Raw genomic sequence first — 72089 nt, 5'->3', positions numbered from 1 at the left:
CTACCCTAAACCTTAAATAATCCTAAACCCTAAACCTTAAACCCTAAACCCTAAATCTAACAATAAACCTAAACCTAACCCTAAATCTAACCCTAACCCTAACCCTAACCCTAAACCTAAACCGGACCCTAACCCTAACCCTAATAATAACACTAATCATAACCCAAACACTAACCCTAACCCTAACCCTAAACCTAACCCTAAACCTCACACTATCCCTAATCCTAACACTAAACCCTAAACTTTAAATCTAACCCTAACCCTAACTCTACCCTTAACCCTAACCCTAACCATATCCCTAAACCTAACCCTGACCCTAATCCTAACACTAACCCTATTTCTAATTCTAACCCTAACACTAATCCTAAACTAAAACCTAACCCCCTAATAATAACCCTAACACAAAACCTAACCCTAACCCTAACCCTAACCCTAAAACTAACCCCTAACCCCTAACACTAACCCTAACACTAACCCCTAACCCTAACCCTAACCCTAACCCTAACCTTAACACTAACCCTAACCCTAACCCTAACCCTAACCCTATCCCTAACCCTAACCCTTACCCTAACACTAACACTAACCTTAACCCTAACCCTAACCTTAACCCTCACCCTAACCCTCACCTTAACCCTAAACCTAACCCTAACACTAACCCTAACACCCTAAATCCTAAACCCTAAACCCCGAAAAACCCTAAACACTAATTCCAAAAGCACCCTAAACCCTAAACTATAAACACTAAACGCTAAAAAACCCTAAACTCTAAACCCTAAACACTAAACCCTAAACAAGCCTAAACCCTAAAACCATTAACACTATACCCTAAACAACCCTAAACCCTTAACCCTAAATATTATACCCTAAACCCTAAAACACTATACAACCTTAAACCCTAAACTTTAAAATATCCTAAATCATAAATCCTGAACAAGCCTAAACACTATATCATAAACAACCCTAAAAAACCCTAAACAACTCTAAACGCTAAAACCTAAACAACCCTAAACATTAAACAATCTTAAACGCTAAACCCTATACCCTAAACCTAAACCACCCTAAAACTTAAACAATCCTAAACCCTAAACCTTAAACCATAAACCCTAAATTTTAAACCATAAATCTAAGAATAACCATAACCCTAACCCTAACCCTAAACCTAAACCTAACCCTAACCCCAACCCTAACCTTAACCCCATAACCCTAACCCTAACCTTAAGCCTAACATAACCCCATTACCCTAACTCTAACCCTAACTCTAACCCTAATGCTAACCCTAACCCTAACCCTAACCCTAACCCTAACCCCTTAACCTTAATCCCTAAATCCTAAACCCTGAACAACCATAAATCCTAAACCCTGAACAACCCTAAATCATGAACCCTGAATAACCCTAAACACTAACCTCTAAACAACCCTAAACAACACTAATCACTAAACCATAAACAACCCTAAACACTAAACCCTAAACAACCCTATATCCTAAACCTTAAACACTAAACCCTAAATAACCCTAAACCCTAAACCATTAACACTATACCCTAAACAACCCTAAACACTAAACCCAAAACAACCCTAAAACCTAAACCTTAAAAACTAAACCTTAAACAACCCTAAACCCTAAACACTAAACCCTAAACAACCCTAAACTTTTAACCCTAAACACTATACCCTAAACAACCCTAAACCTTAAACAATCCTAAACTCTAAACCCTAAACTCTTAACCTAAACCACCCTAAATCTTAAACAATCCTAAACCCTAAACCTTAAACCCTAAACACTAAACCCTAAACCCTAAACCTAACAATAACCATAACCCTAACCCTAACCCCTAATCCTTACCCTAACCCTAACCCTAACCCTAATCCTAACCCTAACCCTAACCCTAAACCTAACTCTAACCCTAACCCTAACCCTAACCCTAAACCTAACCCTGACCCTAATCTTAACACTAACCCTATTTCAAATTCTAACCCTAACACTAATCCTAAACTTCAACCTAACCCCCTAATAATAAACCTAACCCTAACACTAACCCTAACCCCTAACCCTAACCCTAACCCTAACCCTAACCCTAACCTAACCCTAACCCTAACCCTAACCCTAACACTAACCCCTAACCCTTACCCTAACCATAACCCTAACCCTAACCCTAACCATTACCCTAACCCTAACCCTAAACCTAACCCTAACCCTAACACTAACCGTAACCATAACACTAAACTCTAAACCCTAAACCTAATCCACCCTAAACCTTAAACAATCCTAAACCATAAACCTTAAACCCTAAACACTAAATCTAAAAATAAACCTAAACCTGACCCTAAATCTAACCCTAAACCTAACCCTAACCCTAAACCTAACCCTGACCCTAACACTAACCCTAATCCTAACACTAACCATAACCCTAACCCTAACCCTAACCCTAACCTTAACCCTAACCCTAACCCTAACCCTAACCCTTACCCTAACCCTAACCCTAACCCTAACCCTAACCCTAACCCTAACCCTAACCCTAACCCCTTAACCTTAATCCCTAAATCCTAAACCCTGAACAACCATAAATCCTAAACCCTGAACAACCCTAAATCATAAACCCTGAATAACCCTAAACACTAACCTCTAAACAACCCTAAACAACCCTAATCACTAAACCATAAACAACCCTAAACACTAAACCCTAAACAACCCTATACCCTAAACCTTAAACACTAAACCCTAAATAACCCTAAACCCTAAACCATTAACACTATACTCTAAACAACACTAAACACTAAACCCAAAACAACCCTAAAACCTAAACCTTAAACACTAAACCTTAAACAACCCTAAACCCTAAACACTAAACCCTAAACAACCCTAAACTTTTAATCCGAAACACTATACCCTAAACAACCCTAAACCTTAAACAATCCTAAACTCTAAACCCTAAACCCTTAACCTAAACCACCCTAAATCTTAAACAATCCCAAACCCTAAACCTTAAACCCTAAACACTAAACCCTAAACACTAAACCTAAAAATAACCATAACCCTAACCCTAACCCCTAACCCTTACCTAACCCTAACCCTAACCCTAATCCTAACCCTAACACTAAGCCTAAACCTAACCCTAACCCTAACCCTAACCCTAACCCTAACCCTAAACCTAATCCTAACCCTAACCTTAACCCTAATCCTAACCCTAACCCTAACCCTAACCCTAACCGTAACCATAACACTAAACTCTAAACCCTAAACCTAATCCACCCTATAGCTTAAACAATCCTAAACCATAAACCTTAGACCCTAAATCCTAAATCTAACAATAAACCTAAACCTAACCATAAATCTAACCCTAACCCTAACCCTAACCCTAAATCCTCCCTGACCCTAACCCTAACCCTAACCCTAACCCTAACCCTAACCCAAAACCTAATCCTGACCCTAATCCTAACACTAACCCTATTTCTAATTCTAACCCTAACACTAATCCTAAACTTAAACCTAACCCATAATAATAACCCTAACCCTAACACTAACCCTAACCCCTAACCCTAACCCTAACCCTAACCCTAACCCTAACCTAACCCTAACCCTAAACTTAACCCTAACCCTAACACTAACCCCTAACCCTTACCCTAACCCTAACCCTAAGCCTAACCATTACCCTAACCCTAAACCAAACCCTAACCCTAACCCTAACACTAACCGTAACCATAACACTAAACTCTAAACCTTAACCTAATCCACCCTAAACCTTGAACAATCCTAAACCATAAACCTTAAACCCTAAACCCTAAATCTAACAATAAACCTAAACCTGACCCTAAATCTAACCCTAACCCTAACCCTAACCCTAAACCTAACCCTGACCCTAACCCTAACCCTAATCCTAACACTAACCATAACCCTAACCCTAACCCTAACGCTAACCTTAACCCTAACCCTAACCCTAACCCTAACCCTAACCCTAACCCTAACCCTAACCCTAACCTAACCCTAACACTAACCCTAACCCTAACCATAACCCTAACCCTAACCCTATCCCTAACCCTAAGTCTTACCCTAACACTAACACTAACCTTAACTCTAACCCTAACCTTAACCCTCACCCTAACCCTAAACCTAACCCTAACACTAACCCTAACACCCTAAATCCTAAACCCTAAACCCAGAAAAGCCCTAAACACTAATTCCAAAAGCACCCTAAACCCTAAACTCTAAACACTAAATGCTAAAAAACCCTAAACCCTAAACCCTAAACACTAAACACTAAAGAAGCCTAAACCCTAAAACCATTAACACTATACCCTAAACAACCCTAAACTCTTAACCCTAAACATTATAGCCTAAACCCTAAAACACTATACAACCTTAAACCCTAAACCTTAAAATATCCTAAATCATAAATCCTGAACAACCCTAAACACTAAATCATAAACAACCCTAAAAAAACCTAAACAACTCTAAACGCTAAAACATAAACAACCCTAAACATTAAACAATCTTAAACGCTAAACCCTATACCCTAAACCTAAACCACCCTAAAACTTAAACAATCCTAAACCCTAAACCTTAAACCATAAACCCTAAACTTTAAACCATAAATCTAAGAATAACCATAACCCTAACCCTAACCCTAAACCTAAACCTAACCCTAACCCTAACCCTAACCCTAACACTAACCCCTAACCCCTAACACTAACCCTAACCCTAACCCCTAACCCTAACCCTAACCCTAACCCTAACCTTACCCTAACCCTAACCCTAACCCTAACCCTAACCCTAACCCTAAACTTAAACCTAACCCTAACCTTAACCCTAACCCTAACCTTAACCCCTAACCTTACCCAAACCCTAACCCTAACCCTAACCCTAAACCTAACCCTAACCCTAACCCTAACCATAACCCTAACCCTAACCCTAACCCTAACCCTAACCCTAACCCTAAACCTAACCCTGACCCTAACCCTAACCCTAATCCTAACACTAACCATAACCCTAACCCTAACACTAACCCTAACCTTAACCCTAACCCTAACCCTAACCCTAACCCTAACCCTAACTCTAACCCTAACCCTAACCCTAACCGTAACCATAATACTAAACTCTAAACACTAAACCTAATTTACCCTAAACCTTAAACAATCCTAAAACATAAACCTTAAACCCTAAACCTTAAATCTAACAATAAACCTAAACCTAACCCTAAATCTAACCCTAACCTTAACCCTAACCCTAAACCTAAACCTGACCCTAACCCTAACCCTAATCCTAACACTAATCATAACCCAAACACTAACCCTAACCCTAACCCTAAACCTAACCCTAAAACTCACACTATCCCTAATCCTAACACTAAACCCTAAACTTTAAATCTAACCCTAACCCTAACCCTACCCTTAACCCTAACCCTATCCCTAAACCTAACACTGACCCTAATCCTAACACTAACCCTATTTCTAATTCTAACCCTAACACTAATCCTAAACTAAAACCTAACCCCCTAATAATAACCCTAACACTAAACCTAACCCTAACCATAACCCTAACCCTAACCCTAACACTAACCCCTAACCCCTAACACTAACCCTAACCCTAACCTCTAACCCTAACCCTAACCCTAACCTTAACCCTAACCCTAACTCTAAACCTATCCCTAACCCTAACCCTTACCCTAACACTAACACTAACCTTAACCCTAACCCTAACCTTAACCCTCACCCTAACCCTCACCTTAACCCTAAACCTAACCCTAACACTAACCCTAACACCCTAAATCCTAAACCTTAAGCCCCGAAAAACCCTAAACACTAATTCCAAAAGCACCCTAAACCCTAAACTATAAACACTAAACGCTAAAAAACCCTAAACCCTAAACCCTAAACACTAAACCCTAAACAAGCCTAAACCCTAAAACCATTAACACTATACCCTAAACAACCCTAAACCCTTAACCCTAAACATTATACCCTAAACCCTAAAACACTATACAACCTTAAACCCTAAACCTTAAAATATCCTAAATCATAAATCCTGAACAACCCTAAACACTAAATTATAAACAACCCTAAAGAACCCTAAACAACTCTAAACGCTAAAACCTAAACAACCCTAACCATTAAAAAATCTTAAACGCTAAATTCTATACCCTAAACCTAAACCACCCTAAAACTTAAACAATCCTAAACCCTAAACCTTAAACCATAAACCCTAAATTTTAAACCATAAATCTAAGAATAACCATAACCCTAACCCTAACCCTAAACCTAAACCTAATCCTAACCCCAACCCTAACCTTAACCCCATAACCCTAACCCTAACCTTAAGCCTAACATAACCCCATAACCCTAACTCTAACCCTAACTCTAACCCTAACTCTAACCCTAATGCTAACCCTAACCCTAACCTTAACCCTAACCCTAACCCCTTAACCTTAATCCCTAAATCCTAAACCCTGAAAACCATAAATCCTAAACCCTGAACAACCCTAAATCATAAACCCTGAATAACCCTAAACACTAACCTCTAAACAACCCTAAACAACCCTAATCACTAAACCATAAACAACCCTAAACACTAAACCCTAAACAACCCTATACCCTAAACCTTAAACACTAAACCCTAAATAACCCTAAACCCTAAACCATTAACACTATACCCTAAACAACACTAAACACTAAACCCAAAACAACCCTAAAACCTAAACCTTAAACACTAAACCTTAAACAACCCTAAACCCTAAACACTAAACCCTAAACAACCCTAAACTTTTAACCCTAAACTCTATACCCTAAACAACCCTATACCTTAAACAATCCTAAACTCTAAACCCTAAACCCTTAACCTAAACCACCCTAAACCTTAAACAATCCTAAACCCTAAACCTTAAACCCTAAACACTAAACCCTAAACCCTAAACCTAACAATAACCATAACCCTAACCCTAACCCCTAACCCTTACCCTAACCCTAACCCTAACCCTAACCTAACCCTAACCCTAACCCTAACCCTAACCCTAACCCTAACCCTAACCCTAACCCTAAACCTAAACCTAAACCTAATCCTAACCCTAACCTGAACCCTAATCCTAACCCTAACCCTAACCCTAACCCTAACTGTAACCATAACACTAAACTCTAAACCCTAAACCTAATCCACCCTAAACCTTAAACAATCCTAAACCATAAACCTTAGACCCTAAATCCTAAATCTAACAATAAACCTAAACCTAACCCTAAATCTAACGCTAACCCTAACCCTAACCCTAAACCCACCCTGACTTTAACCCTAACCCTAACCCTAACCCTAACCCTAAACCTAACCCTGACCTTAATCCTAACACTAACCCTATTTCTAATTCTAACCCTAACACTAATCCTAAACTTAAACCTAACCCCCTAATAATAACCCTAACACTAACACTAACCCTAACCCCTAACCCTAACCCTAATCCTAACCCTAACCTAACCCTAACCCTAACCCTAACCCTAACCCAAACCCTAACACTAACCCCCTAACATTTACCATAACCCTAACCCTAACCCTAACCCTAACCCTTACCATAACCCTAACCCTAACCCTAACCCCATCCCTAACCCTAACCCTAACCGTAACCATAACACTAAACTCTAAACCCTAAACCTAATCCACCCTAAACCTTAAACAATCCTAAACCATAAACCTTAAACCCTAAACCCTAAATCTAACAATAAACCTAAACCTAACCCTAAATCTAACCCTAACCCTATCCCTAACCCTAAACCTAACCCTGACCATAAACCTAACCCTAATCCTAACACTAACCATAACCCTAACCCTAACATTAACCCTAACCTTAACCCTAACCCTAACCCTAACCCTAAACCTAACCTTAACTCTAACCCTAACCCTAACCCTAACCGTAACCATAATACTAAATTCTAAACCCTAAACCTAATCTACCCTAAATCTTAAACAATCCTAAACCTTAAACCTTAAACCCTAAACCCTAAATCTAACAATAAACCTAAACCTAACTCTAAATCTAACCCTAACCCTAACCCTAACCCTAAACCTAAACCTGACCCTAACCCTAACCCTAATAATAACACTAATCATAACCCAAACACTATCCCTAACCCTAACCCTAAACCTAACCCTAAACCTCACACTATCCCTAATCTTAACACTAAACCCTAAACTTTAAATCTAACCCTAACCCTAACCCTACCCTTAACCCTAACCCTAACCATATCCCTAAACCTAACCCTGACCCTAATCCTAACACTAACCCTATTTCTAATTCTAACCCTAACACTAATCCTAAACTAAAACCTAACCCCCTAATAATAACCCTAACACTAAACCTAACCCTAACCCTAACCCTAACACTAACCCTAACACTAACCCCTAACCCCTAACACTAACCCTAACCCTAACCCCTAACCCTAACCCTAACCCTAACCCTAACCTTAACCCTAACCCTAACCATAAACCTAACCCTAACCCTAACCCCTAACCCTTACCCTAACCCTAACCCTAAACCTAACCCTAACCCTAACCCTAACCATAACCCTAACCCTAACCCTAACCCTAACCCTAACCCTAACCCTAACCCTAAACCTAACCCTAACCCTAACCTTAACCCTTATCCTAACCCTAACCCTAGCCCTAACCCTAACCCTAACCGTAACCATAACACTAAACTCTAAACCCTAAACCTAATCCAGCCTAAACCTTAAACAATCCTAAACCATAAACCGTAGACCGTAAACCCTAAATCTAACATTAAACCTAAACCTAACCCTAAATCTAACCCTAACCCTAAACCCTCAATGACCCTAACCCTAACCCTAACCCTAACCCTAACCCTAAACCTAACCCTGACCCTAATCCTAACACTAAACCTATTTCTAATTCTAACCCTAACACTAATCCTAAACTTAACCCTAACCCCCTAATAATAACCCTAACCCTAACACTAACCCTAACCCCTAACCCTAACCTTAACCCTAACCCTAACCTAACCCTAACCCTAACCCTAACCCTAACCCAAACCCTAACACTAACCCCCTAACTTTTACCCTAACCCTAACCCTAACCCTAACCCTTACCATAACCCTAACCCTAACCCTAACCCCATCCCTAACCCTAACCCTAACCGTAACCATAACACTAAACTCTAAACCCTAAACCTAATCCACCCTAAACCTTGAACAATCCTAAACCATAAACCTTAAACCCTAAACCCTAAATCTAACAATAAACCTAAACCTAACCCTAAATCTAACCCTAACCCTATCCCTAACCCTAAACCTAACCCTGACCCTAACCCTAACCCTAATCCTAACACTAACCATAACCCTAACCCTAACACTAACCCTAACCTTAACCCTAACCCTAACCCTAACCCTAACCCTAACCCTAACCCTAACCCTAACTCTAACCCTAACTCTAACCCTAACCGTAACCATAATACTAAACTCTAAACCCTAAACCTAATCCACCCTAAACCTTAAACAATCCTAAACCATAAACCTTAAACCCTAAACCCTAAATCTAACAATAAAACTAAACCTAACCCTAAATCTAACCCTAACCCTAACCCTAACCCTAAACCTAAACCTGACCCTAACCCTAACCCTAATCCTAACACTAATAATAACCCAAACACTAACCCTAACCCTAACCCTAAACCTAAGCCTAAAACTCACACTATCCCTAATCCTAACACTAAACCCTAAACTTTAAATCTAACCCTAACCCTAACCCTACCCTTAACCCTAACCCTATCCCTAAACCTATACCTGACCCTAATCCTAACACTAACACTATTTCTAATTCTAACCCTAACACTAATCCTAAACTAAAACCTAACCCCCTAATAATAACCCTAACACTAAACCTAACCCTAACCCTAACCCTAACCCTAACCCTAACCCTAACACTAACCCCTAACCCCTAACACTAACCCTAACCCTAACCCCTAACCCTAACCCTAACCCTAACCTTAACCCTAACCCTAACCCTAACTTTATCCCTAACCCTAATTCTTACCCGAACACTAACACTAACCTTAACTCTAACCCTAACCTTAACCCTCACCCTAACCCTCACCTTAACCCTAAACCTAACCCTAACACTAACCCTAACACCCTAAATCCTAAACCTTAAACCCCGAAAAACCCTAAACACTAATTCCAAAAGCACCCTAAACTCTAAACTATAAACACTAAACGCTAAAAAACCCTAAACCCTAAACCCTAAACACTAAACCCTAAACAAGCCTAAACCCTAAAACCATTAACACTATACCCTAAACAACCCTAAACCCTTAACCCTAAACATTATACCCTAAACCCTAAAACACTATACAACCTTAAACCCTAAACCTTAAAATATCCTAAATCATAAATCCTGAACAACCCTAAACACTAAATTATAAACAACCCTAAAAAACCCTAAACAACTCTAAACGCTAAAACCTAAACAACCCTAACCATTAAACAATCTTAAACGCTAAATTCTGTACCCTAAACCTAAACCACCCTAAAACTTAAACAATCCTAAACCCTAAACCTTAAACCATAAACCCTAAATTTTAAACCATAAATCTAAGAATAACCATAACCCTAACCCTAACCCTAAACCTAAACCTAACCCTAACCCCAACACTAACCTTAACCCCATAACCCTAACCCTAACCTTAAGCCTAACATAACCCCATAACCCTAACTCTAACCCTAACTCTAACCCTAACTCTAACCCTAATGCTAACCCTAACCCTAACCCTAACCCTAACCCTAACCCTAACCCCTTAACCTTAATCCCTAAATCCTAAACCCTGAACAACAATAAATCCTAAACCCTGAACAACCCTAAATCATAAACCCTGAATAACCCTAAACACTAACCTCTAAACAACCCTAAACAACCCTAATCACTAAACCATAAACAACCCTAAACACTAAACCCTAAACAACCCTATACCCTAAACCTTAAACACTAAACCCTAAATAACCCTAAACCCTAAACCATTAACACTATACCCTAAACAACATTAAACACTAAACCCAAAACAACCCTAAAACATAAACCTTTAACACTAAACCTTAAACAACCCTAAACCCTAAACACTAAACCCTAAACAACCCTAAACTTTTAACCCTAAACTCTATACCCTAAACAACCCTAAACCTTAAACAATCCTAAACTCTAAATCCTAAACCCTTAACCTAAACCACCCTAAACCTTAAACAATCCTAAACCCTAAACCTTAAACCCTAAACACTAAACCCTAAACCCTAAACCTAACAATAACCATAACCCTAACTCTAACCCCTAACCCTTACCCTAACCCTAATCCTAACCCTAATCCTAACCCTAACCCTAACCCTAACCCTAACCCTAACCCTAACCCTAAACCTAATCCTAACCCTAACCTTAACCCTAATCCTAACCCTAACCCTAACCCTAACCCTAACCGTAACCATAACACTAAACTCTAACCCCTAAACCTAATCCACCCTAAACCTTAAACAATCCTAAACCATAAACCTTAGACCCTAAATCCTAAATCTAACAATAAACCTAAACCTAAACCTAAATCTAACCCTAAACCTAACCCTAACCCTAAACCCTCCCTGACTTTAACCCTAACCCTAACCCTAACCCTAACCCTAAACCTAACCCTGACCCTAATCCTAACACTAACCCTATTTCTAATTCTAACCCTAACACTAATCCTAAACTTAAACCTAACCCCCTAATAATAACCCTAACCCTAACACTAACCCTAACCCCTAACCCTAACCCTATCCCTAACCCTAACCTAACCCTAACCCTAACCCTAACCCTAACCCAAACCCTAACACTAACCTTCTAACTTTTACTATAACCCTAACCCTAAACCTAACCCTAACCCTTACCATAACCCTAACCCTAACCCTAACCCCATCCCTAACCCTAACCCTAACCGTAACCATAACACTAAACTCTAAACCGTAAACCTAATCCACCCTAAACCTTAAACAATCCTAAACCATAAACCTTTAACCCTAAACCCTAAATCTAACAATATACCTAAACCTAACCCTAAATCTAACCCTAACCCTATTCCTAACCCTAAACCTAACCCTGACCCTAACCCTAACCCTAATCCTAACACTAACCATAACCCTAACCCTAACATTAACCCTAACCTTAACACTAACCCTAACCCTAACAATAACCCTAACCCTAACTCTAACCCTAACCCTAACCCTAACCGTAACCATATTACTAAACTCTAAACCCTAAACCTATTCTACCCTAAAGCTTAAACAATCCTAAACCTTAAACCTTAAACCCTAAACCCTAAATCTAACAATAAACCTAAACCTAACCCTAAATCTAACCCTAACCCTAACCCTAACCCTAAACCTAAACCTGACCCTAACCCTAACCCTAATAATAACACTAATCATAACCCAAACACTATCCCTAACCCTAACTCTAAACCTAACCCTAAACCTCACACTATCTCTAATCTTAACACTAAACCCTAAACTTTAAATCTAACCCTAAACCTAACCCTACCCTTAACCCTAACCCTAACCATATCCCTAAACCTAACCCTGACCCTAATCCTAACACTAACCCTATTTCTAATTCTAACCCTAACACTAATCCTAAACTAAAACCTAACCCCCTAATAATAACCATAACACTAACCCTAACCCTAACCCTAACCCTAACCCTAACCCTAACACTAACCCCTAACCCCTAACACTAACCCTAACCCTAACCCCTAAACCTAACCCAAACCCTAACCCTAACCTTAACCCTAACCCTAACCCTAACCCTAACCCTATCCCTAACCCTATCCCTTACCCTAACACTAACACTAACCTTAACCCTAACCCTAACCTTAACCCTCACTCTAAACCTCACCTTAACCCTAAACCTAACCCTAACACTAACCCTAACACCCTAAATCCTCAACCCTAAACCCCGAAAAACCCTAAACACTAATTCCAAAAGCACCCTAAACCCTAAACTATAAACACTAAACGCTAAAAAACCCTAAACCCTAAACCCTAAACACTAAACACTAAACAAGCCTAAACCCTAAAACCATTAACGCTATACCCTAAACAACCCTAAACCCTTAACCCTAAACATTATACCCTAAACCCTAAAACACTATACAACCTTAAACCCTAAACCTTAAAATATCCTAAATCATAAATCCTGAACAACCCTAAACACTAAATTATAAACAACCCTAAAAAACCCTAAACAACTCTAAACGCTAAAACCTAAACAACCCTAAACATTAAACAATCTTAAACTCTAAACCCTATACCCTAAACCTAATCCTAAACCTTACCCTAACCCTAACTTTAACCCTAACCCTAATCCTAACACTAAACCCTAAACCATAAACCTAACCCTAACCCTAAAACTAAACTTTAAATCCTAAACCTAATCTACCCTAAACCTTAAACAATCCTAAACCCTAAACCCTGAACCCTAACCCTAACCCTAACCCTAACCCTAACACTAACCATAACCCTAACACTAAATTGTAAACCCTAAATTTAAGTTACGATAAACCTTAAACAATCCTAAACCCTAAACGTTAAACCCTAAACCTAACAATTACCATAACCCTAACCCTAATCCTAACCCTAACCCTAACCCTAAACGTAACCCTAACACTAAACCTAACCCTAACCCTAACCCTAACCCTAACCATAAACCTAACACTAACACTAAACCTAATCCTAACCCTAACCCTAACCCTAACCTGACCCTAACCCTAACCCTAACCCTAACCTTAATTATAACTCTAACCCTAATCCTAACAATAAACCTAAACCTAACCCTAACCCTAACCCTAAACCTAACACTAACCTTAACCCTAACCCTAACCCTAACCCTAACAGTAATCCCTAAACCCTAAACCTAACCCTAACGATATCCCAAACACAAAACTCTAAACCCTAAAAATAATCCACCCTAAACCTTAAACAATCCTAAATCCTAAACCTTTACCCTAAACCCTAAACCCTAAACCTAACAATATCCATGACCCTAAACGTAACCCTAAACCTAACCCTAACCCTAACCCTAATCCGAACACTAAACCCTAAACCCTAAACCTAACCCTAACCTTAACACTAAACTCTAAACCCTAAACCTAATCTACCCTAAACCTTAAACAATCCTAAACCCAAAACCTTAGACCCTAAACACTAAACCCTAAACCTAACAATAAACCTAACCCTAACCCTAACCCTAACCCTAAACCTAACCCTAACCGTAACCCTAACCCTAAACCTAACCCTAAACTTAAGCCTAACCATAAACCTAACCCTAACCCTAACCCTAACCGTAACCCTAACCCTAACCCTAACCGTAACACTAACCCTAACCCTAAACCTAACCCTAACCCTAACCTTAACCTTAACCATAACACTAAACTCTAAACCCTAAACCTAATCCACCCTAAACCTTAAATATCCTAAACCATAAACCTTAAACCCTAAACCCTAAATCTAACAATAAACCTAAACCTAATCCTAAATCTATCCCTAACCCTAACCCTAACCCTAAACCTAACCCTGACCTTAACCCTAACCCTAATCCTAACACTAACCATAACCCTAATCCTAACCCTAACCACAAACTTAACCCTAACCATAACCCTAACCCTAAACCTAACCCTAACCCTAACCCAAACCCTAACCCTGAACCTAACCCTAACCCTAACCGTAACAATAACACTAAACTCTAAACCCTAAACCTAATCCACCCTAAACCTTAAACAATCCTAAACCACAAACCTTAAACCCTAAACCCTAAATCTAACAATAAACCTAAACCTAACCCTAAATCTAACCATAACCCTAACCCTAACCCTAAACCTAATCCTAACACTAACCATAACCCAAACACTAACCCTAACCCTAAACCTAATCCTAACCCTTACCCTAACCCTAACTTTAACCCTAACCCTAATCCTAACACTAAACCCTAAACCCTAAACCTAACCCTAACCCTAAAACTAAACTTTAAATCCTAAACCTAATCTACCCTAAACCTTAAACAATCCTAAACCCTAAACCCTGAACCCTAAACCTAACCCTAACCCTAACCCTAACACTAACCATAACCCTAACACTAAATTGTAAACCCTAAATTTAAGTTACGATAAACCTTAAACAATCCTAAACCCTAAACCTTAAACCCTAAACCTAACAATTACCATAACCCTAACCCTAATCCTAACCCTAACCCTAACCCTAAACGTAACCCTAACACTAAACCTAACACTAACCCTAACCCTAACCCTAAACCTAACACTAACACTAAACCTAATCCTAACCCTAACCCTAACCCTAAACCTGACCCTAACACCAACCCTAACCCTAACCCTAATCCTAACTCTAACCCTAATCCTAACAATAAACCTAAACCTAACCCTAACCCTAACCCTAAACCTAACACTAACCTTAACCCTAACCCTAACCCTAACCCTAACAGTAATCCCTAAACCCTAAACCTAACCCTAACAATATCCCAAACACAAAACTCTAAACCCTAAAAATAATCCACCCTAAACCTTAAACAATCCTAAATCCTAAACCTTTACCCTAAACCCTAAACCCTAAACCTAACAATATCCATGACCCTAAACGTAACCCTAAACCTAACCCTAACCCTAACCCTAATCCGAACACTAAACCCTAAACCCTAAACCTAACCCTAACCTTAACACTAAACTCTAAACCCTAAACTTAATCTACCCTAAACCTTAAACAATCCTAAACCCAAAACCTTAGTCCCTAAACACTAAACCCTAAACCTAACAATAAACCTAACCCTAACCCTAACCCGAACCCTAACCCTAAACCTAACCCTAACCGTAACCCTAACCCTAAACCTAACCCTAACCTTAAGCCTAACCATAAACCTAACCCTAACAATAAACCGAACCTTAACCCTAACTTTAACCCTAAACCTAACAATAAACATAATCATAACCCTTACCCTAACCCTAAGCCTAACCCTAACCTTAACCCTAACCATAACCCTAACCCTAAACCTAACCCTAACCCTAACCCAAACCCTAACCCTAAACATAACCCTAACCATAACCGTAACCATAACACTAAACTATAAACCCTAAACCTAATCCACCCTAAACCTTAAACAATCCTAAACCACAAACCTTAAACCCTAAACCCTAAATCTAACAATAAACCTAAACCTAACCCTAAATCTAACCCTAACCCTAACCCTAAACCTAAACCTAATCCTAACACTAACCTTAACCCAAACACTAACCCTAACCCTAACCCTAAACCTAACCCTAACCCTAAACCTCACACTAACCCTAATCCTAACACAAAACCTTAAACTTTAAATCTAACCCTAACCCTAACCCTACCCCTAACCCTAACCCTAACCCTATCCCTAAACCTAACCCTTACCCTAATCCTAACACTAACCCTATTTCTAATTGTAACCCTAACACTAATCCTAAATTTAAACCTAACTCCCTAATAATAACCCTAACCCTAAACCTAACCCTAACCCTAACCCCCCCAACCCTAACCTTAACCCTAACCCTAACCCTAACCGTAACTCTAACCCTAACCCTAACCGTAACTCTATCCCTAACCCTAACACTAACTCTAACCCTAACCCTAAACCTAACCCTAACCCTAAACCTAACCCTAACCCTAACCCTAACCCTAACCCTAACCCTAACCCTAACCCTAACCGTAACCATAAGACTAAACTCTAAACCCTAAACCTAATCCACCCTAAACCTTAAACAATCCTAAACCATAAACCTTAAACCCAAAACCCTAAATCTAACAATAAACGTAAACCTAACCCTAAATCTAACACTAATCCTAAACGTAAACCTAAACCTTCCCCTGACCATAAACCAAAGCCTAATCCTAACAATAACCATAACCCAAACAAAGACTAACCCTAACCCTAAACATAACCGTAACCCTAAACCTCACACCTACCCTATCCCTAACCCTAACCCTAACCCTAACCCTAACCCTAACCCTAACACTATCCCTAACCCCTAACACTAACCCTAACCCTAAACTCTAAACCTAACCCTAACCCTAACCCTAACCCTAACCCTAACCCTAACCCTAACCCTAACCCTATCCCTAACCCTAACCCTTATCCTAACACTAACACTAACCTTAACCCTAACCCTAACCTTAACCCTCACCCTAACCATCACCCTAACCCTAAACCTAACCCTAAAACCCTAAATCCTAAACCCTAAACCCAGAAAAACCCTAAACAATAATTCCAAAAGCACCCTAACCCCTAAACTCTCAACACTAAACGCTAAAAAACCCTAAACCCTAAACCCTAAACACTAAACCCTAAACAAGCCTAAACCCTAAAACCATTAACACTATACCCTAAACAACCCTAAACTCTTAACCCTAAACATTATAGCCTAAACCCTAAAACACTATACAACCTTAAACCCTAAACCTTAAAATATCCTAAATCATAAATCCTGAACAACCTTAAACACTAAATCATAAAAAACCCTAAAAAAACCTAAACAACTCTAAACGCTAAAACATAAACAACCCTAAAAATTAAACTATCTTAAACGCTAAACCCTATACCCTAAACCTAAACCACCCTAAAACTTAAACAATCCTAAACCCTAAACCTTAAACCATAAACCCTAAATATTAAACCATAAATCTAAGAATAACCATAACCCTAACCCTAACCCTAAACCTAAACCTAACCCTAACCCCAACCCTAACCTTAACCCCATAACCCTAACCCTAACCTTAAGCCTAACATAACCCCATAACCCTAACTCTAACCCTAACTCTAACCCTAATGCTAACCCTAACCCTAACCCTAACCCTAACCCTAACCCCTTAACCTTAATCCCTAAATCCTAAACCCTGAACAACCATAAATCCTAAACCCTGAACAACCCTAAATCATAAACCCTGAATAACCCTAAACACTAACCTCTAAACAACCCTAAACAACCCTAATCACTAAACCATAAACAACCCTAAACACTAAAAACTAAACAACCCTATACCCTAAACCTTAAACACTAAACCCTAAATAACCCTAAACCCTAAACCATTAACACTATACCCTAAACAACACTAAACACTAAACCCAAAACAACCCTAAAACCTAAACCTTAAACACTAAACCTTAAACAACCCTAAACCCTAAACACTAAACCCTAAAAAACCCTAAACTTTTAACCCTAAACACTATACCCTAAACAACCCTAAACCTTGAACAATCCTAAACTCTAAACCCTTAACCTAAACCACCCTAAATCTTAAACAATCCTAAACCCTAAACCTTAAACCCTAAACACTAAACCCTAACCCTAAACCTAATCCTAACCCTAACCCTAACCCTAACCCTAACCCTAACCCTAACCCTAACCCTAACCCTAACCCTAATCCTAACCCTAACCCTAACCCTAACCCTAACCCTAACCCTAAACCTAACCCTGACCCTAATCCTAACACTAACCCTATTTCTAATTCTAACCCTAACACTAATCCTAAACTAAAACCTAACCCCCTAATAATAAACCTAACCCTAACACTAACCCTAACCCCTAACCCTAACCCTAACCCTAACCCTAACCTAACCCTAACCCTAACCCTAACCCTAACCCTAACACTAACCCCTAACACTTACCCAAACCCTAACCCTAACCCTAACCCTAACCATTACCCTAACCCTAACCCTAACCCTAACCTTAACCCTAACATTAACCGTAACCATAACACTAAACTCTAAAACCTAAACCTAATCCACCCTAAACCTTAAACAATCCTAAACAATAAATCTTAAACCCTAAACACTAAATCTAACAATAAACCTGAACCTGACCCTAAATCTAACCCTAACCCTAACCCTAACCCTAAACCTAACCCTGACCCTAACACTAACCCTAATCCTAACACTAACCATAACCCTAACCCTAACCCTAACCCTAACCTTAACCCTAACCCTAACCCTAAACCTAACCCTTACCCTAACCCTAACCCTAACCCTAACCTAACCCTAACCCTAACCCTAACCCTAACCCTAACACTAACCCTAACAATAACCTCCTAACTTTTACCTTAACCCTAACCCTAACATTAACCCTAACCTTAACCCTAACCCTAACCCTAACCCTAACCCTAACCCTAACCCTAACCCTAACTCTAACCCTAACCCTAACCCTAACCGTAACCATAATACTAAACTCTAAACCCTAAACCTAATCTACCCTAAACCTTAAACAATCCTAAACCTTAAACCTTAAACCCTAAACCCTAAATCTAACAATAAACCTAAACCTAACCCTAAATCTAACCCTAACCCTAACCCTAACCCTAAACCTAAACCTGACCCTAACCCTAACCCTAATAATAACACTAATCATAACCCAAACACTAACCCTAACCCTAACCCTAAACCTAACCCTAAACCTCACACTATCCCTAATCCTAACACTAAACCCTAAACTTTAAATCTAACCCTAACCCTAACTCTACCCTTAACCCTAACCCTAACCATATCCCTAAACCTAACCCTGACCCTAATCCTAACACTAACCCTATTTCTAATTCTAACCCTAACACTAATCCTAAACTAAAACCTAACCCCCTAATAATAACCCTAACACAAAACCTAACCCTAACCCTAACCCTAACCCTAACCCTAACACTAACCCCTAACCCCTAACACTAACCCTAACACTAACCCCTAACCCTAACCCTAACCCTAACCCTAACCTTAACCCTAACCCTAACCCTAACCCTAACCCTATCCCTAACCCTAACCCTTACCCTAACACTAACACTAACCTTAACCCTAACCCTAACCTTAACCCTCACCCTAACCCTCACCTTAACACTAAACCTAACCCTAACACTAACCCTAACACCCTAAATCCTAAACCCTAAACCCCGAAAAACCCTAAACACTAATTCCAAAAGCACCCTAAACCCTAAACTATAAACACTAAACGCTAAAAATCCCTAAACTCTAAACCCTAAACACTAAACCCTAAACAAGCCTAAACACTAAAACCATTAACACTATACCCTAAACAACCCTAAACCCTTAACCCTAAATATTATACCCTAAACCCTAAAACACTATACAACCTTAAACCTTAAACCTTAAAATATCCTAAATCATAAATCCTGAACAACCCTAAACACTAAATCATAAACAACCCCAAAAAACCCTAAACAACTCTAAACGCTAAAACCTAAAAAACCCTAAACATTAAACAATCTTAAACGCTAAACCCTATACCCTAAACCTAAACCACCCTAAAACTTAAACAATCCTAAACCCTAAACCTTAAACCATAAACCCTAAATTTTAAACCATAAATCTAAGGATAACCATAACCCTAACCCTAACCCTAAACCTAAACCTAACCCTAACCCAAACCCTAACCTTAACCTTATAACCCTAACCCTAACCTTAAGCCTAACATAACCCCATAACCCTAACTCTAACCCTAACTCTAACCCTAATGCTAACCCTAACCCTAACCCTAACCCTAACCATAACCCTAACCCCTTAAGCTTAATCCCTAAATCCTAAACCCTGAACAACCATAAATCCTAAACCCTGAACAACCCTAAATCATAAACCCTGAATAACCCTAAACACTAACCTCTAAACAACCCTAAACAACCCTAATCACTAAACCATAAACAACCCTAAACACTAAACACTAAACAACCCTATACCCTAAACCTTAAACACTAAACCCTAAATAACCCTAAACCCTAAACCATTAACACTATACCCTAAACAACACTAAACACTAAACCCAAAACAACCCTAAAACCTAAACCTTAAACACTAAACATTAAACAACCCTAAACCCTAAACACTAAACCCTAAACAACCCTAAACCTTAAACAATCCTAAACTCTAAACACTAAACCCTTAACCTAAACCACCCTAAATCTTAAACAATCCTAAACCCTAAACCTTAAACCCTAAACACTAAACCCTAAACCCTAAACCTAACAATAACCATAACCCTAACCCTAACCCCTAACCCTTACCCTAACCCTAACCCTAACCCTAATCCTAACCCTAAACCTAACCCTAACCCTAACCCTAACCCTAAACCTAACCCTGACCCTAATCCTAACACTAACCCTATTTCTAATTTTAACCCTAACACTAATCCTAAACTTAAACCTAACCCCCTAATAATAAACCTAACCCTAACACTAACCCTAACCCCTAACCCTAACCCTAACCCTAACCCTAACCTAACCCTAACCCTAACCCTAACCCTAACCCTAACACTAACCCCTAACCCTTACCCTAACCCTAACCCTAACCCTAACCCTAACCATTACCCTAACCCTAACCCTAACCCTAACCCTAACACTAACCGTAACCATAACACTAAACTCTAAACCCTAAACCTAATCCACCCTAAACCTTAAACAATCCTAAACCATAAATCTTAAACCCTAAACACTTAATATAACAATAAACCTAAACCTGACCCTAAATCTAACCGTAACCCTAACCCTAACCCTAAACCTAACCCTGACCCTAACACTAACCCTAATCCTAACACTAACCATAACCCTAACCCTAACCCTAACCCTAACCTTAATCCTAACCCTAACCCTAAACCTAACCCTTACCCTAACCCTAACCCTAAACCTAACCTAACCCTAACCCTAACCCTAACCCTAACCCTAACACTAACCCCCTAACTTTTACCCTAACCCTAACCCTAACATTAACCCTAACCTTAACCCTAACCCTAACCCTAACCCTAACTCTAACCCTAACTTTAACCCTAACCGTAACCATAATACTAAACTCTAAACCCTAAACCTAATCTACCCTAAACCTTAAATAATCCTAAACCCTAAACCTTAAACCCTAAACCCTAAATCTAACAATAAACCTAAACCTAACCCTAAATCTAACACTAACCCTAACCCTAACCCTAAACCTAAACCGGACCCTAACCCTAACCCTAATAATAACACTAATCATAACCCAAACACTAACCCTAACCCTAACCCTAAACCTAACCCTAAACCTCACACTATCCCTAATCCTAACACTAAACCCTAAACTTTAAATCTAACCCTAACCCTAACTCTACCCTTAACCCTAACCCTAACCATATCCCTAAACCTAACCCTGACCCTAATCCTAACACTAACCCTATTTCTAATTCTAACCCTAACACTAATCCTAAACTAAAACCTAACCCCCTAATAATAACCCTAACACAAAACCTAACCCTAACCCTAACCCTAACCCTAAAACTAACCCCTAACCCCTAACACTAACCCTAACACTAACCCCTAACCCTAACCCTAACCCTAACCCTAACCTTAACCCTAACCCTAACCCTAACCCTAACCCTAACCCTATCCCTAACCCTAACCCTTACCCTAACACTAACACTAACCTTAACCCTAACCCTAACCTTAACCCTCACCCTAACCCTCACCTTAACCCTAAACCTAACCCTATCACTAACCCTAACACCCTAAATCCTAAACCCTAAACCCCGAAGAACCCTAAACACTAATTCCAAAAGCACCCTAAACCCTAAACTATAAACACTAAACGCTAAAAAACCCTAAACTCTAAACCCTAAACACTAAACCCTAAACAAGCCTAAACCCTAAAACCATTAACACTATACCCTAAACAACCCTAAACCCTTAACCCTAAATATTATACCCTAAACCCTAAAACACTATACAACCTTAAACCCTAAACTTTAAAATATCCTAAATCATAAATCCTGAACAAGCCTAAACACTATATCATAAACAACCCTAAAAAACCCTAAACAACTCTAAATGCTAAAACCTAAACAACCCTAAACATTAAACAATCTTTAACGCTAAACCCTATACCCTAAACCTAAACCACCCTAAAACTTAAACAATCCTAAACCCTAAACCTTAAACCATAAGCCCTAAATTTTAAACCATAAATCTAAGAATAACCATAACCCTAACCCTAACCCTAAACCTAAACCTAACCCTAACCCCAACCCTAACCTTAACCCCATAACCCTAACCCTAACCTTAAGCCTAACATAACCCCATAACTCTAACTCTAACCCTAACTCTAACCCTAATGCTAACCCTAACCCTAACCCTAACCCTAACCCTAACCCCTTAACCTTAATCCCTAAATCCTAAACCCTGAACAACCATAAATCCTAAACCCTGAACAACCCTAAATCATGAACCCTGAATAACCCTAAACACTAACCTCTAAACAACCCTAAACAACCCTAATCACTAAACCATAAACAACCCTAAACACTAAACCCTAAACAACCCTATATCCTAAACCTTAAACACTAAACCCTAAATAACCCTAAACCCTAAACCATTAACACTATACCCTAAACAACACTAAACACTAAACCCAAAACAACCCTAAAACCTAAACCTTAAAAACTAAACCTTAAACAACCCTAAACCCTAAACACTAAACCCTAAACAACCCTAAACTTTTAACCCTAAACACTATACCCTAAACAGCCCTAAACCTTAAACAATCCTAAACTCTAAACCCTAAACCCTTAACCTAAACCACCCTAAATCTTAAACAATCCTAAATCCTAAACCTTAAACCCTAAACACTAAACCCTAAACCCTAAACCTAACAATAACCATAACCCTAACCCTAACCCCTAATCCTTACCCTAACCCTAACCCTAACCCTAATCCTAACCCTAACCCTAACCCTAAACCTAACCCTAACCCTAACCCTAACCCTAACCCTAAACCTAACCCTGACCCTAATCTTAACACTAACCCTATTTCTAATTCTAACCCTAACACTAATCCTAAACTTCAACCTAACCCCCTAATAATAAACCTAACCCTAACACTAACCCTAACCCCTAACCCTAACCCTAACCCTAACCCTAACACTAACCTAACCCTAACCCTAACCCTAACCCTAACCCTAACCCTAACACTAACCCCTAACCCTTACCCTAACGTTAACCCTAACCCTAACCCTAACCATTACCCTAACCCTAACCCTAAACCTAACCCTAACCTTAACACTAACCGTAACCATAACACTAAACTCTAAACCCTAAACCTAATCCACCCTAAACCTTAAACAATCCTAAACCATAAACCTTAAACCCTAAACACTAAATCTAAAAATAAACCTAAACCTGACACTAAATCTAACCCTAAACCTAACCCTAACCCTAAACCTAACCCTGACCCTAACACTAACCCTAATCCTAACATTAACCATAACCCTAACCCAAACCCTAACCCTAACCTTAACCCTAACCCTAACCCTAACCCTAACCCTAACCCTTACCCTAACCCTAAACCTAACCCTAACCCTAACCCTAACCCTAACCCTAACCCCTTAACCTTAATCCCTAAATCCTAAACCCTGAACAACCATAAATCCTAAACCCTGAACAACCCTAAATCATAAACCCTGAATAACCCTAAACACTAACCTCTAAACAACCCTAAACAACCCTAATCACTAAACCTTAAACAACCCTAAACACTAAACCCTAAACAACCCTATACCCTAAACCTTAAACACTAAACCCTAAATAACCCTAAACCCTAAACCATTAACACTATACTCTAAACAACACTAAACACTAAACCCAAAACAACCCTAAAACCTAAACCTAAAACACTAAACCTTAAACAACCCTAAACCCTAAACACTAAACCCTAAACAACCCTAAACTTTTAATCCGAAACACTATACCCTAAACAACCCTAAACCTTAAACAATCCTAAACTCTAAACCCTAAACCCTTAACCTAAACCACCCTAAATCTTAAACAATCCTAAACCCTAAACCTTAAACCCTAAACACTAAACCCTAAACACTAAACCTAAAAATAACCATAACCCTAACCCTAACCCCTAACCCTTACCTAACCCTAACCCTAACCCTAATCCTAACCCTAACCCTAAGCCTAACCCTAACCCTAACCCTAACCCTAACCCTAACCCTAAACCTAATCCTAACCCTAACCTTAACCCTAATCCTAACCCTAACCCTAACCCTAACCCTAACCGTAACCATAACACTAAACTCTAAACCCTAAACCTAATCCACCCTATAGCTTAAACAATCCTAAACCATAAACCTTAGACCCTAAATCCTAAATCTAACAATAAACCTAAACCTAACCATAAATCTAACCCTAACCCTAACCATAACCCTAAATCCTCCCTGACCCTAACCCTAACACTAACCCTAACCCTAACCCAAAACCTAATCCTGACCCTAATCCTAACACTAACCCTATTTCTAATTCTAACCCTAACACTAATCCTAAACTTAAACCTAACCCATAATAATAACCCTAACCCTAACACTAACCCTAACCCCTAACCCTAACCCTAACCCTAACCCTAACCCTAACCTAACCCTAACCCTAAACTTAACCCTAACCCTAACACTAACCCCTAACCCTTACCCTAACCCTAACCCTAAGCCTAACCATTACCCTAACCCTAAACCTAACCCTAACCCTAACCCTAACACTAACCGTAACCATAACACTAAACTCTAAACCTTAACCTAATCCACCCTAAACCTTAAACAATCCTAAACCATAAACTTTAAACCCTAAATCCTAAATCTAACAATAAACCTAAACCTGACCCTAAATCTAACCCTAACCCTAACCCTAAACCTAACCCTGACCCTAACCCTAACCCTAATCCTAACACTAACCATAACCCTAACCCTAACCTTAATGCTAACCTTAACCCTAACCCTAACCCTAACCCTAACCCTAACCCTAAACCTAACCCCTTAACCTTAATCCCTAAATCCTAAACCCTGAACAACCATAAATCCTAAACCCTGAACAACCATAAATCATAAACCCTGAATAACCCTAAACACTAACCTCTAAACAACCCTAAACAACCCTAATCACTAAACCATAAACAACCCTAAACACTAAACCCTAAACAAACCTATACCCTAAACCTTAAACACTAAACCCTAAATAACCCTAAACCCTAAACCATTAACACTATACCCTAAACAACACTAAACACTAAACCCAAAACAACCCTAAAACCTAAACCTTAAACACTAAACCTTAAACAACCCTAAACCCTAAACACTAAACCCTAAACAACCCTAAACTTTTAACCCTAAACACTATACCCTAAACAACCCTAAACCTTAAACAATCCTAAACACTAAACCCTAAACCCTTAACCTAAACCACCCTAAATCTTAAACAATCCTAAACCCTAAACCTTAAACCCTAAACACTAAACCCTAAACCCTAAACCTAACAATAACCATAACCCTAACCCTAACCCCTTACCTTTACCCTAACCCTAACCCTAACCCTAATCCTAACCCTAACCCTAACACTAACCCTAACCCTAACCCTAACCCTAACCCTAAACCTAATCCTAACCCTAACCTTAACCCTAATACTAAACCTAACCCTAACCCTAACCCTAACCGTAACCATAACACTAGACTCTAAACCCTAAACCTAATCCACCCTAAACCTTAAACAATCCTAAACCATAAACCTTAGACCCTAAATCCTAAATCTAACAATAAACCTAAACCTAACCCTAAATCTAACCCTAACCCTAACCCTAACCCTAAACCCTCCCTGACCCTAACCCTAACCCTAACTCTAACCCTAAACCTAACCCTGACCCTAATCCTAACACTAACCCTGTTTCTAATTCTAACCCTAACACTAATCCTAAACTTAAACCTAACGCCCTAATAATAACCCTAACCCTAACCCTAACCCTAACACTAACCCTAACCCTAACCCTAAACCCTTCCTGACCCTAACCCTAACCCTAACCCTAACCCTAACCCTAACCCTAAACCTAACCCTGACCCTAATCCCAACACTAACCCTATTTCTAATTCTAACCCTAACACTAATCCTAAACTTAAACCTAACCCCCTAATAATAACCCTAACACTAAACCTAACCCTAACCCTAACCCTAACACTAACCCTAACCCTAACTCCTAGCCCCTAAGACTAACCCTAACCCTAACCCCTATCCCTAACCCTAACCCTAACCTAACCCTAACACTAACCCTAACCCTAACCATAACCCTAACCCTAACCCTATCCCTAACCCTAAGTCTTACCCTAACACTAACACTAACCTTAATTCTAACCCTAACCTTAACCCTCACCCTAACCCTCACCCTAACCCTAAACCTAACCCTAACACTAACCTTAACACTCTAAATCCTAAACCCTAAACCCAGAAAAGCCCTAAACACTAATTCCAAAAGCACCCTAAACCCTAAACTCTAAACACTAAATGCTAAAAAACCCTAAACCCTAAACCCTAAACACTAAACCCTAAACAAGCCTAAACCCTAAAACCATTAACACTATACCCTAAACAACCCTAAACTCTTAACCCTAAACATTATAGCCTAAACCCTAAAACACTATACAACCTTAAACCCTAAACCTTAAAATATCCTAAATCATAAATCCTGAACAACCCTAAACACTAAATCATAAACAACCCTAAAAAAACCTAAACAACTCTAAACGCTAAAACATAAACAACCCTAAACATTAAACAATCTTAAACGCTAAACCCTATACCCTAAACCTAAACCACCCTAAAACTTAAACAATCCTAAACCCTAAACCTTAAACCATAAACCCTAAACTTTAAACCATAAATCTAAGAATAACCATAAACCTAACCCTAACCCTAAACCTAAACCTAACTCTAACCCTAACCCTAACCCTAACACTAACCCCTAACCCCTAACACTAACCCTAACCCTAACCCCTAACCCTAACCCTAACTCTAACCCTAACCTTACACTAACCCTAACCCTAACCCTAACCCTAACCCTAAACTTAAACCTAACCCTAACCTTAACCCTAACCCTAACCCTAACCCCTAACCCTTACCCAAAACCTAACCCTAACCCTAACCCTAAACCTAACCCTAACCCTAACCCTAACCATAACCCTAACCCTAACCCTAACCCTAACCCTAACCCTAACCCTGACCCTAACACTAACCCTAATCCTAACACTAACCATAACCCTAACCCTAACCCTAACCCTAACCCTAACCCTAACTCTAACCCTAACCCTAACCATAACCGTAACCATAATACTAAACTCTAAACCCTAAACCTAATCCACCCTAAACCTTAAACAATCCTAAACCATAAACCTTAAAACCTAAACCTTAAATCTAACAATAAACCTAAACCTAACCCTAAATCTAACCCTAACCCTAACCCTAACCCTAAACCTAAACCTGACCCTAACCCTAACCCTAATCCTAACACTAATCATAACCCAAACACTAACCCTAACCCTAACCCTAAAACTAACCCTAAAACTCACACTATCCCTAATCCTAACACTAAACCCTAAACTTTAAATCTAACCCTAACTCTAACCCTACCCTTAACCCTAACCCTATCCCTAAACCTAACCCTGACCCTAATCCTAACAGTAACCCTATTTCTAATTCTAACCCTAACACTAATCCTAAACTAAAACCTAACCCCCTAATAATAACCCTAACACAAAACCTAACCCTAACCCTAACCCTAAACCTAACCCTAACCCTAACACTAACCCCTAACCCCTAACACTAACCCTAACCCTAACCCCTAACCCTAACCCTAACCCTAACCTTAACCCTAACCCTAACCCTAACCCTATCCCTAACCCTAACCCTTACCCTAACACTAACACTAACCTTAACCCTAACTCTAACCTTAACCCTCACCCTAACCCTCACCTTAACCCTAAACCTAACCCTAACACTAACCCTAACACCCTAAATCCTAAACCTTAAGCCTCGAAAAACCCTAAACACTAATTCCAAAAGCACCCTAAACCCTAAACTATAAACACTAAACGCTAAAAAACCCTAAACCCTAAACCCTAAACACTAAACCCTAAACAAGATTAAACCCTAAAACCATTAACACTATACCCTAAAAAACCCTACACCCTTAACCCTAAACATTATATCCTAAACCCTAAAACACTATACAACCTTAAACCCTAAACCTTAACATATCCTAAATCATAAATCCTGAACAACCCTAAACACTAAATTATAAACAACCCTAAAAAACCCTAAACAACTATAAACGCTAAAACCTAAACAACCCTAACCATTAAAAAATCTTAAACGCTAAATTCTATACCCTAAACCTAAACCTCCCTAAAACTTAAACAATCCTAAACCCTAAACCTTAAACCATAAACCCTAAATTTTAAACCATAAATCTAAGAATAACCATAACCCTAACCCTAACCCGAAACCTAAACCTAACCCTAACCCCAACCCTAACTTTAACCCCATAACCCTAACCCTAACCTTAAGCCAAACATAACCACGTAAACCTAACTCTAACCCTAACTCTAACCCTAACTCTAACCCTAATGCTAACCCTAACCCTAACCCTAACCCTAACCCTAACCCTAACCCCTTAACCTTAATTCCTAAATCCTAAACCCTGAACAACCATAAATCCTAAACCCTGAACAACCCTAAATCATAAACCCTGAATAACCCTAAACACTAACCTCTAAACAACCCTAAACAACCCTAATCACTAAACCATAAACAACCCTAAACACTAAACCCTAAACAACCCTATACCCTAAACCTTAAACACTAAACCCTAAATAACCCTAAACCCTAAACCATTAACACTATACCCTAAACAACACTAAACACTAAACCCAAAACAACCCTAAAACCTAAACCTTAAACACTAAACCTTAAACAACCCTAAACCCTAAACACTAAACCCTAAACATCCCTAAACTTTTAACCCTAAACTCTATACCCTAAACAACCCTATACCTTAAACAATCCTAAACTCTAAACCCTAAACCCTTAACCTAAACCACCCTAAACCTTAAACAATCCTAAACCCTAAACCTTAAACCCTAAACACTAAACCCTAAACCCTAAACCTAACAATAACCATAACCCTAACCCTAACCCCTAACCCTTACCCTAACCCTAACCCTAACCCTAACCTAACCCTAACCCTAACCCTAACCCTAACCCTAACCCTAAACCTAAACCTAAACCTAATCCTAACCCTAACCTGAACCCTAATCCTAACCCTAACCCTAACCCTAACCCTAACTGTAACCATAACACTAAACTCTAAACCCTAAACCTAATCCACCCTAAACCTTAAACAATCCTAAACCATAAACCTTAGACCCTAAATCCTAAATCTAACAATAAACCTAAACCTAACCCTAAATCTAACGCTAACCATAACCCTAACCCTAAACCCTCCCTGACTTTAACCCTAACCCTAACCCTAACCCTAACCCTAAAACTAACCCTGACCTTAATCCTAACACTAACCCTATTTCTAATTCTAACCCTAACACTAATCCTAAACTTAAACCTAACCCCCTAATAATAACCCTAACACTAACACTAACCCTAACCCCTAACCCTAACCCTAATCCTAACCCTAACCTAACCCTAACCCTAACCCTAACCCTAACCCAAACCCTAACACTAACCCCCTAACATTTACCATAACCCTAACCCTAACCCTAACCCTAACCCTTACCATAACCCTAACCCTAACCCTAACCCCATCCCTAACCCTAACCCTAACCGTAACCATAACACTAAACTCTAAACCCTAAACCTAATCCACCCTAAACCTTAAACAATCCTAAACCATAAACCTTAAACCCTAAACCCTAAATCTAACAATAAACCTAAACCTAACCCTAAATCTAACCCTAACCCTATCCCTAACCCTAAACCTAACCCTTACCCTAAACCTAACCCTAATCCTAACACTAACCATAACCCTAACCCTAACATTAACCCTATCCTTAACCCTAACCCTAACCCTAACCCTAAACCTAACCTTAACTCTAACCCTAACCCTAACCCTAACTGTAACCATAATACTAAATTCTAAACCCTAAACCTAATCTACCCTAAATCTTAAACAATCCTAAACCTTAAACCTTAAACCCTAAACCCTAAATCTAACAATAAACCTAAACCTAACTCTAAATCTAACCCTAACCCTAACCCTAACCCTAAACCTAAACCTGACCCTAACCCTAACCCTAATAATAACACTAATCATAACCCAAACACTATCCCTAACCCTAACCCTAAACCTAACCCTAAACCTCACACTATCCCTAATCTTAACACTAAACCCTAAACTTTAAATCTAACCCTAACCCTAACCCTACCCTTAACCCTAACCCTAACCATATCCCTAAACCTAACCCTGACCCTAATCCTAACACTAACCCTATTTCTAATTCTAACCCTAACACTAATCCTAAACTAAAACCTAACCCCCTAATAATAACCCTAACCCTAACACTAACCCTAACCCCTAACCCTAACACTAACCCTAACACTAACCCCTAACCCCTAACACTAACCCTAACCCTAACCCCTAACCCTAACCCTAACCCTAACCCCTAACCCTTACCCTAACCCTAACCCTAACCCTAAACCTAAACCTAACCCTAACCCTAACCCTAACCATAACCCTAACCCTAACCCTAACCCTAACCCTAACCCTAACCCTAACCCTAAACCTAACCCTAACCCTAACCTTAACCCTTATCCTAACCCTAACCCTAGGCCTAACCCTAACCCTAACCGTAACCATAACACTAAACTCTAAACCCTAAACCTAATCCACCCTAAACCTTAAACAATCCTAAACCATAAACCGTAGACCGTAAACCCTAAATCTAACATTAAACCTAAACCTAACCCTAAATCTAACCCTAACCCTAAACCCTCCCTGACCCTAACCCTAACCCTAACCCTAACCCTAACCCTAAACCTAACCCTGACCCTAATCCTAACACTAAACCTATTTCTAATTCTAACCCTAACACTAATCCTAAACTTAACCCTAACACCCTAATAATAACCCTAACCCTAACACTAACCCTAACCCCTAACCCTAACCCTAACCCTAACCCTAATCTAACCCTAACCCTAACCCTAACCCTAACCCAAACCCTAACACTAACCCCCTAACTTTTACCCTAACCCTAACCCTAACCCTTACCATAACCCTAACCCTAACCCTAACCCCATCCCTAACCCTAACCCTAACCGTAACCATAACACTAAACTCTAAACCCTAAACCTAATCCACCCTAAACCTTGAACAATCCTAAACCATAAACCTTAAACCCTAAACCCTAAATCTAACAATAAACCTAAACCTAACCCTAAATCTAACCCTAACCCTAACCCTAACTCTAAACCTAAACCTGACCCTAACCCTAACCCTAATCCTAACACTAATCATAACCCAAACACTAACCCTAACCCTAACCCTAAACCTAAGCCTAAAACTCACACTATCCCTAATCCTAACACTAAACCCTACACTTTAAATCTAACCCTAACCCTAACCCTACCCTTAACCCTAACCCTATCCCTAAACCTAACCCTGACCCTAATCCTAACACTAACACTATTTCTAATTCTAACCCTAACACTAATCCTAAACTAAAACCTAACCCCCTAATAATAACCCTAACACTAAACCTAACCCTAACCCTAACCCTAACCCTAACCCTAACCCTAACACTAACCCCTAACCCCTAACACTAACCCTAACCCTAACCCCTAACCCTAACCCTAACCCTAACCTTAACCCTAACCCTAACCCTAACTTTATCCCTAACCCTAATTCTTACTTTAACACTAACACTAACCTTAACCCTAACCCTAACCTTAACCCTCACCCTAACCCTCACCTTAACCCTAAACCTAACCCTAACACTAACCCTAACACCCTAAATCCTAAACCTTAAACCCCGAAAAACCCTAAACACTAATTCCAAAAGCACCCTAAACTCTAAACTATAAACACTAAACGCTAAAAAACCCTAAACCCTAAACCCTAAACACTAAACCCTAAACAAGCCTAAACCTTAAAACCATTAACACTATACCCTAAACAACCCTAAACCCTTAACACTAAACATTATACCCTAAACCCTAAAACACTATACAACCTTAAACCCTAAACCTTAAAATATCCTAAATCATAAATCCTGAACAACCCTAAACACTAAATTATAAACAACCCTAAAAAACCCTAAACAACTCTAAACGCTCAAACCTAAACAACCCTAAACATTAAACAATCTTAAACGCTAAATTCTATACCCTAAACCTAAACCACCCTAAAACTTAAACAATCCTAAACCCTAAACCTTAAACCATAAACCCTAAATTTTAAACCATAAATCTAAGAATAACCATAACCCTAACCCTAACCCTAAACCTAAACCTAACCCTAACCCCAACCCTAACCTTAACCCCATAACCCTAACCCTAACCTTAAGCCTAACATAACCCCATAACCCTAACTCTAACCCTAACTCTAACCCTAACTCTAACCCTAATGCTAACCCTAACCCTAACCCTAACCCTAACCCTAACCCTAACCCCTTAACCTTAATCCCTAAATCCTAAACCCTGAACAACAATAAATCCTAAACCCTGAACAACCCTAAATCATAAACCCTGAATAACCCTAAACACTAACCTCCAAACAACCCTAAACAACCCTAATCACTAAACCATAAACAACCCTAAACACTAAACCCTAAACAACCCTATACCCTAAACCTTAAACACTAAACCCTAAATAACCCTAAACCCTAAACCATTAACACTATACCCTAAACAACATTAAACACTAAACCCAAAACAACCCTAAAACCTAAACCTTTAACACTAAACCTTAAACAACCCTAAACCCTAAACACTAAACCCTAAACAACCCTAAACTTTTAACCCTAAACTCTATACCCTAAACAACCCTAAACCTTAAACAATCCTAAACTCTAAATCCTAAACCCTTAACCTAAACCACCCTAAACCTTAAACAATCCTAAACCCTAAACCTTAAACCATAAACACTAAACCCTAAACCCTAAACCTAACAATAACCATAACCCAAACTCTAAACCCTAACCCTTACCCTAACCCTAATCCTAACCCTAATCCTAACCCTAACCCTAACCCTAACCCTAACCCTAACCCTAACCCTAAACCTAATCCTAACCCTAACCTTAACCCTAATCCTAACCCTAACCCTAACCCTAACCCTAACCGTAACCATAACACTAAACTCTAAACCCTAAACCTAATCCACCCTAAACCTTAAACAATCCTAAACCATAAACCTTAGACCCTAAATCCTAAATCTAACAATAAACCTAAACCTAACCCTAAATCTAACCCTAAACCTAACCCTAACCCTAAACCCTCCCTGACTTTAACCCTAACCCTAACCCTAACCCTAAACCTAAACCTAACCCTGACCCTAATCCTAACACTAACCCTATTTCAAATTCTAACCCTAACACTAATCCTAAACTTAAACCTAACCCCCTAATAATAACCCTAACCCTAACACTAACCCTAACCCCTAACCCGAACCCTATCCCTAACCCTAACCTAACCCTAACCCTAACCCTAACCCTAACCCAAACCCTAACACTAACCTTCTAACTTTTACCATAACCCTAACCCTAAACCTAACCCTAACCCTTACCATAACCCTAACCCTAACCCTAACCCCATCCCTAACCCTAACCCTAACCGTAACCATAACACTAAACTCTAAACCGTAAACCTAATCCACCCTAAACCTTAAACAATCCTAAACCATAAACCTTAAACCCTAAACCCTAAATCTAACAATATACCTAAACCTAACCCTAAATCTAACCCTTACCCTATCCCTAACCCTAAACCTAACCCTGACCCTAACCCTAACCCTAATCCTAACACTAACCATAACCCTAACCCAAACCATAACCCCTTAAGCTTAATCCCTAAATCTTAAACCCTGAACAACTATAAATCCTAAACCCTGAACAACCCTAAATCATAAACCCTGAATAACCCTAAACACTACCTCTAAACAGCCCTAAACAACCCTAATCACTAAACCATAAACAACCCTAAACACTAAATCCTAAACAACCCTATACCCTAAACCTTAAACACTAAATCCTAAATAACCCTAAACCCTAAACCATTAACACTATACCCTAAACAACACTAAACACTAAACCCAAAACAACCCTAAACTTTTAACCCTAAACACTATACCCTAAACAACCCTAAACCTTAAACAATCCTAAACTCTAAACCCTAAACCCTTAACCTAAACCACCCTAAATCTTAAACAATCCTAAACCCTAAACCTTAAACCCTAAACACTAAACCCTAAACCCTAAACCTAACAATAACCATAACCCTAACCCTAACCCCTAACCCTTACCCTAACCCTAACCCTAATCCTAATCTTAACCCTAACCCTACCCCTAACCCTAACCCTAACCCTAACCCTAACCCTAAACCTAAACCTAATCCTAACCCTAACCTTAACCCTAATCCTAACCCTAACCCTAACCCTAACCCTAACCGTAACCATAACACTAAACTCTAAACCCTAAACCTAATCCACCCTAAACCTTAAACAATCTTAAACCATAAACCTTAGACCCTAAATCCTAAATCTAACAATAAACCTAAACCTAACCCTAAATCTTACCCTAACCCTAACCCTAACCCTAAACCCTCCCTGACCCTAACCCTCACCCTAACCCTAACTCTAACCCTAAACCTAACCCTGACCCTAATCCTAACACTAACCCTATTTCTAATTCTAACCCTAACACTCATCCTAAACTTAAACCTAACCCCCTAATAATAACCCTAACCCTAACACTAACACTAAACCCTAACCCTAACCCTAACCCTAACCCTAACCCTAACCTAACCCTAACCCTAACCCTAACCCTAACCTTAACACTAACCCCTAACCCTTACCCTAACCCTAACCCTAACCCTAACCCTAACCATTACCCTAACCCTAACCCTAACCCTAAGCCTAACACTAACCGTAACCATAACACTAAACTCTAAACCCTAAACCTAATCCACCCTAAACCTTAAACAATCCTAAACCATAAACCTTAAACCCTAAAACCTAAATCTAACAATAAACCTAAACCTGACCCTAAATCTAACCCTAACCCTAACCCTAACCCTAACCCTAACCCTAAACCTAACCCTGACCCTAACCCTAACCCTAATCCTAACACTAACCATAACCATAACTCTAACCCTAACTCTAACCCTAACTCTAACCCTAATGCTAACCCTAACCCTAACCCTAACCCTAACCCTAACCCTAACCCCTTAACCTTAATCCCTAAATCCTAAACCCTGAACAACCATAAATCCTAAACCCTGAACAACCCTAAATCATAAACGCTGAATAACCCTAAACACTAACCTCTAAACAAACCTAAACAACCCTAATCACTAAACCATAAACAACCCTAAACAGTAAACCCTAAACAACCCTATACCCTAAACTTTAAACACTAAACCCTAAATAACCCTAAACCCTAAACTATTAACACTATACCCTAAACAACACTAAACACTAAACCCAAAACAACCCTAAAACCTAAACCTTAAACACTAAACCTTAAACAACCCTAAAACCTAAACACTAAACCCTAAACAACCCTAAATTTTTAACCCTAAACACTGTACCCTAAAAAACCTAAAACCTTAAACAATCCTAAACTCTAAACCCTAAACCCTTAACTTAACCAACCTAAATCTTAAACAATCATAAACCCTAAATCTTAAACCCTAAACACTAAACCCTAAACCCTAAACCTAACAATAAAAATAACCCTAACCCTAACCCCTAACCCTTACCCTAACCCTAACCCTAACCCTAATCCTAACCCTAACCCTAACCCTAACCCTAACACTAACCCTAACCCTAACCCTAAACCTAATTCTAACCCTAACCTTAACCCTAACCCTAACCCTAACCCTAACCCTAACCCTAACCCTAACCCTAACCCTAACCCTAACCCTAAACCTAATCCTAACCCTAACCTTAACAATAATCCTAAATCTAACCTTAACCCTAACCCTAACCGTAACCATAACACTAGACTCTAAACCCTAAACCTAATCCACCCTAAACCTTAAACAATCCTAAACCATAAACCTTAGACCCTAAATCCTAAATCTAACAATAAACCTAAACCTAACCCTAAATCTAACCCTAACCCTAACCCTATCCCTAAACCCTCCCTGACCCTAACCCTAACCCTAACCCTAACCCTAAACCTAAACCTAACCCTGACCCTAATCTTAACACTAACCCTATTTCTAATTCTAACCCTAACACTAATCCTAAACTTAAACCTAACCCCCTAATAATAACCCTAACCCTAACACTAACCCTAACCCCTAACCCTAACCCTAACCCTAACACTAACCCTAACCTAACCCTAACCCTAACCCTAACCCTAACCCTACCACTAACCCCTAACCCTTACCCTAACCCTAACCCTAACCCTAAGCATTACCCTAACCCTAACCCTAACCCTAACCCTAACCCTAACCCTAACCCTAACCCAAACCCTAACACTAACCGTAACCATAACACTAAACTCTAAACCATAAACCTAATCCACCCTAAACCTTAAACCATCCTAAACCATAAACCTTAAACCCTAAACCCTAAATCTAACAATAAACCTAAACCTGACCCTAAATCTAATCCTAACCCTAACCCTAACCCTAAACCTAACTCTGACCCTAACCCTAACACTAATCCTAACACTAACCATAACCCTAACCATAACCCTAACACTAACCTTAACCCTAACCCTAACCCTAACCCTAACCCTAACCCTAACCGTAACCATAATACTAAACTCTAAACCCTAAACCTAATCCACCCTAAACCTTAAACAATTCTAAACAATAAACTTTAAACTCTAAACCCTAAATCTAATAATAAACCTAAACCTAACCCTAATCTAACCCTTATCCTAACCCTAACCCTAAACCTAACCCTGACCCTAACCCTAACCCTAATCCTAACACTAACCATAACCCAAACACTAACCCTAACCCTAACCCTAAACCTAACCCTAACCCTAAACCTCACACTATCCCTAATCCTAACACTAAACCCTAAACTTTAAATCTAACCCTAACCCTAACCCTACCCTTAACCCTAATCCTAACCATATCCCTAAACCTAACCCTGACCCTAATCCTAACACTAACCCTATTTCTAATTCTAACCCTAACACTAATCCTAAACTTAAACCTAACCCCCTAATAATAACCCTAACACTAAACCTAACCCTAACAATAACCCTAACCCTAACACTAACCCTAACCCTAACACCTAACCCCTAACACTAACACTAACCCTAACCCCTAACCCTAACCCTAATTCTAACCCAACCCTAACACTAACCCTAACCCTAACCCTAACCCTAGCCCTAACCCTAACCCTATCCCTAACCCTAACCCTTACCCTAACACTAACACTAACCTTAACCCTAACCCTAACCTTAACCCTCACCCTAACCCTCACCCTAACCCTAAACCTAACCCTAACACTAACCCTAACACCCTAAATCCAAAACCCTAAACCCAGAAAATCCCTAAACACTAATTCCAAAAGCACCCTAAACCCTAAACTCTAAACACTAAATGCTAAAAAACCCTAAACCCTTAAACCTAAACACTAAACCCTAAACAAACCTAAACCCTAAAACCATTAACACTATACCCTAAACAACCCTAAACTCTTAACCCTAAACATTATAGCCTAAACCCTAAAACACTATACAACCTTAAACCCTAAACCTTAAAATATCCTAAATCATAAATCCTGAACAACCCTAAACACTAAATCATAAACAACCCTAAAAAAACCTAAACAACTCTAAACGCTAAAACATTAACAACCCAAAACATTAAACAATCTTAAACGCTAAACCCTATACCCTAAACCTAAACCACCCTAAAACTTAAACAATCCTAAACCCTAAACCTTAAACCATAAACCATAAATTTTAAACCATAAATCTAAGAATAACCATAACCCTAACCCTAACCCTAAACCTAAACCTAACCCTAACCCTAACCCTAACCCTAACCCCTAACCCCTAACACTAACCCTAACCCTAACCCCTAACCCTAACCCTAACCCTAACCCTAACCTTACCCTAACCCTAAACCTAACCCTAACCCTAACCCTAACCCTAACCCTAAACCCTTTCTGACCCTAACCCTAACACTAACCCTAACCCTAACCCTAACCCTAAACCTAACCCTGACCCTAATCCTAACACTAACCCTATTTCTAATTCTAACCCTAACACTCATCCTAAACTTAAACCTAACCCCCTAATAATAACCCTAACCCTAACACTAACACTAAACCCTAACCCTAACCCTAACCCTAACCCTAACCCTAACCTAACCCTAACCCTAACCCTAACCCTAACCTTAACACTAACCCCTAACCCTTACCCTAACCCTAACCCTAACCCTAACCCTAACCATTACCCTAACCCTAACCCTAACCCTAAGCCTAACACTAACCGTAACCATAACACTAAACTCTAAACCCTAAACCTAATCCACCCTAAACCTTAAACAATCCTAAACCATAAACCTTAAACCCTAAAACCTAAATCTAACAATAAACCTAAACCTGACCCTAAATCTAACCCTAACCCTAACCCTAACCCTAACCCTAACCCTAAACCTAACCCTGACCCTAACCCTAACCCTAATCCTAACACTAACCATAACCATAACTCTAACCCTAACTCTAACCCTAACTCTAACCCTAATGCTAACCCTAACCCTAACCCTAACCCTAACCCTAACCCTAACCCCTTAACCTTAATCCCTAAATCCTAAACCCTGAACAACCATAAATCCTAAACCCTGAACAACCCTAAATCATAAACGCTGAATAACCCTAAACACTAACCTCTAAACAAACCTAAACAACCCTAATCACTAAACCATAAACAACCCTAAACAGTAAACCCTAAACAACCCTATACCCTAAACTTTAAACACTAAACCCTAAATAACCCTAAACCCTAAACTATTAACACTATACCCTAAACAACACTAAACACTAAACCAAAACAACCCTAAAACCTAAACCTTAAACACTAAACCTTAAACAACCCTAAAACCTAAACACTAAACCCTAAACAACCCTAAATTTTTAACCCTAAACACTGTACCCTAAAAAACCTAAAACCTTAAACAATCCTAAACTCTAAACCCTAAACCCTTAACTTAACCAACCTAAATCTTAAACAATCATAAACCCTAAATCTTAAACCCTAAACACTAAACCCTAAACCCTAAACCTAACAATAAAAATAACCCTAACCCTAACCCCTAACCCTTACCCTAACCCTAACCCTAACCCTAATCCTAACCCTAACCCTAACCCTAACCCTAACACTAACCCTAACCCTAACCCTAAACCTAATTCTAACCCTAACCTTAACCCTAACCCTAACCCTAACCCTAACCCTAACCCTAACCCTAACCCTAACCCTAACCCTAACCCTAAACCTAATCCTAACCCTAACCTTAACAATAATCCTAAATCTAACCTTAACCCTAACCCTAACCGTAACCATAACACTAGACTCTAAACCCTAAACCTAATCCACCCTAAACCTTAAACAATCCTAAACCATAAACCTTAGACCCTAAATCCTAAATCTAACAATAAACCTAAACCTAACCCTAAATCTAACCCTAACCCTAACCCTATCCCTAAACCCTCCCTGACCCTAACCCTAACCCTAACCCTAACCCTAAACCTAAACCTAACCCTGACCCTAATCTTAACACTAACCCTATTTCTAATTCTAACCCTAACACTAATCCTAAACTTAAACCTAACCCCCTAATAATAACCCTAACCCTAACACTAACCCTAACCCCTAACCCTAACCCTAACCCTAACACTAACCCTAACCTAACCCTAACCCTAACCCTAACCCTAACCCTACCACTAACCCCTAACCCTTACCCTAACCCTAACCCTAACCCTAAGCATTACCCTAACCCTAACCCTAACCCTAACCCTAACCCTAACCCTAACCCTAACCCAAACCCTAACACTAACCGTAACCATAACACTAAACTCTAAACCATAAACCTAATCCACCCTAAACCTTAAACCATCCTAAACCATAAACCTTAAACCCTAAACCCTAAATCTAACAATAAACCTAAACCTGACCCTAAATCTAATCCTAACCCTAACCCTAACCCTAAACCTAACTCTGACCCTAACCCTAACACTAATCCTAACACTAACCATAACCCTAACCATAACCCTAACACTAACCTTAACCCTAACCCTAACCCTAACCCTAACCCTAACCCTAACCGTAACCATAATACTAAACTCTAAACCCTAAACCTAATCCACCCTAAACCTTAAACAATTCTAAACCATAAACTTTAAACTCTAAACCCTAAATCTAATAATAAACCTAAACCTAACCCTAATCTAACCCTTATCCTAACCCTAACCCTAAACCTAACCCTGACCCTAACCCTAACCCTAATCCTAACACTAACCATAACCCAAACACTAACCCTAACCCTAACCCTAAACCTAACCCTAACCCTAAACCTCACACTATCCCTAATCCTAACACTAAACCCTAAACTTTAAATCTAACCCTAACCCTAACCCTACCCTTAACCCTAATCCTAACCATATCCCTAAACCTAACCCTGACCCTAATCCTAACACTAACCCTATTTCTAATTCTAACCCTAACACTAATCCTAAACTTAAACCTAACCCCCTAATAATAACCCTAACACTAAACCTAACCCTAACAATAACCCTAACCCTAACACTAACCCTAACCCTAACACCTAACCCCTAACCCTAACCCTAACCCTAGCCCTAACCCTAACCCTATCCCTAACCCTAACCCTTACCCTAACACTAACACTAACCTTAACCCTAACCCTAACCTTAACCCTCACCCTAACCCTCACCCTAACCCTAAACCTAACCCTAACACTAACCCTAACACCCTAAATCCAAAACCCTAAACCCAGAAAATCCCTAAACACTAATTCCAAAAGCACCCTAAACCCTAAACTCTAAACACTAAACGCTAAAAAACCCTAAACCCTTAAACCTAAACACTAAACCCTAAACAAACCTAAACCCTAAAACCATTAACACTATACCCTAAACAACCCTAAACTCTTAACCCTAAACATTATAGCCTAAACCCTAAAACACTATACAACCTTAAACCCTAAACCTTAAAATATCCTAAATCATAAATCCTGAACAACCCTAAACACTAAATCATAAACAACCCTAAAAAAACCTAAACAACTCTAAACGCTAAAACATTAACAACCCAAAACATTAAACAATCTTAAACGCTAAACCCTATACCCTAAACCTAAACCACCCTAAAACTTAAACAATCCTAAACCCTAAACCTTAAACCATAAACCATAAATTTTAAACCATAAATCTAAGAATAACCATAACCCTAACCCTAACCCTAAACCTAAACCTAACCCTAACCCTAACCCTAACCCTAACCCTAACCCCTAACCCCTAACACTAACCCTAACCCTAACCCCTAACCCTAACCCTAACCCTAACCCTAACCTTACCCTAACCCTAAACCTAACCCTAACCCTAACCCTAACCCTAACCTTAACCCTAACCCTAACCTTAACCCTAACCCTAACCCTAATCCCTAACCCTTACCCAAACCCTAAACCTAACCCTAACCCTAAACCTAACCCTAACCCTAACCCTGACCATAACCCTAACCCTAACCCTAACCCTAACCCTAACCCTAAACCTAACCCTAACCCTAACCTTAACCCTAATCCTAACCCTAACCCTAACCCTAACCCTAACCCTAACCGTAACCATAACACTAAACTCTAAACCCTAAACCTAATCCACCCTAAACCTTAAACAATCCTAAATCATAAACCGTAGACCCTAAACCCTAAATCTAACATTAAACCTAAACCTAACCCTAAATCTAACCCTAACCCTAAACCCTCCCTGACCCTAACCCTAACCCTAACCCTAACCCTAACCCTAACCCTAAACCTAACCCTGACCCTAATCCTAACACTAAACCTATTTCTAATTCTAACCCTAACACTAATCCTAAACTTAACCCTAACCCCCTAATAATAACCCTAACCCTAAAACTAACCCTAAACCCTAACCCTAACCCTAACCCTAACCCTAACCCTAACCTAACCCTAACCCTAACCCTAACCCAAACCCTAACACTAACCCCCTAACTTTTACCCTAACCCTAACCCTAACCCTAACCCTTACCATAACCCTAACCTTAACCCTAACCCCATCCCTAAACCTAACCCTAAACGTAACCATAACACTAAACTCTAAACCCTAAACCTAATCCACCCTAAACCTTGAACAATCCTAAACCATAATCCTTAAACCCTAAACCCTAAATCTAACAATAAACCTAAACCTAACCCTAAATCTAACCCTAACCCTATCCCTAACCCTAAACCTAACCCTGACCCTAACCCTAACCCTAATCCTAACACTAACCATAACCCTAACCCTAACACTAACCCTAAACTTAACCCTAACCCTAACCCTAACCCTAACCCTAACCCTAAATCTAACCCTAACTCTAACCCTAACTGTAACCATAATACTAAACTCTAAACCCTAAACCTAATCCACCCTAAACCTTGAACAATCCTAAACCATAAACCTTAAACCCTAAACCCTAAATCTAACAATAAACCTAAACCTAACCCTAAATCTAACCCTAACCCTAACCCTAAACCTAAACCTGATCTAACCATAACCCTAATCCTAACACTAATCATAACCCAAACACTAACCCTAATCCTAACCCTAAACCTAACCCTAAAACTCACACTATCCCTAATCCTAACACTAAACCCTAAACTTTAAATCTGACCCTAACCCTAACCCTACCCTTAACCCTAACCCTATCCCTAAACCTAACCCTGACCCTAATCCTAACACTAACCCTATTTCTAATTCTAACCCTAACACTAATCCTAAATTAAAACCTAACCCCCTAATAATAACCCTAACACTAAACCTAACCCTAACCCTAACCCTAACCCTAACCCTAACACTAACCCCTAACCCCTAACACTAACCCTAACCCTAACACTAAAACTAACCTTAACCCTAACCATAACCTTAACCCTCACCCTAACCCTCACCTTAACCCTAAACCTAAACCTAACACTAACCCTAACACCCTAAATCCTAAACCCTAAACCCCGAAAAACCCTAAACACTAATTCCAAAAGAACCCTAAACCCTAAACTATAAACACTAAATGTTAAAAAACCCTAAACCCTAAACCCTAAACACTAAACCCTTAACAAGCCAAAACCCTAAAACCATTAACACTATACCCTAAACAACCCTAAACCCTTAACCCTAAACATTATACCCTAAACCCTAAAACACTATACAACCTTAAACCCTAAACCTTAAAATATCCTAAATCATTAATCCTGAACAACCCTAAACACTAAATTATAAACAACCCTAAAAAACCCTAAACAACTCTAAACGCTAAAACCTAAACAACCCTAACCATTAAACAATCTTAAACGCTAAATTCTGTACCCTAAACATAAACCACCCTAAAACTTAAACAATCCTAAACCCTAAACCTTAAACCATAAACCCTAAATTTTAAACCATAAATCTAAGAATAACCATAAGCCTAACCCTAACCCTAAACCAAAACCTAACCCTAACCCCAACCCTAACATTAACCCCATAACCCTAACCCTAACCTTAAGCCTAACATAACCCCATAAACCTAACTCTAACCCTAACTCTAACCCTAATGCTAACCCTAACCCTAACCCTAACCCTAACCCCTTAACCTTAATCCCTAAATCCTAAACCCTGAACAACCATAAATCCTAAACCCTGAACAACCCTAAATCATAAACCTTGAATAACCCTAAACACTAACCTCTAAACAACCCTAAACAACCCTAATCACTAAACCATAAACAACCCTAAACACTAAACCCTAAACAACCCTATACCTTAAACCTTGACACTAAACACTAAATAACCCTAAACCCTAAACCATTAACACTATACCCTAAAAAACACTAAACACTAAACCCAAAACAACCCTAAAACCTAAACCTTAAACACTAAACCTTAAACAACCCTAAACCCTAAACACTAAACCCTAAACAACCCTAAACTTTTAACCCTTAACACTATACCCTAAACAACCCTAAACCTTAAACAATCTAAACTCTAAACCCTAAACCCTTAACCTAAACCACCCTAAATCTTAAACAATCCTAAACCCTAAACCTTAAACCCTAAACACTAAACTCTAAACCCTAAACCTAACAATAACCATAACCCTAACCCTAACCCCTAACCCTTACCCTAACCCTAACCCTAACCCTAATCCTAACCCTAATCCTAACCCTAACCCTAACCCTAACCCTAACCCTAAACCTAACCCTAACCTTAACCCTAATCCTAACCCTAACCCTAACCCTAACCGTAACCCTAACCCTAAACCTAATCCTAACCCTAACCCTAACCCTAACCCTATCCCTAACCCTAAACCTAATCCGAACCCTAACCTTAACCCTAATCCTAACCCTAACCCTAACCCTAACCGTAACCATAACACTAAACTCTAAACCCTAAACCTAATCCACCCTGAACCTTAAACAATCCTAAACCATAAACCTTAGACCCTAAATCCTAAATCTAACAATAAACCTAAACCTAACCCTAACTCTAACCCTAACCCTAACCCTAACCCTAAACCCTCCCTGACCCTAACCCTAACCCTAAACCTAAACCTAACCCTGACCCTAATCCTAACACTAACCCTATTTCTAATTCTAACCCTAACACTAATCCTAAACTTAAACCTAACCCCCTAATAATAACCCTAACCCTTTCACTAACCATAACCCTTAAACCTAACCCTAACCCTAACCCTAACCCTAACCTAACCCTAACCCTAACCCTAACCCTAACCCTAACCCTAACCCTAACCCTAACCTAACCCTAACCCTAACGCTAACACAAACCCTAACACTAACCCCCTTACTTTTACCCTAACCCTAACCCTAACCCTAAACCTGACCCTTACCATAACCCTAACCCTAACCCTAACTCCATCCCTAACTCTAACCCTAACCGTAACCATAACACTAAACTCTAAACCCTAAACCTAATACACCCTAAACCTTAAACAATCCTAAACCATAAACCTTAAACCCTAAACCCTAAATCTAACAATAAACCTAAACCTAACCCTAAATCTAACCCTAACCCTATCCCTAACCCTAAACCTAGCCCTGACCCTAACCCTAACCCTAATCCTAACACTAACCATAACCCTAACCCTAACACTAACCCTAACCTTAACCCTAACCCTAACCCTAACCCTAACCCTAACTAAAACCCTAACCATAACCCTAACCGTAACCATAATACTAAACTCTAAACCCTAAACCTAATCCACCCTTAAACTTAAACAATCCTAAACCATAAACCTTAAACCCTAAACCCTAAATCTAACAATAAACCTAAACCTAACCCTAAATCTAACCCTAACCCTAACCCTAACCCTAAACATAAACCTTACCCTAACCCTAATCCTAATCCTAACACTAATCATAACCCAAACACTAACCCTAACCCTAACCCTAAACCTAACCCTAAACCTCACACTATCCCTAATCCTAACACTAAACCCTAAACTTTAATTCTAACCCTAACTTTAACCCTACCCTTAACCCTAACCCTAACCATATTTCTAAACCTAACCCTGACCCTAATCCTAACACTAACCCTATTTCTAATTCTAACCCTAACACTAATCCTAAACTAAAACCTAACCCCCTAATAATAACCCTAACACTAAACCTAACCCTAACCCTAACCCTAACCCTAACACTAACCCCTAACCCTAACCCTAACCCTAACCCTAACCTTAACCCTAACCCTAACCCTAACCCTAACCCTATCCCTAACCCTAACCATTATTCTAACACTAACACTAACCTTAACCCTAACCCTAAACCTAAACCTAACCCTAACCCCAACCCTAACCTTAACCCCATAACCCTAACCCTAACCTTAAGCCTAACATAACCCCATAACCTTAGCTCTAACCCTAACTCTAACCCTAATGCTAACCCTAACCCTAACCCTAACCCTAACCTTAACCCCTTAACCTTAATCCCTAAATCCTAAACTCTGAACAACCATAAATCCTAAACCCTGAACAACCCTAAATCATAAACCCTGAATAACCCTAAACACTAACCTCTAAACAACCCTAAACAACCCTAATCTCTAAACCATAAACAACCCTAAACACTAAACCCTAAACAACCCTATACCCTAAACCTTAAACACTAAACCCTAAATAACCCTAAACCCTAAACCATTAACACTATACCCTAAACAACACTAAACACTAAACCCAAAACAACCCTAAAACCTAAACCTTAAACACTAAACCTTAAACAACCCTAAACCCTAAACACTAAACCCTAAACAACCCTAAACTTTTAACTTTAAACACTATACCCTAAACAACCCTAAACCTTAAACAATCCTAAACTCTAAACCCTAAACCCTTAACCTAAACCACCCTAAATCTTAAACAATCCTAAACCCTAAACCTTAAACCCTAAACACTAAACCCTAAACCCTAAACCTAACAATAACCATAACCCTAAACCTAACCCCTAACCCTTACCCTAACCCTAACCCTAACCCTAATCCTAACCCTAACCCTAACCCTAACCCTAACCCTAACCCTAACCCTAACCCTAACCCTAAACCTAATCCTAACCCTAACCTTAACCCTAATCCTAACCCTAACCCTAACCCTAACCCTAACCGTAACCATAACACTAAACTCTAAACCCTAAACCTAATCCACCCTAAACCTTAAACAATCCTAAACCATAAACCTTAGACCCTAAATCCTAAATCTAACAATAAACCTAAACCTAACCCTAAATCTAACCCTAACCCTAACCCTAACCCTAAACCCTCCCTGACCCTAACCCTAACCCTAACCCTAACCCTAACCCTAAACCTAACCCTGACCCTAATCCTAACACTAACCCTATTTCTAATTCTAACCCTAACACTAATCCTAAACTTAAACCTAACCCCCTAATAATAACCCTAACCCTAACACTAACCCTAACCCCTAACCCTAACCCTAACCCTAACCCTAAACCTAACCTAAACCTAACCCTAACCCTAACCCTAACACTAACCCCTAACCCTTACCCTAACCCTAACCCTAAACCTAACCCTAACCATTACCCTATCCCTAACCCTAACCCTAACCCTAACCCTAACCCTAACACTAACCATAACCATAACACTAAACTCTAAACCCTAAACCTAATCCACCCTAAACCTTAAACAATCCTAAACCATAAACCTTAAACCCTAATCCCTAAATCTAACAATAAACCTAAACCTGACCCTAAATCTAACCCTAACCCTAACCCTAACCCTAAACCTAAACCTGACCCTAACCCTAACCCTAATCCTAACACTAACCATAACCCTAACCCTAACCCTAACCCTAACCTTAACCCTAAACCTAACCCTATCCCTAAACCTAACCCTGACCCTAATCCTAACACTAACCCTATTTCTAATTCTAACCCTAACACTAATCCTTAACTAAAACCTAACCCCCTAATAATAACCCTAACACTAAACCTAACCCTAACCCTAACCCTAACACTAACCCCTAACCCCTAACACTAACCCTAACCCTAACCCGTAACCCTAACCCTAACCCTAACCCTAACCCTAACACTAACCCTAACCCTAACCCTATCCCTAAACCTAACCCTTACCCTAACACTAACACTAACCTTAACCCTCACCCTAACCCTCACCTTAACCGTAAACCTAACCCTAACACTAACCCTAACACCCTAAATCCTAAACCCTAAACCCCAAAAAACTCTAAACACTAATTCCAAAAGCACCCTAAACCCTAAACTATAAACACTAAACGCTAAAAAACCCTAAACACTAAACCCTAAACACTAAACCCTAAACAAGCCTAAACCCTAAAACCATTAACGCTATACCCTAAACAACCCTAAACCCTTAACCCTAAACATTATACCCTAACCCCTAAAACACTATACAACCTTAAACCCTAAACCTTAAAATATCCTAAATCATAAATCCTGAACAACCCAAAACACTTAATTATAAACAACCCTAAAAAACCCTAAACAACTCTAAACGCTAAAACCTAACCAAAACTAACTATTAAACAATCTTAAACGCTAAATTCTATACCCTAAACCTAAACCACCCTAAAACTTAAACAATCCTAAACCCTAAACCTTAAACCATAAACCCTAAATTTTAAACCATAAATCTAAGAATAACCATAATCCTAACCCTAACCCTAAACCTAAACCTAACCCTAACCCCAACCCTAACCTTAACCCCATAACCCTAACTCTAACCCTAACTCTAACCCTAATGCTAACCCTAACCCTAACCCTAACCCTAACCCCTTAACATTAATCCTAAAATCCTAAACCCTGAACAATCATAAATCCTAAACCCTGAACCCTAACCTTAACCCCTTAACCTTAATCCCCCAAGGGCCCTAACAACGGCCCTACCAACGGCCCTAGCAACGGCCCTAGCAACGGCCCTAGCAACGGCCCTAGCAACGGCCCTAACAAGGGCCCTAACCACGGCCCTAGCAACGGCCCTAGCAACGTCCCTAGCAACGGCCCTAACAACGGCCCTAGCAACGGCCCTAGCAACGGCCCTAGCAACGGCCCTAACCAGAGCCCAAACAAGGGCCCTAACAACGGCCCTAACAACGGCCCTAACAACGGCACTAGCAATGGCCCTAACAAGGGCCCTAGCAACGGCCCTAACCAGGGCCAAAACAAGGGCCCTAACATCGGCCCTAACAACGGCCCTAGCAACGGCCCTAACAAGGGCCCTTTCAACGGCCATAACAAGGGCCCTAACAACGGCCATAACAACGGCCCTAACAACGGCCCTAGCAACGGCCCTTACAAGGGCCCTAGCAACGGCCCTAACAACGGCCCTAGCAACGGCCCTAGCAACGGCCCTAACAAGGGCCCTAACCACGGCCCTAGCAACGGCCCTAGCAACGGCCCTAGAAACGGCAGTAGAACGGCCCTAACAAGGGCCCTAGCAACGGGCCTAACAAGGGCCCTAGCAACGGCCCTAGAAACGGCCCTAGCAACGGCCCTTGCAACGGCCCTAACAAGGGCCCAAACAAAGGCCCTAACAACGGCCCTAACAATGGCCCTAGCAAAGGCCCTAGCACCTGCCCTAACAAGGGCCCTAGCAACGGCCCAAACAAGGGCCCTATCAACGGCCCTAGCAACGGCCCTAACAACGGCCCTAGCAACGGCCCTAACAAGGGCCCTAGCAACGGTTCTATCAACGGCCCTAGCAACGGCCCTAACAACGGCCCTAGCAACGGCCCTAACAACGGCCCTAACAACGGCCCTAGAAACGGCCCTAGCAACGGCCCTAACAAAAGCCCTAGCAACGGCCCTAACAAGGGCCCTAACAACGGCCCTAACAACGGCCCTAGCAACGGCCCTAACAAGGGCCCTAACAACGGCCCTAGCAACGGCCCTAACAACGGCCCTAACAACGGCCCTAACAACGGCCCTAGCAACGGCCTAGCAACGGCCCAAGCAACGGCCCTAGCAACGGCCCTAGCAACGGCCCTAACAACGGACCTAGCAACGGCCCTAGCAACGGCCCTAGCAAAGGCCCTAGCAATGGCCCTAGCAACGGCCCTAGCAACGGTTCTAGCATCGGCCCTAGCAACGGCCCTAGCAACGGCCCTAGCAACGGCCCTAGCTACGACCCTAGCAACGGCCATAAAAAGGGCCCTAGCAACGGCCCTAGCAACGGCCCTAGCAATGGCCCTAGCAACGGCCCTAACAAGGGCCCTAGCATCGGCCCTAGCAACGGCCCTAGCAACGGTACTAACAACGGCCCTAGCAACGGCCCTAGCAACGGCCCTAGCAACGGCCCTAAAAAAATCCCTAGCAACGGCCCTAACAACAGCCCTTGCAACAGCCCTAGCAACGGCCCTAGCAACGGCCCTAGCAACGGCCCTAGCCACGTCCCTAGCAACGGCTTTAACAAGGGCCCTAGCAACGGCCCTAACAAGGGCCCTAGCAACGGCCCTAACAAGGGCCCTAGCAACGGCCCTAACAAGGGCCCTAGCAACGGCCCTAACAAGGGCCCTAGCAACGGCCCTAACAAGGGCCCTAGCAACAGCCCTAGCAATGGCCCTAGCTACGGCCCTAGCAACGGCCCTAAAAAGGGCCCTAGCAACGGCCCTAGCAACGGCCCTAGCAACGGCCCTAGCAACGGCCCTAATAAGGGCCCTAGCAACGGCCCTAGCAACGGCCCTAGCAACGGCCCTAGCAACGGCCCTAACAAGGGACCTAGCAACGGCCCTAGCAACGGCCCTAGAAACGGCCCTAAAAAGGGCCCTAGCAACGGCCCTAACAAGGGCCCTAGCAACGGCCCTAACAACGGCCCTTGCAACGGCCCTACTAACGGCCCTAGCAACGGCCCTAACAACGGCCCTAGGAACGGCCCTAACAACGGCCCTTGCAACGGCCCTACTAACGGCCCTAGCAACGGCCCTAACAACGGCCCTAACCACGGCCCTAGCAACGGCCCTAGCAACGGCCCTAGCAACGGCCCTAGCAACGGCCCTAGCAACGGCCCTAACAAAGGCCCTAACAACGGCCCTAGCAACGGCCCTAGCAACGGCCCTAACAGCGGCCCAAACAACGGCCCTAGCAACGGCCCTAGCAACGGCCCTAGCAACGGCTTTAACAACGGCCCTAGCAACGGCCCTAACAACGGCCCTAGCAACGGCCCTAGCAATGGCGCTAGAAACGGCCATAGCAACGGCCCTAGCAACGGCCCTAACAAGGGCCCTAGCAATGGCCCTCACAAGGGCCCTAGCAACAGCCCTAACAAGGGCCCTAGCAACGGCCCTAACAAGGGCCCTAGCAACGGCCCTAGCAACGGCCCTAGCAACGGCCCTAGCAACGGCCCTAACCACGGCCCTAGCAACGGCCCTAACAAGGGCCCTAGCAACGGCCCTAACAACGGCCCTTCAAACGGCCCTAGGAACAACCCTAGCAACGGCCCTAGCAACGGCCCTAACAACGGCCCTAGCAACGGCCCTAACAAGAGCCCTAGCAGCGGCCCTAACAAGGGCCCTAGCAACGGCCCTAACAAGGGCCCTAGCAACGGCCCTAACAAGGGCCCTAACAACGGTCCTAGCAACGGCCCTAGCAACGGCCCTAGCTACGGCCCTAACAAGGGCCCTAGCAACGGCCCTAGCAACGGCCCTAACAACGGCCCTAGCAACGGTCCTAGCAACGGCCCTAACAAGGGCCCTAGCAACGGCCCTAACAAGGGCCCTAGCAACGGCCCTAACAAGGGCCCTAGCAACGGCCCTAACAAGGGCCCTAGCAACGGCCCTAACAAGGGCCCTAGCAACGGCCCTACTAACGGCCCTAACAAGGGCCCTAGCAACGGCCCTAGCAACGGCCCTAGCAACGGCCCTAGCAACGGCACTAACAAGGGCCCTAGAAACGGCCCTAGCAACGGCCCTAACAACGGCCCTAGCAACGGCCCTAGCAATGGCCCTAACAACGGCCCTAGCAACGGCCCTAACAAGGACCCTAGCAACGGCCCTAACAACGGCCTTTGAAACGGCCCTAGGAACAACCCTAGTAACGGCCCTAGCAACGGCCCTAGCAACGGCCCTAACAACGGCCCTAGCAACGGCCCTAACAAGGGCCCTAGCAACGGCCCTAACAAGGGCCCTAGCAACGGCCCTAACAAGGGCCCTAGCAACGGCCCTAACAAGGGCCCTAGCAACGGCCCTAGCAACGGCCCTAGCTACGGCCCTATAACGGCCCTAACAAGGGCCCTAGCAACGGCCCTAGCAACGGCCCTAGCAACGGCCCTAGCAACGGCACTAACAAGGGCCCTAGAAACGGCCCTAGCAACGGCCCTAACAACGGCCCTAGCAACGGCCCTAGCAATGGCCCTAACAACGGCCCTAGCAACGGCCCTAGCAAGGGCCCTAGCAACGGCCCTAACAACGGCCTTTGAAACGGCCCTAGGAACAACCCTAGTAACGGCCGTAGCAACGGCCCTAGCAACGGCCCTAACAACAGCCCTAGCAACGGCCCTAACACGGGCCCTAGCAACGGCCCTAACAAGGGCCCTAGCAACGGCCCTAACAAGGGCCCTAGCAACGGCCCTAACAAGGGCCCTAGCAACGGCCCTAGCAACGGCCCTAGCTACGGCCCTATAACGGCCCTAACAAGGGCCCTAGCAACGGCCCTAGCAACGGCCCTAGCAACGGCCCTAGCAATGGCACTAACAAGGGCCCTAGAAACGGCCCTAGCAACGGCCCTAACAACGGCCCTAGCAACGGCCCTAGCAATGGCCCTAACAACGGCCCTAGCAACGGCCCTAACAAGGGCCCTAGCAACGGCCCTAACAACGGCCTTTGAAACGGCCCTAGGAACAACCCTAGTAACGGCCCTAGCAACGGCGCTAGCAACGGCCCTAACAACGGCCCTAGCAACGGCCCTAGCAACGGCCCTAACCACGGCCCTAGCAACGGCCCTAGCAACGGCCCTAGCAACGGCCCTAGCAACGGCCCTAACAAGGGCCCTAGCAACGGCCCTAACAACGGCCCTTGCAACGGCCCTAACAACGGCCCTAGCAACGGCCCTAACAACGGCCCTAGGAACGGCCCTAACAACGGCCCTAGCAACGGCCCTAGCAACGGCCCTAGCAACGGCCCTAGCAACGGCCCTAACCACGGCCCTAGCAACGGCCCTAGCAACGGCCCTAGCAACGGCCCTAGCAACGGCCCTAGCAACGGCCCTAACAAAGGCCCTAGCAACGGCCCTAAAAATGGCCCTAGCAACTGCCCTAACCACGGCCCTAGCAACAGCCCTAGCAACGGCCCTAACAACGGCCCTAGCAACGGCCCTAGCAAAGGCCCTAACAGTGGCCCAAACAACGGCCCTAACAACGGCCCTAGCAACGGCCCTAGCAATGGCTTTAACAACGGCCCTAGCAACGGCCCTAACAACGGCCCTAGCAACGGCCCTAGCAATGGCGCTAGAAACGGCCATAGCAACGGCCCTAGCAACGGCCCTAACAAGGGCCATAGCAACGGCCCTCACAAGGGCCCTAGCAACAGCCCTAACGAGGGCCCTAGAAACGGCCCTAGCAACGGCCCTAACAAGGGCCCTAGCAACGGCCCTAGCAACGGCCCTAAAAACGGCCCTAGCAACGGCCCTAGCAACGGCCCTAACAACGGCCCTAGCAACGGCCCTAACAAGGGCCCTAGCAACGGCCCTAACAACGGCCCTTCAAACGGCCCTAGGAACAACCCTAGCAACGGCCCTAGCAACGGCCCTAACAACGGCCCTAGCAACGGCCCTAACAAGAGCCCTAGCAACGGCCCTAACAAGGGCGCTAGCAACGGCCCTAACAAGGGCCCTAGCAACGGCCCTAGCAACGGCCCTAAAAACGGCCCTAGCAACGGTCCTAGCAACGGCCCTAACAAGGGCCCTAGCAACGGCCCTAACAAGGGGCCTAGCAACGGCCCTAGCAACGGCCCTAGCTACGGCCCTAAAACGGCCCTAACAAGGGCCCTAGCAACGGCCCTAGCAACGGCCCTAGCAACGGCCCTAGCAACGGCACTAACAAGGGCCCTAGCAACGGCCCTAGCAACGGCCCCAACAGGTGCCCTAGAAACGGCCCTAGCAACGGCCCTAACAACGGCCCTAGCAACGGCCCTAGCAACGGCCCTAACAACGGCCCTAGCAACGGTTCTAACAAGGTCCCTAGCAACGGCCCTAACAACGTCCTTTGAAACGGCCCTAGCAACGGCCCTAGCAACGGCCCTAACAAAAGCCATAGCAACGGCCCTAACAAGGGCCCTAGCAACGGCCCTAACAAGGGCCCTAGCAACGGCCCTAACAAGGGCCCTAGCAACGGCCCTAGCAACGGCCCTAGCAACGGCCCTAGCAACGGCCCTAGCAACGGCCCTAACAAGGGCCCTAGAAACGGCCCTAACAAGGGACCTAGCAACGGCCCTAACAAGGCCCCTAGCAACGGCCCTAACAAGGGCCCTAGCAACGGCCCTAACAAGGGCCCTAGCAACGGCCCTAGCAACGGCCCTAGCTACGGCCCTAGCAACGACCCTAACAAGGGCCCTAGCAACGGCCCTAGCAACGGCCCTAGCAAAGGCCCTAGCAACGGCCCTAACAAGGGCCCTAGCAACGGCCCTAGCAACGGCCCTAGCAACGGCCCTAGCAACGGCCCTATCAAGGGCCCTAGCAACGGCCCAAGCAACGGCCCTAGTAACGGCCCTAAAAAGGGCCCTAGCAACGGCCCTAACAAGGGCCCTAGCAACGGCCCTAACAAGGGCCCTAGCAACGGCCCTAGCAACAGCCCTAGCTACGGCCCTATAACGGCCCTAACAAGGGCCCTAGCAACGGCCCTAGCAACGGCCCTAACAAGGGCCCTAGAAACGGCCCTAGCAACGGCCCTAGAAACGGCCCTAGCAACGGCACTAACAAGGGCCCTTGAAACGGCCCTAACAAGGGCCCTAGCAACGGCCATAACAAGGGCCCTAGCATCGGCCCTAACAAGGGCCCTATCAACGGCCCTAACAAGGGCCCTAGCAACGGCCCTAGCAACGGCCCTAGCAACGGCCCTAGCAAAGGCCCTAACAAGTGCCCTAGCAACGGCCCTAGCAACGGCCCTAGCAACGGTCCTAGCAACGGCCCTAACAAGGGCCCTAGCAACGGCCCTAGCAACGGCCCTAACAAGGGCCCTAGAAACGGCCCTAGCAACGACCCTAACAACGGCCCTAGCAACGGCCCTAGCAACGGCCCTAACAACGGCCCTTGAAACGGCCCTAGGAACAACCCTAGCAACGGCCCTAGCAACGGACCTAGCAACGGCCCTAACAAGGGCCCTAGCAACGGCCCTAACAAGGGCCCTAGCAACGGCCCTAACAAGGGCCCTAGCAACGGCCCTAGCAACGGCCCTAGCAACGGACTTAGCAACGGCCCTAACAAGGGCCCTAGCAACGGCCCTAACAAGGGCCCTAGCAACGGCCCTAACAAGGGCCTTTGAAACGGTCCTAGGAACAACCCTAGCAACGGCCCTAGCAACGGCCCTAGCAACGGCCCTAGAAACGGCCCTAGCAACGGCCCTAACAAGGGCCCTAGCAACGGCCCTAACAAGGGCCCTTGCAGCGGCCCTAACAAGGGCCCTAGCAACGGCCCTAGCAATGGCCCTAGCAACGGCCCTAGCAACGGCCCTAGCAACGGCCCTAACAAGGGCCCTAGCAACGGCCCTAACACGGGCCCTAGCAACGGCCCTAATAAGGGCCCTAGCAACGGCCCTAACAAGGGCCCTATCAACGGCCCTAACAAGGTCCCTAGCAACGGCCCTAGCAACGGCCCTAGCAACGGCCCTAGCAACGGCCCTAACAAAGGCCCTAGCAACGGCCCTAGCAACGGCCCTAGCAACTGCCCTAACAAGGGCCCTAGCAACGGCCCTAGCAACGGCCCTAGCAACGGCCCTAGCAACGGCACTAACAAGGGGCCTAGAAACGGCCATAGCAACGGCCCTAGCAACGGCCCTAACAAGGGCCCTAGCAACGGCCCTCACAAGGGCCCTAGCAACAGCCCTAACAAGGGCCCTAGCAACGGCCCTAGCAACGGCCCTAACAAGGGCCCTAGCAATGGCCCTAGCAACGGTCCTAACAACGGCCCTAGCAACGGCCCTAGCAACGGCCCTAAGAACGGCCCTAGCAACGGCGCTAACAAGGGCCCTAGCAACGGCCCTAACAACGGCCCTTCAAACGGCCCTAGGAACAAACCTAGAAACGGCCCTAGCAACGGCCCTAACAACGGCCCTAGCAACGGCCCTAACAAGAGCCCTAGCAACGGCCCTAACAAGGGCCCTAGCAACGGCCTTAACAAGGGCCCTAGCAATGGCCCTAGCAACGGCCCTAGCTACGGCCCTAGCAACGGCCCTAACAAGGGCCCTAGCAACGGCCCTAGCAACGGCCCTAGCAACGGCCCTAGCAACGGCCCTAACAAGGGCCCTAGCAACGGCCCTAGCAACGGCCCTAGCAACGGCCCTAGCAACGGCCCTAACAAGGGCCCTAGCAACGGCCCTAGCAACGGCCCTAGCAACGGCCCTAAAAAGGGCCCTAGCAACGGCCCTAACAAGGGCCCTAGCAACGGCCCTAACAAGAGCCCTAGCAACGGCCCTAGCAACGGCCCTAGCTACGGCCCTATAACGGCCCTAACAAGGGCCCTAGCAACGGCCCTAGCAACGGCCCTAGCAACGGCCCTAGCAACGGCCCTAACAAGGGCCCTAGCAACGGCCCTAGCAACGGCCCTAACAAGGGCCCTAGAAAAGGCCCTAGCAACGGCCCTAACAACGGCCCTAGCAACGGCCCTAGCAACGGCCCTAACAACGGCCCTAGCAACGGCCCTAACAAGGGCCCTAGCAACGGCCCTAACAACGGCCCTTGAAATGGCCCTAGGAACAACCCTAACAACGGCCCTAGCAACGGCCCTAGCAACGGCCCTAGCAACGGCCCTAGAAACGGCCCTAACAAGGGCCCTAGCAACGGCCCTAACAAGGGCCCTAGCAACGGCCCTAAAAAGGGCCCTAGCAACGGCCGTAACAAGGGCCCTAGCAACGGCCCTAACAAGGGCCCTAGCAACGGCCCTAGCAAGGGCCCTAGCTACGGCCCTAGCAACGGCCCTAACAAGGGCCCTAGCAACGGCCCTAGCAACGGCCCTAACAAGGGCCCTAGCAACGGCCCTAGCAACTGCCCTAGGAACGGCCCTAGCAACGGCCCTAACAAGGGCCCTGGCAACGGCCCTAGCAACGGCCCTAGCAACGGCCCTAAAAAGGGCCCTAGCAACGGCCCTAACAAGGGCCCTAGCAACGACCCTAACAACGGCCCTTGTAACGGCCCTAACAACGGCCCTAGCAACGGCCCTAACAATGGCCCTAACCACGGCCCTAGCAACGGCCCTAGAAACGGCCCTAGCAACGGCCCTAGCAACGGCCCTAGCAACGGCCCTAACAAAGGCCCTAGCAACGGCCCTAGAAACGGCCCTAGCAACGGCCCTAGCAACGGCCCTAGCAACTGCCCTAACCACGGCCCTAGCAACGGCCCTAGCAACGGCCCTAACAACGGCCCTAGCAACAGCCCTAGCAACGGCCCTAACAACGGCCCAAACAACGGCCCTAGCAACGGCCCTAGCAACGGCCCTAGCAACGGCTTTAACAACGGCCCTAGCAACGGCCCTAGCAACGGCCCTAACAAGGGCCCTATCAACGGCCATAACAAGGGCCCTAGCAACGGCCCTAACAAGGGCCCTAGCAACGGCCCTAACAAGGGCCCTAGCAACGGCCTTAACAAGGGCCCTAACAACGGCCCTAACAACGGCCCTGACAACGGTCCAAACAACGGCCCTGACAACGGACCTAGCAACGACCCTAACAACGGCCCTTGTTACGGCCCTAACAACGGCCCTAGCAACGGCCCTAACAATGGCCCTAACCACGGCCCTAGCAACGGCCCTAGAAACGGCCCTAGCAACGGCCCTAGCAACGGCCCTAGCAACGGCCCTAACAAAGGCCCTAGCAACGGCCCTAGAAACGGCCCTAGCAACGGCCCTAGCAACGGCCCTAGCAACTGCCCTAACCACGGCCCTAGCAACGGCCCTAGCAACGGCCCTAACAACGGCCCTAGCAACAGCCCTAGCAACGGCCCTAACAACGGCCCAAACAACGGCCCTAGCAACGGCCCTAGCAACGGCCCTAGCAACGGCTTTAACAACGGCCCTAGCAACGGCCCTAGCAACGGCCCTAACAAGGGCCCTATCAACGGCCATAACAAGGGCCCTAGCAACGGCCCTAACAAGGGCCCTAGCAACGACCCTAACAAGGGCCCTAGCAACGGCCTTAACAAGGGCCCTAACAACGGCCCTAACAACGGCCCTGACAACGGTCCAAACAACGGCCCTGACAACGGACCTAACAACGGCCCTAGCAACGGCCCTAACAACGGCCCTAGCAACGGCCCTAGCAACGGCCCTAGCTACGGCCCTAGCTACGGCCCGAGCAACGGCTCTAGCAACGGCCCTAACAAGGGCCCTAGCAACGGCCCTAGCAACGGCCCTAGCAACGGCCCTAGCAACGGCCCTAACAAGGGCCCTAGCAACGGCCCTAGCAACGGCCCTAGCAACGGCCCTAAAAAGGGCCCTAGCAACAGCCCTAACCAGGGCCCTAGCAACGGCCCTAACAACGGCCCTAACAACGGCCCTAACAACGGCCCTAGGAACGGCCCTAACAACAGCCCTAGCAACGGCCCTAGCAACGGCCCGAGCAATGGCCCTAACAATGGCCCTAAGCATGGCCTTAGCAACGGCCCTAGCAACGGCCCTAGCAACGGCCCTAACAAGGGCCCTATCAACGGCCCTAACAAGGGCCCTATCAACGGCCCTAACAAGCGCCCTAGAAACGGCCCTAGCAACGGCCCTAGCAACGGCCCTAGCAACGGCCCTAACAAGGGCCCTAGCAACGGCCCTAGCAACGGCCCTAGCAACGGCCCTAAAAAGGGCCCTAGCAACGGCCCTAACAAGGGCCCTAGCAACGGCCCTAACAAGGGCCCTAGCAACGGCCCTAGCAACGGCCCTATCTACGGCCCTAGCAACGGCCCTAACAAGGGCCCTAGGAACAACCCTAGCAACGGCCCTAGCAACGGCCCTAGCAACGGCCCTAGCTATGGCCCTAGCAACGGCCCTAACAAGGGCCCTAGCAACGGCCCTAGCAACGGCCCTAACAACGGCCCTTCAAACGGCCCTAGGAACAAACCTAGCAACGGCCCTAGCAACGGCCCTAGCAACGGCCCTAACAACGGCACTAGCAACGGCTCTACCAACGGCCATAGCAACGGCCCTAGCAACGGCCCTAGCAACGGCCCTAGCAACGGCCCTAACGAGGGCCCTAGCAAAGGCCCTAACAACGGCCCTAGCAACGGCCCTAGCAACGGCCCTAGCAACGGCCCTAACAAGGGCCCTAGCAACGGCGCTAACAAGGGCCCTAGCAACGGCCCTAAAAAGGGTCCTGGCAACGGCCCTAACAAGGGCCCTAGCAACGGCCCTAGCAACGGCCCTAAAAACGGCCCTAGCTACGGCCCTAGCAACGGCCCTAACAAGGGCCCTAGCAACGGCACTAACAAGGGCCCTAGCAACGGAGCTAGCAACGGCCCTAGCAACGGCCCTAACAAGGGCCCTAGCAACGGAGCTAGCAACGGCCCTAGCAACGGCCCTAGCAACGGCCCTAGCAACGGCCCTAAAAAGGGCCCTAGCAATGGCCCGAACAACGGCCCTTGCAACGGCCCTAGCATCGGCCCTAGCAACGGCCCTAACAACGGCCCTAGCAATGGCCCTAGCAACGGTCCTAACAAGAGCCCTAGCAACGGCCCTAACAACAGCCTTTGAAACGGCCCTAGCAACGACCCTAGCAACGGCCCTAAAAAGGGCCCTAGCAACGGCCCTAACAACGGCCCTTGCAACGGCCCTAGCAACGGCCCTAACAAGGGCCCTAGCAAAGGCCCTAGAAACGGCCCTAGCAACGGCCCTAACAACCGCCCTAGCAACAGCCCTAACAAGGGCCCTAGCAACGGCCCTAACAACGGCACTTTAAACGGCCCTAGGAACAAACCTAGCAACGGCCCTAGCAACGGCCCTAGCAACGGCCCTAACAACGGCCCTAGCAACGGCCCTAACAAGGGCCCTAGCAACGGCCCAAACAAGGGCCCTAGTAACGGCCCTAACACGGGCCCTAGCAACGGCCCTAGCAACGGCCCTAGCAACGGCCCTAACAACGGCCCTAACAACGGCCCTGACAACGGTCCAAACAACGGCCCTGACAACGGACCTAACAACGGCCCTAGCAACGGCCCTAACAACGGCCCTAGCAACGGCCCTAACAAGGGCCCTAGCAACGGCCCTAACAACGGCCCTTGCAACGGCCCTAGCAACGGCCCTAGCAACGGCCCTAGCAACGGCCCTAACAACGGCCCTAGAAACGGCCCTATCAACGGCTCTAGCAACGGCCCTAGCAACGGCCCTAGCAAAGGCCCTAGCAACGGCCCTAACAACGGCCCTAGAAACGGCCCTAACAACGGCCCTAACAACGGCCCTAGCAACGGCCCTAGCAAAGGCTCTAGCAACGGCCTTAACAAGGGCCCTTGCAACAGCCCTAGCAACAGCCCTAGCAACGGCCCTAACAACGGCCCTAGCAAAAGCCCTAACAACGGCTATAGCAACGGCCCTAGCAACGGCCCTAACAACGGCCCTAGCAACGGCCCTAACAACGGCCCTAACAACGGCTTTAGCAACAGCCCTAGCCAAGGCCCTAGCAACGGCCCTAGCAACGGCCCTAACAAGGGCCCTAACAATGGCCCTAACAACGGCCCTAGCAACGGCCCTAGCAACGACCCTACCAACGGCCCTAGCTACGGCCCTAGCAACGGCCCTAACAAGGGCCCTAGCAACGACCCTAGCAACGGCCCTAGCAACGGCCCTAGCAACGGCCCTAACAAGGGCCCTAGCAACGGCCCTAACAAGGGCCCTAGCAACGGCCCTAACAAGGGCCCTAACAATGGCCCTAACAACGGCCCTAGGAACAACCCTAGTAACGGCCCTAGCAACGGCCCTAGCAACGGCCCTAACAACGGCCCTAGCAACGGCCCTAACAAGGGCCCTAGCAACGGCCCTAACAAGGGCCCTAGCAACGGCCCTAACAAGGGCCCTAGCAACGGCCCTAGCAAAGGCCCTAGCAACAGCCCTAGCAACGGCCCTAGCAACGGCCCTAAAAAGGGCCCTAGCAACGGCCCTAACAAGGGCCCTAGCAACGGCCCTAACAACGGCCCTTGCAACGGCCCTAACAACAGCCCTAGCAACGGCCCTAACAACGGCCCTAGGAACGGCCCTAACAACGGCCCTAGCAACGGCCCTAACAACGGCCCTAACAACGGCCCTAGGAACGGCCCTAACAACAGCCCTAGCAACGGCCCTAGCAACGGCCCGAGCAATGGCCCTAACAATGGCCCTAAGCATGGCCTTAGCAACGGCCCTAGCAACGGCCCTAGCAACGGCCCTAACAAGGGCCCTATCAACGGCCCTAACAAGGGCCCTATCAACGGCCCTAACAAGCGCCCTAGAAACGGCCCTAGCAACGGCCCTAGCAACGGCCCTAGCAACGGCCCTAACAAGGGCCCTAGCAACGGCCCTAGCAACGGCCCTAGCAACGGCCCTAAAAAGGGCCCTAGCAACGGCCCTAACAAGGGCCCTAGCAACGGCCCTAACAAGGGCCCTAGCAACGGCCCTAGCAACGGCCCTAGCTACGGCCCTAGCAACGGCCCTAACAAGGGCCCTAGGAACAACCCTAGCAACGGCCCTAGCAACGGCCCTAGCAACGGCCCTAGCTATGGCCCTAGCAACGGCCCTAACAAGGGCGCTAGCAACGGCCCTAGCAACGGCCCTAGCAACGGCCCTAGCAACGGCCCTAACAAGGGCCCTAGCAACGGCCCTAGCAACGGCCCTAGCAACGGCCCTAACAACGGCCCTTCAAACGGCCCTAGGAACAACCCTAGCAACGGCCCTAGCAACGGCCCTAGCAACGGCCCTAACAACGGCACTAGCAACGGCTCTACCAACGGCCATAGCAACGGCCCTAGCAACGGCCCTAGCAACGGCCCTAGCAACGGCCCTAATGAGGGCCCTAGCAAAGGCCCTAACAACGGCCCTAGCAACGGCCCTAGCAACGGCCCTAGCAACGGCCCTAACAAGGGCCCTAGCAACGGCGCTAACAAGGGCCCTAGCAACGGCCCTAAAAAGGGTCCTAGCAACGGCCCTAACAAGGGCCCTAGCAACGGCCCTAGCAACGGCCCTAAAAACGGCCCTAGCTACGGCCCTAGCAACGGCCCTAACAAGGGCCCTAGCAACGGCCCTAACAAGGGCCCTAGCAACGGCCCTAACAACGGCCCTTGCAACGGCCCTAGCAACGGCCCTAGCAACGGCCCTAGCAAAGGCCCTAGCAACGGCCCTAGCAACGGCCCTAGAAACGGCCCTAGCAACGGCCCTAACAACGGCCCTAGAAACGGCCCTATCAACGGCTCTAGCAACGGCCCTAGCAACGGCCCTAGCAAAGGCCCTAGCAACGGCCCTAACAACGGCCCTAGAAACGGCCCTAACAACGGCCCTAACAACGGCCCTAGCAACGGCCCTAGCAAAGGCTCTAGCAACGGCCTTAACAAGGGCCCTTGCAACAGCCCTAGCAACAGCCCTAGCAACGGCCCTAACAACGGCCCTAGCAAAAGCCCTAACAACGGCTATAGCAACGGCCCTAGCAACGGCCCTAACAACGGCCCTAGCAAAGGCCCTAACAACGGCCATAGCAACGGCCCTAACAACGGCCCTAGCAACGGCCCTAACAACGGCCCTAACAACGGCTTTAGCAACAGCCCTAGCCAAGGCCCTAGCAACGGCCCTAGCAACGGCCCTAACAAGGGCCCTAACAATGGCCCTAACAACGGCCCTAGCAACGGCCCTAGCAACGGCCCTAACAAGGGCCCTAGCAAAGGCCCTAACAACGGCCCTAGCAACGGCCCTAGCAACGACCCTACCAACGGCCCTAGCTACGGCCCTAGCAACGGCCCTAACAAGGGCCCTAGCAACGACCCTAGCAACGGCCCTAGCAACGGCCCTAGCAACGGCCCTAACAAGGGCCCTAGCAACGGCCCTAACAAGGGCCCTAGCAACGGCCCTAACAAGGGCCCTAACAATGGCCCTAACAACGGCCCTAGGAACAACCCTAGTAACGGCCCTAGCAACGGCCCTAGCAACGGCCCTAACAACGGCCCTAGCAACGGCCCTAACAAGGGCCCTAGCAACGGCCCTAACAAGGGCCCTAGCAACGGCCCTAACAAGGGCCCTAGCAACGGCCCTAACAAGGGCCCTAGCAACGGCCCTAACAAGGGCCCTAGCAACGGCCCTAGCAAAGGCCCTAGCAACAGCCCTAGCAACGGCCCTAGCAACGGCCCTAAAAAGGGCCCTAGCAACGGCCCTAACAAGGGCCCTAGCAACGGCCCTAACAACGGCCCTTGCAACGGCCCTAACAACGGCCCTAGCAACGGCCCTAACAACGGCCCTAGGAACGGCCCTAACAACGGCCCTAGCAACGGCCCTAGCAACGGCCCTAGCAACGGCCCTAGCAACGGCCCTAGCAACGGCCCTAGCAACGGCCCTAGCAACGGCCCTAACAAAGGCCCTAGCAACGGCCCTAAAAATGGCCCTAGCAACTGCCCTAACCATGGCCCTAGCAACGGCCCTAGCAACGGCCCTAACAACGGCCCTAGCAACGGCCCTAGCAACGGCCCTAACAGTGGCCCAAACAACGGCCCTAACAACGGCCCTAGCAACGGACCTAGCAATGGCTTTAACAACGGCTCTAGCAACGGCCCTAACAACGGCCCTAGCAACGGCCCTAGCAATGGCGCTAGAAACGGCCATAGCAACGGCCCTAGCAACGGCCCTAACAAGGGCCATAGCAACGGCCCTCACAAGGGCCCTAGCAACAGCCCTAACGAGGGCCCTAGAAACGGCCCTAGCAACGGCCCTAACAAGGGCCCTAGCAACGGCCCTAGCAACGGCCCTAACAACGGCCCTAGCAACGGCCCTAGCAACGGCCCTAACAACGGCCCTAGCAACGGCCCTAACAAGGGCCCTAGCAACGGCCCTAACAACGGCCCTTCAAACGGCCCTAGGAACAACCCTAGCAACGGCCCTAGCAACGGCCCTAACAACGGCCCTAGCAACGGCCCTAACAAGAGCCCTAACAACGGCCCTAACAAGGGCCCTAGCAACGGCCCTAACAAGGGCCCTAGCAACGGCCCTAGCAACGGCCCTAAAAACGGCCCTAGCTACGGCCTTATAACGGCCCTAACAAGGGCCCTAGCAACGGCCCTAGCAACGGCCCTATCAACGGCCCTAGCAACGGCACTAACAAGGGCCCTAGCAACGGCCCTAGCAACGGCCCTAACAGGGGCCCTAGAAACGGCCCTAGCAACGGCCCTAACAACGGCCCTAGCAACGGCCCTAGCAATGGCCCTAACAACGGCCCTAGCAACGGCCCTAACAACGTTTTTTGAAACGGCCCTAGGAACAACCCTAGCAACGGCCCTAGCAACGGCCCTAGCAACGGCCCTAACAAGGGCCCTAGCAACGGCCCTAACAAGGGACCTAGCAACGGCCCTAACAAGGGCCCTAGCAACGGCCCTAACAAGGGCCCTAGCAACGGCCCTAACAAGGGCCCTAGCAACGGCCCTAGCAACGGCCCTAGCTACGGCCCTAGCAACGGCCCTAACAAGGGCCCTAGCAACGGCCCTAGCAACGGCCCTAGCAAAGGCCCTAGCAACGGCCCTAACAAGGGCCCTAGCAACGGCCCTAGCAACGGCCCTAGCAACGGCCCTAGCAACGGCCCTATCAAGGGCCCTAGCAACGGCCCAAGCAACGGCCCTAGTAACGGCCCTAAAAAGGGCCCTAGCAACGGCCCTAACAAGGGCCCTAGCAACGGCCCTAACAAGGGCCCTAGCAACGGCCCTAGCAACAGCCCTAGCTACGGCCCTATAACGGCCCTAACAAGGGCCCTAGCAACGGCCCTAGCAACGGCCCTAACAAGGGCCCTAGAAACGGCCCTAGCAACGGCCCTAGAAACGGCCCTAGCAATGGCACTAACAAGGGCCCTTGCAACGGCCCTAACAAGGGCCCTAGCAACGGCCATAACAAGGGCCCTAGCAACGGCCCTAGCAACGGCCCTAGCAACGGCCCTAGCAAAGGCCCTAACAAGTGTCCTAGCAACGGCCCTAGCAACGGCCCTAGCTACGGTCCTAGCAACGGCCCTAACAAGGGCCCTAGCAACGGCCCTAGCAACGGCCCTAACAAGGGCCCTAGAAACGGCCCTAGCAACGACCCTAACAACGGCCCTAGCAACGGCCCTAGCAACGGCCCTAACAACGGCCCTTGAAACGGCCCTAGGAACAACCCTAGCAACGGCCCTAACAAGGGCCCTAGCAACGGCCCTAACACGGGCCCTAGCAACGGCCCTAATAAGGGCCCTAGCAACGGCCCTAACAAGGGCCCTATCAACGGCCCTAACAAGGGCCCTAGCAACGGCCCTAGCAACGGCCCTAGCAACGGCCCTAGCAATGGCCCTAACAAAGGCCCTAGCAACGGCCCTAGCAACGGCCCTAGCAACTGCCCTAACAAGGGCCCTAGCAACGGCCCTAGCAACGGCCCTAGCAACGGCCCTAGCAACTGCACTAACAAGGGCCCTAGAAACGGCCATAGCAACGGCCCTAGCAACGGCCCTAACAAGGGCCCTAGCAACGGCCCTCACAAGGGCCCTAGCAACAGCCCTAACAAGGGCCCTAGCAACGGCCCTAGCAACGGCCCTAACAAGGGCCCTAGCAATGGCCCTAGCAACGGTCCTAACAACGGCCCTAGCAACGGCCCTAGCAACGGCCCTAAGAACGGCCCTAGCAACGGCGCTAACAAGGGCCCTAGCAACGGCCCTAACAACGGCCCTTCAAACGGCCCTAGGAACAAACCTAGAAACGGCCCTAGCAACGGCCCTAACAACGGCCCTAGCAACGGCCCTAACAAGAGCCCTAGCAACGGCCCTAACAAGGGCCCTAGCAACGGCCTTAACAAGGGCCCTAGCAACGGCCCTAGCAACGGCCCTAGCTACGGCCCTATAACGGCCCTAACAAGGGCCCTAGCAACGGCCCTAGCAACGGCCCTAACAAGGTCCCTAGAAAAGGCCCTAGCAACGGCCCTAGCAACGGCCCTAGCAACGGCCCTAACAAGGGCCCTAGCAACGGCCCTAGCAACGGCCCTAGCAACGGCCCTAAAAAGGGCCCTAGCAACGGCCCTAACAAGGGCCCTAGCAACGGCCCTAACAAGAGCCCTAGCAACGGCCCTAGCAACGGCCCTAGCTACGGCCCTATAACGGCCCTAACAAGGGCCCTAGCAACGGCCCTAGCAACGGCCCTAACAAGGGCCCTAGAAAAGGCCCTAGCAACGGCCCTAACAACGGCCCTAGCAACGGCCCTAGCAACGGCCCTAACAACGGCCCTAGCAACGGCCCTAACAAGGGCCCTAGCAACGGCCCTAACAACGGCCCTTGAAATGGCCCTAGGAACAACCCTAACAACGGCCCTAGCAACGGCCCTAGCAACGGCCCTAGCAACGGCCCTAGAAACGGCCCTAACAAGGGCCCTAGCAACGGCCCTAACAAGGGCCCTAGCAACGGCCCTAAAAAGGGTCCTAGCAACGGCCGTAACAAGGGCCCTAGCAACGGCCCTAACAAGGGCCCTAGCAACGGCCCTAGCAAGGGCCCTAGCTACGGCCCTAGCAACGGCCCTAACAAGGGCCCTAGCAACGGCCCTAGCAACGGCCCTAAAAAGGGCCCTAGCAACGGCCCTAGCAACTGCCCTAGGAACGGCCCTAGCAACGGCCCTAACAAGGGCCCTAGCAACGGCCCTAGCAACGGCCCTAGCAACGGCCCTAAAAAGGGCCCTAGCAACGGCCCTAACAAGGGCCCTAGCAACGACCCTAACAACGGCCCTTGTAACGGCCCTAACAACGGCCCTAGCAACGGCCCTAACAATGGCCCTAACCACGGCCCTAGCAACGGCCCTAGAAACGGCCCTAGCAACGGCCCTAGCAACGGCCCTAGCAACGGCCCTAACAAAGGCCCTAGCAACGGCCCTAGAAACGGCCCTAGCAACGGCCCTAACAAGGGCCCTATCAACGGCCCTAACAAGGGCCCTAGCAACGGCCCTAGCAACGGCCCTAGCAACGGCCCTAGCAACGGCCCTAACAAAGGCCCTAGCAACGGCCCTAGCAACGGCCCTAGCAACTGCCCTAACAAGGGCCCTAGCAACGGCCCTAGCAACGGCCCTAGCAACGGCCCTAGCAACTGCACTAACAAGGGCCCTAGAAACGGCCATAGCAACGGCCCTAGCAACGGCCCTAACAAGGGCCCTAGCAACGGCCCTCACAAGGGCCCTAGCAACAGCCCTAACAAGGGCCCTAGCAACGGCCCTAGCAACGGCCCTAACAAGGGCCCTAGCAATGGCCCTAGCAACGGTCCTAACAACGGCCCTAGCAACGGCCCTAGCAACGGCCCTAAGAACGGCCCTAGCAACGGCGCTAACAAGGGCCCTAGCAACGGCCCTAACAACGGCCCTTCAAACGGCCCTAGGAACAAACCTAGAAACGGCCCTAGCAACGGCCCTAACAACGGCCCTAGCAACGGCCCTAACAAGAGCCCTAGCAACGGCCCTAACAAGGGCCCTAGCAACGGCCTTAACAAGGGCCCTAGCAACGGCCCTAGCAACGGCCCTAGCTACGGCCCTATAACGGCCCTAACAAGGGCCCTAGCAACGGCCCTAGCAACGGCCCTAACAAGGGCCCTAGAAAAGGCCCTAGCAACGGCCCTAGCAACGGCCCTAGCAACGGCCCTAACAAGGGCCCTAGCAACGGCCCTAGCAACGGCCCTAGCAACGGCCCTAAAAAGGGCCCTAGCAACGGCCCTAACAAGGGCCCTAGCAACGGCCCTAACAAGAGCCCTAGCAACGGCCCTAGCAACGGCCCTAGCTACGGCCCTATAACGGCCCTAACAAGGGCCCTAGCAACGGCCCTAGCAACGGCCCTAACAAGGGCCCTAGAAAAGGCCCTAGCAACGGCCCTAACAACGGCCCTAGCAACGGCCCTAGCAACGGCCCTAACAACGGCCCTAGCAACGGCCCTAACAAGGGCCCTAGCAACGGCCCTAACAACGGCCCTTGAAATGGCCCTAGGAACAACCCTAACAACGGCCCTAGCAACGGCCCTAGCAACGGCCCTAGCAACGGCCCTAGAAACGGCCCTAACAAGGGCCCTAGCAACGGCCCTAACAAGGGCCCTAGCAACGGCCCTAAAAAGGGTCCTAGCAACGGCCGTAACAAGGGCCCTAGCAACGGCCCTAACAAGGGCCCTAGCAACGGCCCTAGCAAGGGCCCTAGCTACGGCCCTAGCAACGGCCCTAACAAGGGCCCTAGCAACGGCCCTAGCAACGGCCCTAACAAGGGCCCTAGCAACGGCCCTAGCAACTGCCCTAGGAACGGCCCTAGCAACGGCCCTAACAAGGGCCCTAGCAACGGCCCTAGCAACGGCCCTAAAAAGGGCCCTAGCAACGGCCCTAACAAGGGCCCTAGCAACGACCCTAACAACGGCCCTTGTAACGGCCCTAACAACGGCCCTAGCAACGGCCCTAACAATGGCCCTAACCACGGCCCTAGCAACGGCCCTAGAAACGGCCCTAGCAACGGCCCTAGCAACGGCCCTAGCAACGGCCCTAACAAAGGCCCTAGCAACGGCCCTAGAAACGGCCGTAGCAACGGCTTTAACAACGGCCCTAGCAACGGCCCTAGCAACGGCCCTAACAAGGGCCCTATCAACGGCCATAACAAGGGCCCTAGCAACGGCCCTAACAAGGGCCCTAGCAACGGCCCTAACAAGGGCCCTAGCAACGGCCCAAACAAGGGCCCTAGCAACGGCCCTAACAAGGGCCCTATCAACGGCCCTAACAAGGGCCCTAGCAACGGCCTTAACAAGGGCCCTAACAACGGCCCTAACAACGGCCCTGACAACGGTCCAAACAACGGCCCTGACAACGGACCTAACAACGGCCCTAGCAACGGCCCTAACAACGGCCCTAGGAACGGCCCTAGCAACGGCCCTAGCTACGGCCCGAGCAACGGCCCTAGCAACGGCCCTAACAAGGGCCCTAGCAACGGCCCTAGCAACGGCCCTAGCAACGGCCCTAGCAACGGCCCTAACAAGGGCCCTAGCAACGGCCCTAGCAACGGCCCTAGCAACGGCCCTAAAAAGGGCCCTAGCAACAGCCCTAACCAGGGCCCTAGCAACGGCCCTAACAACGGCCCTAACAACGGCCCTAACAACGGCCCTAGGAACGGCCCTAACAACAGCCCTAGCAACGGCCCTAGCAACGGCCCTAGCAATGGCCCTAACAATGGCCCTAAGCATGGCCTTAGCAACGGCCCTAGCAACGGCCCTAGCAACGGCCCTAACAAGGGCCCTATCAACGGCCCTAACAAGCGCCCTAGAAACGGCCCTAGCAACGGCCCTAGCAACGGCCCTAACAAGGGCCCTAGCAACGGCCCTAGCAACGGCCCTAGCAACGGCCCTAGCAACGGCCCTAACAAGGGCCCTAGCAACGACCCTAGCAACGGCCCTAGCAACGGCCCTAAAAAGGGCCCTAGCAACGGCCCTAACAAGGGCCCTAGCAACGGCCCTAACAAGGGCCCTAGCAACGGCCCTAGCAACGGCCCTAGCTACGGCCCTAGCAACGGCCCTAACAAGGGCCCTAGGAACAACCCTAGCAACGGCCCTAGCAACGGCCCTAGCAACGGCCCTAGCTATGGCCCTAGCAACGGCCCTAACAAGGGCCCTAGTAACGGCCCTAGCAATGGCCCTAGCAACGGCCCTAGCAACGGCCCTAGCAACGGCCCTAGCAACGGCCCTAACAACGGCCCTTCAAACGGCCCTAGGAACAACCCTAGCAACGGCCCTAGCAACGGCCCTAGCAACGGCCCTAGCAACGGCCCTAACAAGGGCCCTAGCAACGGCGCTAACAAGGGCCCTAGCAACGGCCCTAAAAAGGGTCCTAGCAACGGCCCTAACAAGGGCCCTAGCAACGGCCCTAGCAACGGCCCTAAAAACGGCCCTAGCTACGGCCCTAGCAACGGCCCTAACAAGGGCCCTAGCAACGGCCCTAACAAGGGCCCTAGCAACGGAGCTAGCAACGGCCCTAGCAACGGCCCTAACAAGGGCCCTAGCAACGGAGCTAGCAACGGCCCTAGCAACGGCCCTAGCAACGGCCCTAGCAACGGCCCTAAAAAGGGCCCTAGCAACGGCCCGAACAACGGCCCTTGCAACGGCCCTAGCATCGGCCCTAGCAACGGCCCTAACAACGGCCCTAGCAATGGCCCTAGCAACGGTCCTAACAAGAGCCCTAGCAACGGCCCTAACAACAGCCTTTGAAACGGCCCTAGCAACGACCCTAGCAACGGCCCTAAAAAGGGCCCTAGCAACGGCCCTAACAACGGCCCTTGCAACGGCCCTAGCAACGGCCCTAACAAGGGCCCTAGCAAAGGCCCTAGAAACGGCCCTAGCAACGGCCCTAACAACCGCCCTAGCAACAGCCCTAACAAGGGCCCTAGCAACGGCCCTAACAACGGCACTTTAAACGGCCCTAGGAACAAACCTAGCAACGGCCCTAGCAACGGCCCTAGCAACGGCCCTAACAACGGCACTAGCAACGGCCCTAACAAGGGCCCTAGCAACGGCCCAAACAAGGGCCCTAGTAACGGCCCTAACACGGGCCCTAGCAACGGCCCTAGCAACGGCCCTAGCAACGGCCCTAACAACGGCCCTAACAACGGCCCTGACAACGGTCCAAACAACGGCCCTGACAACGGACCTAACAACGGCCCTAGCAACGGCCTTAACAACGGCCCTAGCAACGGCCCTAACAAGGGCCCTAGCAACGGCCCTAACAACGGCCCTTGCAACGGCCCTAGCAACGGCCCTAGCAACGGCCCAAGCAAAGGCCCTAGCAACGGCCCTAGCAACGGCCCTAGAAACGGCCCTAGCAACGGCCCTAACAACGGCCCTAGAAACGGCCCTATCAACGGCTCTAGCAACGGCCCTAGCAACGGCCCTAGCAAAGGCCCTAGCAACGGCCCTAACAACGGCCCTAGAAACGGCCCT

This window comes from Micromys minutus, assembly GCF_963924665.1.
Source record: "Micromys minutus genome assembly, chromosome: 31".
Classification (NCBI taxonomy): Eukaryota; Metazoa; Chordata; class Mammalia; order Rodentia; family Muridae; genus Micromys; species Micromys minutus.
The sequence above is the reverse complement of the archived record's forward strand: the minus strand, read 5'-3'. Positions refer to the sequence as shown.